The sequence below is a fragment of the Haliotis cracherodii genome, unplaced genomic scaffold (assembly GCF_022045235.1).
Source record: "Haliotis cracherodii isolate W230 unplaced genomic scaffold, xgHalCrac1.p SCAF_30, whole genome shotgun sequence".
NCBI classification, from domain to species: domain Eukaryota; kingdom Metazoa; phylum Mollusca; class Gastropoda; order Lepetellida; family Haliotidae; genus Haliotis; species Haliotis cracherodii.
The window spans coordinates 742,076-814,164 of record NW_027266287.1 but is presented as its reverse complement, the minus strand read 5'-3'; the positions used below and the strand labels follow the sequence as shown (position 1 = coordinate 814,164).

Below are 72,089 nucleotides of genomic sequence, written 5' to 3'. Positions count from 1 at the left end.
GTGACTGTACGAACCACGGTGACTGTAGGAACATCGGTGACTGTACGAACCTGGGTGACTGTACGAACCACGGTGACTGTACGAACCACGTCGACTGTACGAACCTCGGTGACTGTACGAACCTGGGTGACTGTACGAACAACGGTGACTGTACGAACCTGGGTGACTGTACGAACAACGGTGACTGTACCATGTATACAAGTATAATTCCTTTGAATACATTACCTCCATTACATTATAGCCATAAATTCCTGTTTGGCTGTCAATCACACAACCAAACAGGAGAGTCCTTCTTCCACAATTCATTTACTAACTACTTACCTACTAGACTGATCTTGCTTCTTATACCCGTAAGGTGGTCAATCTGCTACAGGTTGTCCTGCAGTTGTCTTGTATAAAAAGATCTAGCAGAGACAGTGTGATGATCGTTTCCAAATGCTTTTAGTTGTGATGAGCAAAATGTTTGGAAGGTTAACATCTGGACACACAGGGGGGCACGGGTGGCCCAGTCGTCTAAGGCGCCGCGATTCGCTGTGCAGAGTTGCGTCCCTTGGGCACCCCAGAAACCTATGATTGCGGGTTCGAATCCCGGTTTTGCCCCAATAATGTTTCTAGGTTTGTCAGCACCATACCCATGCTCGTGGGTTTCACCGAAGTGGTAAACATCTGAGACCTGCATCACTTTGGGCTTTCCTCCCACATCAAGCTGACACGCCGTGATATAACAGGAATACTGATAAAAGCGGCGTTAAACTCAACTAACTCACTCACTCACTCTGGACACACAGGAAAGACGTGATGTTTTCCCATCTTGCGCATGTGCAGTTGCGTTTCGTGCTAGGGATGGGATTACCCTTACAACTATTTGGCAGTGAAGAGGACGTCTGTTGAAAATTTAAATATAATTTTATAGTGAGCATGACAGCCAAACAGGAACTTATGGCTATGATGTTACGAGGTAGTATTCTTAGAATTCTCCACGAGGATTTCTGCCCCCAGACCCCTGTGATACCCCTGACGGTGTGTGACCAGGTGCGCCTCTGGGAGCTGGAGAGAGACCGCTTCAAGTTCACTGATGGTGTCATGTACAACCAATTCCTGTCTCAAAATGACTTTGAGCTGCTCAGGGACTATGCACAAGTGAGTTCTTTTTATTTATTTGCAGTAAAAATACTTTCTATTTGCAAGTATCATTAAATTCTGTACTCATTATTAATGCAAAAAAATCTTCAACGTGGGTCAGTAGAGGAAGGTCGTGGGTTTGATCCCCGATCGCATCATACAAAGATGGCACTGTGCAGTGTGGGGGCATGGGTGGCCCAGTCGTCTAAGGCGCCGCAATTCGCTGTGCAGAGTTGCGTCCCTTGGGCACACCAGAAACCTATGATTGTGGGTTCGAATTCCGGTTCGCCCGATTATGTTTCTAGGTTTGTCAGCACCATACCCATGCTCCTGGGTTTCACCGAAGTGGTAAACGTCTGAGACCTGCATCACTTCAGGCTTTCCCACCACATCACGCTGTGATATAACTGGAATACTGTTAAAAGCGGCGTTAAACCCAACTCACTCACTCACTACACTGCCTTGTCCATGTTAAACTCTGGCGTCATGAGAATCTCATTGGGCTAGCACCATAAAACGGGCATCAGTCCACACAAGTGCACTTACGCTCTTGTCGCTACGTAAGTACAATAACCTCCCCCACGCATTAAGTCAGTGCTGTAAGAGATGTATATTTATTTCAGGATCTGAACGTCCTCGTCTGGGACAATCCAAGTAAAAGAGTGATGATTGTCTCACGAGGGGGACATGACGATGTCAAACGATTCTGGAAGAGACAGAAGCAATCGTGACACTGGCCCAGTCAAAACATAGCCTTTATACAGCCTTTGAAAGAGAGAATGTTGGATGGAAACTCAGCAGTCCTGACACTGGCCCCATTAGGAGTAAACCCAGGTTACAATTTGTCCCAACGCAAGAGCTTACCAAATTTGATTGGGTGGTCAGTCTTGGTGATTTTGTCGATATCTTTGAAATACTGTTCAAAGTGGTGATAAAACCTACTCCCCTGCATGGCCAACTTCCTTTGGGATGTCAGGCTTCAGTCAGATCTTTGTCCTCCGGTGACTGTTGGAACTGTGACCAGTTTGTTATCAATAAAAATGTGAGCCACAGTGACTCCTCCTGCCCACTGGTCCAAGGCACCGACGTTCTCTGTGCAGAGTTGTGTCCCTTGGGCACGCCAGAAACCTATGATCGTGGGTTCGAATCCCAGTTCGCCCCGAATATATTTCTAGGTTTATCAGCACCATACCTGTGGGTTTCACCGAAGTGGTAAACGTCTGAGACCTGCATCACTTCGGGCTTTCCTCCCACATTAAGCTGACAGCCGCAATTTAACTGGAATATTGTTAAAAGCGGCGTTAAACCCAACTCACTCACTCACTCACTCCTGTCCTGCCAAGCAGGTTTCATGCACAGTCAGACCGTGTTGTTTTGGTGTTGAATGCAGTGAGTGCAGTCAGAGCAGTGTACTTAATATAACTGTTGTACATATTGTAATAAATGTAAACTATGGACTTGTTGCTTGTCATTCTAACCATTGCTGAGAAATGGGATTTGGTTCAACCAGTTTATAAAATATAACATCACTCATATTTTGACTCGTTATTTGCTTCCCTCACTCAATTTTATCAATATTCCAGCTATATGACGAGGTCTGTAAATAATTGAGTCTGAATGAATGTGGAAGGTTATACTTTCCTGCTACTGGGAACATTCTGACCAGCGGGATCGGGTGGTCAGGCTCGCTGACTTGGTTGATGCATGTCATCGATCCCAATTGCGTCGATGAGACTCGATTATTTACAGACCGCCGTCATATAGCTGGAACATTGTTGTGTGCGGTGTTAAACAACAAACCAACATTCTGACCAGCAAAATACACCTCTATATCTACTGACCACATTCTTCACAGGGAAAGTCCAGCATAGCATGGCTTTCTCAGAATTGAGCCCATGCGACCACTGACAGTTTGTAGTGTGTAACCTACGCCCAGGTACTATTGTCATCTGGGTACTTCATTAAATCGATGCCCCTGTGACTATCAAATATATTTAAGAAATACAGGGACACTACAGGGAGAATAAACCATGACAAGGGGGGCGTAGTGACAAGGTGTGCTTTTCAGAACTGTCTGTTTTCTTAGCGATTAACATCATCAATGAGTTTTAAATCCGGTTCCACCCGACTAATGATCGGCAGTCAGATGACTATTCCGTAAGAACAAGTCTATATCAATCATCAATTTCTCTATTAGACGTAAGGTCATTGCACGTGAGTTAAAAAAATGTTGTTTTTTAATTTGGGATAATCTTATCTCTTATTAGGACTTATAGCAGGTTATACGATACATGTATGAAATAAACTCAAACCCGTAATTCATCTTTATAGATGTCTGTTGAATTAACATTGGTACACCCATTCACAAAATATTTCATTCTGTGGGAAAAACCTATGACGATGATTATCATGTCATAGTCTGTACTGTATTGAAGATATATTATCAAGGGACCCCACTTGTATTCGCTTGACATCAGGGAATATGATGAGGATTGTGTCTGAGTGGGGGAGGATACATGATAGAGTTCATAGTAGGTGGATGGGATGAAATAGCCTTGATCTCTGTTGACTGATGGTTTGTAGGGGTGAATGTGGATTGCTTCTGCTAGTTTTCTTTTAGTGAAATCATAGAGGTTGTTGGAGAGGATTTGGACGTTGTCCCAGTTGATGTTGTGATTAGGACAGTTGCTGATGTGGTCCGAGATGGCCTCTGTACTCCACCCCACACCCAGACCTGCCACCCCACACCCAGACCTCCCACCCTCAAACCTGAATCCGCGCCCTTCCGCATAGCCCTCCTTCATAGGAAAAGCCTCCCTCCTCAAACAGCAAGCCAACATTGACACCCACTTCACCAGCTCCAACTCCCTCAACACCCTGCTAAGAGCCAACGGCAGGAACACAACCAAACCCCAACAGCCTAAAGGTGTAGTTTACAAAATTGACTGCAACTGGCTATTTCATACCATCCGCCTACTATGAACTCGTCAAGCAATAATCACTTATCCTGTTTAATTGGCTTCATGTCCCATTGCCTTCCATCAATGTGTTCTCTGTTCATCGTGTTGTGACAGTATTAACTCTTTGTTGTCAAAACATTACCTATGTTATCCCACTCATATATGCAATTGTTGTTACTGTTTATCCTCCACCTACTATATATATTCTGTATCATGTCCCTTATTCAGGCTTGCTTGACAACGGTATAAGGATCTATACTGAAACGTCGCTTTTTACAGTCTTAAAGAAGTTGTTATCCATAACATTGTGCCTACCTTGTCATCCGTCAACGTCTAAGTAATGCCTATCAAAAAATTTGTGGAGGATACATGTTAAACTGTTGCATAACATCTCAGTAGACAGTTGTGTTTTTGTGTGAGTGAGTGAGTGAGAGTTAAAATTTAACGTCGCATCAGTATCATTTATAGCCACGACTGGGATGCCGCAGTTTAACATGAATACCCCAGTCAGACACAGTATACTGACTCCGAGCCCCTTAATGCCGAGCGCCAGACAGGGTAACAACAAGTACCATCTTTAAACGTCTTTTGGTATGACGCGGCCGGGGATCGAACCCGGGCGGCTCTCTACCACTAGACCACGGAGGCGGCCTCAAATTAAACTAGGTACTGGAGCAGTGGGGTAGTACGCTGGTTAAAGTGTTGGCTCGTCAGCCCAAGGGTCGGGTTCGATTCCCCACAGGTGAACAAAGTGTGAATATAAACGTCAAGGCCAGAGAATAACCAGTATCCATTATCTTACGAAACAGATTCCATCGAGCGTAAAAGGCAAAATAGCGGTAAAATATATAAATGCAACACTGAAAATAAGTGATGTTTACTCACAAAGTAGACACAATTAATTGATAACAACTTTTTTGATACTGTAAAGGCGACTTTTCGGTGTAGATCCTTATACCGTTGTCAAGCAAGACAATAAGGGTCCATTCCGAAACATCGTCTTTACAGTATTAAAGAACACGGGTCTTCAGCGTGACGAGCGAACGCTTTAACCACTGGGCTACCCGACCGCCCCACAAAGACAAAGAGCGGTTAACTTTCGCAGTAGTTCAAATGCCACGAAAGCTGAGATTGTAATTAGTTTCAAAAGCGTTACTTTTCCCTGATATTGTCTAATACCATGGCAAGTGTGATGGTTTATTTGTTTGTTGTTTAATGTTCCAGCTATATGACGGCGGTCTGTAAACAATATGTTTTGACATAGCCCGTGATCGCTGACACGATCAGCAGTGCATATTAGGAGAGGTGAAATGGGGTTTAACGTCGCGTCCAAGATTATTGCACTTATATAGCGACGTGCATGCACGTGTTTGTGTTTGTGTGGCTGCTTGGACTAGTCCGGACTGATGCCGATTTATAGTGCTAGCTCACTGAGATACCATGCCGCAGTTTAACATGAATACCCCACTCAGACACAGTATACTGACTCCAAGCTGACCAGTCCTTGTTTTAGCCCCTTAATGCCGAGCGCCAGACAGGGTAACAACAAGTACCATCTTTTAACGTCTTTTGGTATGACGCGGCCGGGGATCGAACCCCGGACCTTCCGCTCTCCGGGCAGACGCTCTACCACTAGACCACGGAGGCGGTCCAGTGTATATTAAAGGAAGCCATCTCACGAAACTAAAGGGCTGGACGACCTAAAGTGGCACCTTTAAGAAGGTATTTTGTTCATGGAAACCACATCCTACCTACTGAGGACGCAATTGTATAGTTTGTTCCAATACGAACATCGATTGACGCAAACTGTACGAACACTTTTCTAGGGTGGTCGTAGCGCACAGCAACATCGCCATTGGTGACATAGCAGCCTCCCAATGTACCAGGCAACCTTGGTAAAGCATCATGCGATTTGTGTTGGATGTGGATCCTCCTCACTGACGTATTGGACACTGCGAACAGAACGTCCGCTTCATCAGTCAGACAAAACTGGACAGGCTTTTCAATCGGTTTGAATGGGGCAGATGCACTCACATGCGGTTTGGTCATATTGGCTTCGTTTTGGAAATAGGTAGACATCAGTTCGTAATGCATGTTAACTTGAACAACCCACGAAAGACGCCCATTAGCAAATATAGAAAGACTTCCTAGTAGTTTACACTTAGACATACTAATAAAGACCAAGGTCTTTCCAAGTTTTGTGCTTATTTTCATGCGATTGGTGCCCATACCTCTATAATCCCACACCGAATACAATCGGTCTCTCCACTGGTCGACCGCCATAGCGGTAACGAAAGACCCTCGGATAACTGCTTGTCTTTGCTCGTCATTGAAGCACTGTGATGTAATCATGCTTTTAGGTGCGAGAACATACAGTTTACATTCGTGGAAGTCGAAATGAAATTCTCCTTTAAAGTACATGATCCCAGTGGCAATCACTGTCAGTTTCTCTGTGCTTAGAAGAAAAATGTCCCTTGTGTTTCTTGATTTCTGGTGCTTTTTTGTAAAAAGCATAAATTGTCCTTTTGAAACATTGGCTCCTGATGGAAATGTACATGGGCACACCTTGGCTTTTTTATTTGTGGTGGCAGATTCTGGTTGCCTCTTCAGTTTTGATCTCTGCTCAACGGCTTGTGTTTTGTCGGTCTTCTGGTGCACAGCTGACAAAATACCTGTAGCAAGTTTGGCATCCTCAGTTGTAACAGATGGGGCGACAGAGCTCTTGTTGGGAGAAGCAATTTCCAAAGGGGCCAACTTTCTAAGACCTGCCCGTGTAGTCTTACCAGTCTCTATCTGTGTCTTCAGGGTCGTTCCTCTCTGACCACCAGTTTCAGGAATGTCCTGTGAATCAGAGGATGTTCTCTCGCCATAACGGTCATCTGATGACGTGGACTTTCCAAGACCTGCCCGTGTAGTCTCACCAGTCTTTCCCTGTGTCTTCAGGATCGTTCCTCCCTGACCACCGGTTTCTAGAACGTTCCTTACGCCAGAGAGTGACATTCTGCCCCTTTCAATGATGTGCGCCATATTACACTTAAGGGTAGTGTTCGACCAGTTTCCTGCCATCTTTAGCCGAACAGCAAATTTTAAATGATTCGGATCTTGTGTGCGTGTCCGTGGTGTCCATGGTAACACTGGTGAAGGGATGCTGGACATGATTCTCATCGTCAGTGCTGACAGCAACAACAGGCAGCATACGTACTCCATTGCACAGTCCTCGTCCAATGTGGGTCCTCGATCGTGAAGAGAGGCCACTGTCCTTGTGCCGTGTGGTATTAAAGTACAGCAGCAGTCTTCGATAATGACAGCACCAACTAGCGCCCACACGTTCCATTTGACAATAGTGTTTCCGACCTTACAGGGAACACAGCGTACCACGTGATTTATAGATTGCTCTGACGTCGAGAATATTCAAGTCCTGGATTATCAAGTTTCAATAGGTGGTATATACCGATAGCAATAAATCAAGCAACAACGGAATATATAAGCTGAAGTAATACGTTTCGCTAATTCTGGGGAAAATATATTGTATAAATTATATTTAAATTAACATTTTGCACATGAGTCTTGGAAACTGGTTCGGATAAAAATTAAAAAAACGTATTTGTGATTAAGAATAAGAATTGTTTTCTTGGCCCAACGTCAAACTATCAAGAAGTACCCTGTAAAGAGCGGACGTATTTCATTGACCTGTCACTAATGTCACGGGGAGTTCAAAGCTAATTCACCTAGCAGTGTGTTTTGGTTGCTAAGTAACATCATAATTGGATTAGTTTGGTGTCGGCATTTCAAGCAGCCTGGGAGGAAATAAAGGCAATTAAGGAATAAAACAGACGTTGTTTTTAACGTCCAACACTAATATCCGACGTTGCTCAGAAGTAACGTTGGACCAGCGTTGCGTCAAGGTCTGAGTGCTAGCTGGTTGCCTTTGCTGTCGAAGTTCGTTATTGGGGTGGGATTTCGGCGTGTCCTTCACAACAAGTCATTATCATCTCGGTTGGACGTCTTCCTTGGGCGGCCTTGAGTGAGTGCGTGCGTGAGTTGGGTTTAACGCCGCTTTGAACAATATTCCAGTTAGATCACGGCGTGTCAGCTTAATGTGGGAAGGAAGCCCGAAGTCATGCACTTCTCAGACGTTGAACCATTTGAGCAAAACCCATGAGCACGGGTATGATGCTAACAGAACTAAAAACGCAATCGGGGCGAATCGAAATTCGAACCAACGTTCATAGGTGTCGTGCCATCTTCTCGAGGCAAGAGAGTTAACTGACAATAAAAGTTCAGTTTCCACCCTTGCCGAACTAGGCTGGTATTATGGAGTTACATTTTGGCTGGACTAATGAGTCTATGCATAATCCAATCAAAATCGCGCACTGAAATCGAAATCCGGTTCGTAAACTTTCGTGCAGATTTCGGTCGATTGCAGGATTTGCAAAGCATGTGCACCGCAAACTCGTTGTCAACAGATATTTTCCAAATCTTTTCATGTTTTTAATCTAGGTGCTCGCGTGATTTGATGCATTTCGCGATGTAAAACCCGTTTTATCACATTATAGATCTTGATTATCGATCAGATCGTCTTGACCGGGCGCCACCATTTTGTTTGAAGCAAACGCATGTGATACGAGAGGTGAAATCTGATTGGTCCATAGGAGAGGCTTAGAAGAGACATAACTCGTCATAGCCACTGGTAGCGCTACTATCGAGCCCAGTAATTCCAGCCTTGTTCGGCAAGGGTGAAAACTGGACTTTTATAGTCTCTTGCCTCGGGAAGATGGTTTCGTGCGTGCTCAAGGGACGTCACCCGTCTGACGGTGTCCCTGAAACAATCTACCGGTGGCGCTGTGATCATTGTTGATCCGGTGTCCAATCTGTCCCAGGGCAACCATGGATCCCGCATGCCTACAATCTCCGTCGACTGTCATCTGAGATTCATGTTCAACGTTAGGTCGAGCTAGACCTCACATAACAAACGCGAATAATGACACCGTCCACTCCACGCGCATCTTCCCGCGGCAAGAGCGTTAACTGACTATAAAAGTCCAGTTTCCACCCTTGCCGAACTTGGCTGGAATTCCTGGGCTCGATCGTAGCGCCACCAGTGGCTGTTACGAGTTATGTCCTTTCTATGCCTCTCCTATTGACCAATCAGATTCAACCTCTCGTATCACTTGCATTTGCTCCAAACAAAACGGTGGCGCCCAGGCAAGACGATCTGATTGATAATCAAGATCTATATTGTGATGAAACGAGTCTTACATCGCGAAGTGCATCAAATCACGTGAGTACCTTGATTAAAGGCATGAAAAGATTTAGAAAATATCTGTTGACAACGAGTTAGCGGTGCACATGCTTTGCAAATCCTGCAATCGACCGAAATCTGCATGACACTTTACGAACTGGATTTCGATTTCAGTGCGCGATTTTGATTGGACTATGCATAGACTCGTTAGTCCAGCCAAAATGTAACTCCATAATACCAGCCTAGTTCGGCAAGGGTGGAAACTGGACTGTTATAGTCAGTTAACCCACTTGCCTCGAGTAGATGCTCCACGCGTTGCTTGTTTGTTTTGTTTGTTGTTTAACGCCGCACAAAATATTATCTTCCTTTTATTCCGTCTGATGGCACGGTAACGAGCAAAAGGCCAAATGTAGAGCTCTCCTGCGATAAGCTTGTTTGTTTGTTTGTTGTTTAACACCGCACTCAGCAATATAACAGCTATATGACGGCGGTCTGTAAATAATCGAGTCTGGACCAGACAATCCAGTGATTGACATCGATCCACGCAATTGGGATCGATGACATGCATCAACCAAATCAGCGAGCCTGACCACCCGATCCATTCAGTCGCCTTTCACGACCAGCATGGGTTGACGTCACTGGAAAAATTAATCACCTTCGATATCTACCTTTTCCTTGTGTATCCTTCACGCAGGTGTTGTTTATCTTTTTACCAGCAGTATATATCATGCTAAACATAGAATATATAAGATGGAAATGTAGTATTTCGAAAAGACGGTGCATGTGCCAGACAAAGATAGCTGTCTACAAATATCTTTTCTTTTGTAAAACAACTGAGACAAATACATTAAAATCATCAGTCCATGACTTTATCATTAATAAACAATTTCACATCAGCTTCAAGTGGGAGGGAAGCTCAAATGGTCCACGTATCGCAGGCGCTTCCACGCCTGCCTTAAGTGTATATCTTTTCGCATTTCAATTTTGTGAGTCGGCAGATTCGTAAATCCAATATAAAATACCCGAGCAAGGATCATTATCAAGTTTGGATTCGAACTCGATCAGCGCATCCCTGCAATACAGCTGAAGAACACAACGATGTCACGGAGCTATCCTTGGCAGTGCAATCTGCGCATGGCAGTAAGAGAGGAACCCCATGCAGCCAACCTACCACGCATTCGTGTCAACTCGTGTTATTCCGGGACAAGCCGAATAGCGACTCGTGCCCATCTCGTGGCCATTTTAGCGACCGGGTTCCCGCTTATCGCAAACAGGCATACCTAAAACAATTGTCAACTCGTTGCGTAATGGTTCACACATTTCCCCATATATTATATATATTTCAGATGCAACTAAAAGCACATCGGGACGTGCGGAATTATGCAGTATGATTGAACACATTTAACTATGTCTTTTGTATATTTTTATATACAAGACATATGTAAAATCAAAAATTATTTCCGAGGGATTCTTTGACGAAGAACTTGAAATCATACGCGCATTCTGATGGGTTTGTCGTATTTTCGCACATAACATTCATCGATAGGGGGGCGAGTCTTCTTGCAGGTAACGGAAAGGGGCGAGTGGTGACGAATGCCTACCACGAAGCGATCAACTACTTGAGTGAGTGAGTGAGTTGGGTTTAACGCCGCTTTTAACAGTATTCCAGTTATATCACGGCTAGTCAGCTTGATATGGTAAAGCCCGAAGTGATGCAGGTAGCAGGCGTTTAATACATGAACCCCAACGAGAACGTATGGTGTAAACAACAGATACGGGTGAATCCGTATTCGAACCTATGACCATCGGATCCGCATTCGGGTAAGGGACGCAACTCCTTATAAGACTGGGTCACTTGTACCCCATTATACCATTCACTTTGTAAAACATTCTGGGCAAGGATATAGCTGGTTATAAAAACTGATAATAAAATATTAATGACAAAACTGGATACTTACAAAGGTCGAAAATTGAAAAAAAGTTTTCAAACATTAATGTATTCAACTGATAGTTGTTGGAGACACGAAAACGGAAATGTCACTTCAAATGAACAAAAAGACATTCTTCAATTATATTCAGAAACAGATAATATGGACACACTACCTTGTGATGAACCATTAGAGGGAAATCGTAGACCCGCAATAAGTGCACAATGTATTGCAGAGGACAACTTGTCACATCACAGTGAGGGTGGCAACCATTTTGTGCCATGTCAAATCAGCCAGGAAATGGCCAAACGCAAATCGTGTTGTGAAAGATCCACGTTATGGGAACAAAATTCCCGTGCACCACACTTAATCACATTAAAATACAATTGCCATGGATGTACGAACAATTTGTCATGGTTACCCAAGATGGCGCTGAAACTGCACGTGCATTCCGGTCACTGCATGCATAAAATACCATGAGAAGAACATTCGTCACACATTCGAAGTACACGTGGGGCCGTGTCAATTCAAGTACAGAGTAAATCTTTGAGGAGTTAAACTGTGAAAAGCAACTTTGTTGAGAGTCAAACCTCGTAAACGTTATTCATGAACCGCCTCCATGGTTCAGTTGTAGGTATGAACCGCCTCAGAGGTTCAGTTGTAGGTATGAACTGCCTCCGTGGTTCAGTTGTAGGTATGAACTGCCTCCATGGTTCAGTTGTAGGTGTGAACCGCCTCCGAGGTTCAGTTGTAAGTATGAACCGCCTCCGAGGTTCAGTTGTAGGTATGAACTGCCTCCGAGGTTCAGTTGTAGGTATGAACCGCCTCCGAGGTTTAATTGTAGGTATGAACCGCCTCCGAGGTTCAGTTGTAGGTATAAACCGCCTCCGTGGTTCAGTTGTAGGTGTGCACTGCCTCCAAGGTTCAGTTGTAGGTGTTAACCGCCTCCTGGGTTCAGTTATAGGTATGAACCGCCTCCATGGTTCAGTTGTAGGTATGAACCGCCTCCGTGGTTCAGTTGTAGGTTTGAACCGCCTCAGAGGTTCAGTTGTAGGTATGAACCGCCTCCGTGGTTCAGTTGTAGGTATGAACCGCCTCCGAGGTTCAGTTGTAGGTTTGAACCGCCTCAGAGGTTCAGTTGTAGGTATGAACCGCCTCCATGGTTCAGTTGTAGGTTTGAACCGCCTCAGAGGTTCAGTTGTAGGTATGAACCGCCTCCGTGGTTCAGTTGTAGGTGTGAACCGCCTCCGTGGTTCAGTTGTAGGTATGAACCGCCTCCGTGGTTCAGTTGTAGGTATGAACCGCCTCCGTGGTTCAGTTGTGGGTATGAACCGCCTACGTGGTTCAGTTGTAGGTATGAACTGCCTCTGTGGTTCAGTTGTAGGTGTGAACCGCCTCCATGGTTCAGTTGTAGGTGTGAGTGAGTGAGTGAGTGAGTGAGTAAGGTTTTACGCCGCTTTTAGCAATATTCCAGCAAAATCACGGCGGGGGACACCAGACATGGGCTTCACACATTGTTCCCATGTCGGGAATTGAACCCGGATCTTCTGCGTGACGAGCGAACGCTTTACCGTAGTTCAGTTGTAGGTATGAACTGCCTCCGTGGTTCAGTTGTAGGTGTGAACCGCCTCCGAGGTGTGAACCGCCACCGTGGTTCAGTTGTAGGTGTGAACTGCCTCCGAGGTTCAGTTGTAGGTATGAACTGCCTCCGAGGTTCAGTTGTAGGTGTGAACCGCCTCCGTGGTTCAGTTGTAGGTGTGAACCGCCTCCGAGGTGTGAACCGCCACCGTGGTTCAGTTGTAGGTGTGAACTGCCTCCGAGGTTCAGTTGTAGGTGTGAACTGCCTCCGAGATTCAGATGTAGGTGTGAACCGCCTCCGTGGTTTAGTTGTAGGTGTGAACCGCCTCCGAGGTGTGAACCGCCACCGTGGTTCAGTTGTAGGTGTGAACTGCCTCCGAGGTTCAGTTGTAGGTGTGAACTGCCTCCGAGATTCAGATGTAGGTATGAACCGCTCACTCACTCACTCCTTTGAGTGGAAGACTCATGCCCCAGAGCACAAAGTTGTCATGAGAATCGGGGATGCTTAATCTGTCAACAATTCTTAAATAGCAAAACACACCAGTACATGGACAGACTGATATACCTGTGTAGGGATCAAGAAATACTAGTATTGGTCTTTGAGTTATACACTCGACACAAATCCTACCTTCGTTTGAGCCTAAGTCAAGGTTGTTGTCACGGAAACCTGGAAATGTACACATATAAAAAATTCCTGAATAGCAAAATGCTGGTATACGTGTAGGTTTGATCAGGACATACTGAAGTGACTTTGTGTGATTCTCCAAATCCAACTCTAGCAAACAAACTGTAGTGAACATATATTTCTTAAAAACATTGTGTTGTGAGCTAACAACGGGCCAGAGTGTTGAAAGGCACTTAATAAACATCCCAGTTGTGTAGCAGATCCAGTTGATGTACGTGACTATCCCATTGGGGCACAACATTCTGTGGGTCTGATATGAATCATATAAACTCGGATTATCAGCAAGACAATGAACAAAAAGTTTCCCATCAGAAAGCATATTTTCATAATGATCAGCTCTTGGGTTTCACCGAAGTGGTAAATGTCACACACTGCCATACCACACCACACTGTCATACCACACTGTCACACCACAATGTCATACCACACTGTCACACCACACCACACTGTCACACTACAACACACTGTCACACCACACCACACTGTCACACCACAACACACTGTCACACCACACCACACTGTCACACCACAACACACTGTCACACCACAACACACTGTCACACCACAACACACTGTCACACAACAACACACTGTCACACCACACCACACTGTCACACCACACCACACTGTCACACCACAACACACTGTCACACCACAACACACTGTCACACCACAACACACTGTCACACCACAATGTCATACCACACTGTCACACCACACCACACTGTCACACCACAATGTCACACCACACTGTCACACCACACTGTCATACCACACTGCCATACCACAATGTCACACCACAATGTCACACCACACTGTCATACCACAATGTCATACCACAATGTCATACCACACTGTCATACCACACTGTCATACCACACTGTCACACCACACTGCCATACCACAATGTCACACCACAATGTCATACCACAATGTCATACCACAATGTCACACCACACTGTCACACCACACTGTCATACCACACTGTCACACCACACTGCCATACCACAATGTCACACCACACTGTCATACCACAATGTCACACCACAATGTCATACCACAATGTCATACCACACTGTCATACCACACTGTCATACCACACTGTCACACCACACTGCCATACCACAATGTCATACCACAATGTCACACCACAATGTCAGACCACAATGTCATACCACAATGTCACACCACACTGTCACACCACACTGTCATACCACACTGTCATACCACACTGTCATACCACAATGTCACACCACAATGTCATACCACAATGTCATACCACAATGTCATACCACACTGTCATACCACACTGTCACACCACACTGCCATACCACAATGTCACACCACAATGTCATACCACAATGTCATACCACAATGTCACACCACAATGTCATACCACAATGTCACACCACACTGCCATACCACACTGCCATACCACAATGTCATAGCACAATGTCATACCAAACTGTCATACCACAATGTCATACCACAATGTCACACCACAATGTCATACCACAATGTCACACCACAATGTCATACCACAATGTCATACCACACTGTCACACCACACTGTCATACCACACTGTCATACCACAATGTCATACAAAACTGTCATACCACAATGTCATACCACACCACACTGTCACACCACATTGTCATACCACAATGTCATACCACACTGTCACACCACACTGCCATACCACACTGTCACACCACAATGTCATACCACACTGTCACACCACACTGCCATACCACACCACACTGTCACACCACACTGCCATACCACACTGTCACACCACACTGTCATACCACACTGTCATACCACAATGTCATACAAAACTGTCATACCACAATGTCATACCACACCACACTGTCACACCACATTGTCATACCACAATGTCATACCACACTGTCACACCACACTGCCATACCACACTGTCACACCACAATGTCATACCACACTGTCACACCACACTGCCATACCACACCACACTGTCACACCACACTGTCACACCACACTGCCATACCACAATGTCACACCACAATGTCATACCACACCAGACTGTCACACCACACTGCCATACCACACCACACTGTCACACCACACTGTCACACCACACTGTCATACCCCAATGTCATACAAAACTGTCATACCACAATGTCATACCACACTGTCACACCACAATGTCATACCACACTGTCATACCACAATGTCATACAAAACTGTCATACCACAATGTCATACCACACTGTCACACCACAATGTCATACCACACTGTCACACCACACTGCCACACCACACTGTCATACCACACTGTCATAGCACAATGTCATACCAAACTGTCATACCACAATGTCATACCACACTGTCATACTCGGAAACTGGCTTCCAAGGGAGATATCACTTGGGTGTGATACTTGTTACAGGAAGCAGATATATTGCTTTTATCATCTAAACTGGCTTCCACGGGAGATATTACTTGGGTGTGATACTTGTTACAGGAAGCAGATATATTGCTTTTATCATCTAAACTGGCTTCCATGGGAGATATCACTTGGGTGTGATACTTGTTACAGGAAGCAGATATATTGCTTTTATCATCTAAACTGGCTTCCACGAGAGATATCACTTGGGTGTGATACTTGTTACAGGAAGCAGACATTTGCTTTTATCATCTAAACTGGCTTCCACGGGAGATATTACTTGGGTGTGATACTTGTTACAGGAAGCAGATATATTGCTTTTATCATCTAAACTGGCTTCCATGGGAGATATAACTTGGGTGTAATACTTGTTACAGGAAGCAGATATATTGCTTTTATCATCTAAACTGGCTTCCATGGGAGATATAACTTGGGTGTAATACTTGTTACAGGAAGCAGATATATTGCTTTTATCATCTAAACTGGCTTCCATGGGAGATATAACTTGGGTGTAATACTTGTTACAGGAAGCAGATATATTGCTTTTATCATCTAAACTGGCTTCCACGGGAGATATTACTTGGGTGTGATACTTGTTACAGGAAGCAGATATATTGCTTTTATCATCTAAACTGGCTTCCATGGGAGATATCACTTGGGTGTGATACTTGTTACAGGAAGCAGATATATTGCTTTTATCATCTAAACTGGCTTCCACGAGAGATATCACTTGGGTGTGATACTTGTTACAGGAAGCAGACATTTGCTTTTATCATCTAAACTGGCTTCCACGGGAGATATTACTTGGGTGTGATACTTGTTACAGGAAGCAGATATATTGCTTTTATCATCTAAACTGGCTTCCATGGGAGATATAACTTGGGTGTAATACTTGTTACAGGAAGCAGATATATTGCTTTTATCATCTAAACTGGCTTCCATGGGAGATATCACTTGGGTGTAATACTTGTTACAGGAAGCAGATATATTGCTTTTATCATCTAAACTGGCTTCCATGGGAGATATCACTTGGGTGTAATACTTGTTACAGGAAGCAGATATATTGCTTTAATCATCTAAACTGGCTTCCATGGGAGATATCACTTGGGTGTAATACTTGTTACAGGAAGCAGATATATTGCTTTTATCATCTAAACTGGCTTCCATGGGAGATATCACTTGGGTGTAATACTTGTTACAGGAAGCAGATATATTGCTTTAATCATCTAAACTGGCTTCCACGGGAGATATCACTTGGGTGTAATACTTGTTACAGGAAGCAGATATATTGCTTTTATCATCTAAACTGGCTTCCATGGGAGATATCACTTGGGTGTAATAATTGTTACAGGAAGATATTATATTGCTTTTATCATATAAACTGGCTTCCTGGCTTCCACGGGAGATATCACTTGGGTGTAATACTTGTTACAGGAAGCAGATATATTGCTTTAATCATCTAAACTGGCTTCCATGGGAGATATCACTTGGGTGTAATACTTGTTACAGGAAGCAGATATATTGCTTTAATCATCTAAACTGGCTTCCATGGGAGATATCACTTGGGTGTAATACTTGTTACAGGAAGCAGATATATTGCTTTTATCATCTAAACTGGCTTCCACGGGAGATATCACTTGGGTGTGTTACTTGTTACAGGAAGCAGATATATTGCTTTTATCATCTAAACTGGCTTCCATGGGAGATATAACTTGGGTGTAATACTTGTTACAGGAAGCAGATATATTGCTTTTATCATCTAAACTGGCTTCCATGGGAGATATCACTTGGGTGAGATACTTGTTACAGGAAGCAGATATATTGCTTTTATCATCTAAACTGGCTTCCATGGGAGATATCACTTGGGTGTGATAATTGTTACAGGAAGCAGATATATTGCTTTTATCATCCAAACTGGCTTCCATGGGAGATATCACTTGGGTGTGATACTTGTTACAGGAAGCAGATATATTGCTTTTATCATATAATCTGGCTTCCACGAGAGATATCACTTGGGTGTGATACTTGTTACAGGAAGCAGATATATTGCTTTTATCATCTAAACTGGCTTCCATGGGAGATATCACTTGGGTGAGATATTTAAGTTGCATTACAATGCTTTGCAGGCCATTGTGATGACATCACAATCAAATGACATCATTAACCTCTCTGCCACTGGCGCGGTTAGCTGAATGTTTTACACAGGCTATTACTGATTACAAACTAAAAATGTTGGAAGAATGAATTTGGATGATAAATAGAATCTTACCCTCAAGTCTTGTGATATCAAATATATCAATGCTCATCACTAAATGTATAAAAAATTGAAGCTTCTATCAATAAACGTTGATATATTTCATATCGAAAGTGATAAGGGTGTGATGGATCCCCTCTTGGCTTGTAGTGATACATAGCACTTAATATCTTGCTCATCAACAGAGTTGAGTGAGTGAGTGAGTGAGTGAGTATGGTTTTACACTGCCTTTAGCAATATTCCTGCAATATCATGGCGGGGGACACCAGAAATGGGCTTCACACATTGTATCAACAGACTTGAATAAAAGAGCATGTAAAAAAGGAAATGTGTTATTCAGCAGTATCATACATTGAAATAAGACAATTGCTAAAATACATTATTACACGAAAAAACAGCTTATATGCATATTCACTATTTTTGTCAATTTTAAAAATTTATGTCCAAGGCATTTTCAATTTGTGCAGCAACACTGAATTTAATTATGGGAAGAAACGATAAGTGGGAGCTGCACCCTTCATTGTTTATTCTGGCTGCAGTGTTTTTTGTATATAACTCCCACTCATCGTTTATTTCTTGTACGAGATATCAACATTATGTACAGCCTCTTTAAGGATGATGATAAAATATACAAGCTTTTAAAACGTTTTTTCAATAACGTTGACTCTGTCTATAGAATCAGACTTCGGCAATGTCGGACAAGTACATTTCATGCACAGGTGGGAATTTCCCGCATGTTATCACAATCCTCACGTTAATTACCAGTACCTTTTCTACCAGTACTGATTGTCATATCTCTCCCGCTTTTGGATGAAATTGTTCATCCATCGCATTTATCTGCGTTGCCCAGCAACATCTATGGGGAACATCTCACTAGACACTCCCCTCTCGAAAATAACGTCAACAATATAAGACGTCATAAAGTAGTAAGCGCATGTTCGAATCTCCAGAAATGACGTCATGATAGAACAATATTTTATTTTGAAATAAACCTGCTTTGTTCTTTATTGTTCTTGGCGATTTATTGCATAGCTATCTTATATTTTGGCATAAGGTTACATAAGCTCATTGTGTTGGCATGATCATTGGATGAAGTTCCATTCAATTATTTGCAACAGTGGCCTGATGGGATGTCACATTCGCAAACCATGAAAGCAATGGAACAGTTGGAACGAACCAATCTCATTAAAATCAGATCCTAGTTTTCGTTACCGCTAAACAAAGATCTGAGGACACCCCATTACGGGTCACATCAGAACGACCTTACGTGAAGTTGGACCAACCAACTGAATGACTAACAAGAAGTCGACATTAGCCAATCAAAAGGCAGCTTTCTCGTGCTTTATGGCACTAATTTCAAATTGGCGACTACGCTTCAAAACATATTGATAATTTCTCAATTAAAAATTTGAAACCTGAACAAAAGAACATTCTGGAATGGCTAATAGATGGTCTAGATTGTATTGATTCAGTCGTTAAGCCCGTACCTATCGTTTGGAATACCCCGTGTTAAAGTTTTCGAGGTTGCATGATTAGGATGCTCTGATTGGTCGGATGAAAGGTCGTTCTGACGTGACCCCTAAAGGGATATCCTCAGATCTTTGTTTAGCGGTAGCGAGAACTAAGATCTGATTTAATGAGATTGGGAACGAACTTGCCAATAAGCATGAAGCAAAACTTTAATGCTCAGTGAAATTAATTGAAAAAAATATGGATGTTTTTCAAGCTTATTCTCAAGAGTATATTGCCACAATTGCTAAGATCATTTGCTTACCACAATGTGTTATTCTGAAATATTTATAGAGTAAAGTCATCATTTGAAAGCACCTCCTTTTCAATGTGCTTTCAAAATAAATAGTCTTTTTTTTGGTGATTTGGTCAAATCATCATATCTAATGTTGATAATTCTCTCAACCAATTAAAATGCAGGATTCTAGAATGCCATGGTAACAATGTATGCAAAATATTTAACAGACAGTAATAAATCAATTTGACGCAGAAATTCAACATTATCACAGAAGACAGTAAACATGAAATGCTTAATAACCTGAATATAACAAAATAGTGCCACAGCACTAGCTCACCTGGATATGTTGTCGATGTTTCCATTGCAAGGGAATGCACTTTGATCAAGGTAAAAAAGTGACGGCTCCCTCGTAGCCATATTGAAAGTTCAAGTTTGATATCTTGAACAAACATAACCCCCTCACAGTAACAATCATACAGAAATAATCATAGCTGATCCACCCAGCCATGTCAGAGAAGATGTTGACATGTAATGCCCCCATTTCACTACAACCACAAATATCCTGAATCACCCCGAATAGGATATTTTTCATGTTCGTAGATAAATCTCAAGCATTTCTTGAAGTTCTTAAATGAATCTTATTTGATTCCCAAACATTCGTACTGTTTGCGGGAGTTTGACGAATCGGTGAGAAATTTTTTGTTTGTCAAAAACTTTCATGGAAGGGTCCCCGAATTGCAATTTCATGGCTGTATCATCATCCATTCGTAATTAATTTTTATGTTCCGTAGCAGCTTCGCAATCGATTTTTTTGCATTCTTGGCTATTCTCAGCGATTCGTGGCTCCCAAAATGTCTTGTCCTCAACCCTAAAACAACCCGAAACAGCCACGAATGTCCCGTGTCAACTATGAATCATGTAAGAATTAAGTAAGAACGACACAATTCCCCAAGGACCAGAAGTACCGATTTTTGCAAACTACTCGTAAACATGTCATATTAGTCGTATCTTATTCGTTGCGACCGTCCTGTCTCCGTTCATGCATTCGGCATATTCGTAACTTAGTCGTAGGTGATTCTTACAATTCGTGCATGATCCGTACATGAATCTTGTCGTTCATACATGTTTCTTAACCCATTCCTGGCACTGTTCATATTTTTCAAACCGATTAGCCACGGGTTTTCATAACTCTGTCGTACGTTTGTCGTAACTGCTTTGTTCCTCCTACCGATTCTCCATGAAACTTTTGATTGTGGGTTCGAATCCCAGTTCACCCCGATTATGTTTCTAGGTTTGTCAGCACCATACCCGTGCTCGTGGGTTTCACCGAAGTGGTAAACGTCTGAAACCTGCATCAGTTTGGGCTTTCCTCCCACATTAAGATGACACGTCGCGATATAACTGGAATACTGTTAAAAGCGGCGTTAAACCCAGCTCACTCACTCACTCCATGAAAGTTTGCATTATTCGCCGAATCATCACAAATTTCGAAAGTTTCTGATTCGGGTCGATTTGGGATAATCGTGGTCGTAGTTAAAGGGGGAATAAAGAGTTTAAGAACAACGACAACTTGCAATGACATACGCTCACACGCCCTTTCATGTCAGGTTGACTAAAATGGTAAAAATATCAGAAAACATCACTGCATTAAAGTGTATCCAAGTTTTTGCCATTGCCATTTGAGTGAATGCCAACACAGGCAGTAGTCTTTCACAGGCATTTGGGAGTTGGAAGAACATGAATACATGCCACTTTTTATGGATAGCAACTTCATTTATTCTTTGACACAACGTTTCAGAGCCACTTCATCTTCATCTGATGAGTGAGTGAGTTGGGTTTAACGCCGCTTTTAACAATATTCCAGTTATATCGCGGCGTGTCAGCTTAATGTGAGAGGAAAGCCCGAAGTGATGCAGGTCTCAGACGTTTACCACTTCGGTGAAACCCACGAGCACATAATCGGGGCAAACCGGTATTCGAACCCACAATCATAGCTTTCTGGCGTGTCCAAGGGACGCAACTCTGCACAGCGAATTGCGCCGCCTTAGACAACTGGGCCACCCGTGCCCCCTCATCTGATGAAGGAGCAAGAACTCATTCACCTAATGAAGGAGCAAGAACTCATTCACCTGCTGAAGTAGCTCTGAAACAACGTGGCAGAGAATACAAGAAGTTGCTATCCATTTACAGGAGGTACTTCCTACTTCCTGAAAGTTTTACAACAAAAGTAGACACAAGCACCCTTCATACACATGTATGGTTTTGAAATATGGTCATGAATTTTAATATAGAATGGATTCTCACAACAAACTATGGGCTGTGTAAACACATTCAGAAACTATCAAAACCACACACTGAACAAACAATCCCATCCAACCATCCACCTACCATCAAACCCATCCCCCCACTCACCTGCCACCCCACCCATTCACTGTCCCACCCACCCACCATCCCTAACGTCCCACCCATTCACCCACCCACCCAGTAATAATTATGTAGACATCAATTATATATTTTATCACATCAAACAAGTCACATGTGCAGAATATGTTTTGGCAAATATTGAGATGCTGAAGCAGTTCTTTTATTTTGAAATTACAAAAATTCAATGTGATCTCTTCATAAAAAATGGCCCAAATGTTCATTCGTGGAGCTCTTTAAAAACATAAACAGTCAAATCTTAATGTAAAACAGATGCATGCTTGTACTTGGGACCAATAGCATCCTTCTCTCATAAACAACAACTAGAATCACGTAAGTAGAAATAGAGTGTTAAAATAACATAACAAGGATATTGCCATGACAACACTACATACGTCAGCCGACAAACCATTCTTGACACGGGCATCTCATGGTCATGGATTGGGACCTTCCATATTTATCACAGCTGACAGTCAAAACAACTCTAATTTTAAAATAGGTTATAGAAGAATCGTGTAAACATATTTGGAACATTGTCAGTAAGCGCGGATTTAACAAATATATACCTTGGCAAATTATGTCAACTTGGCACTATTAAAAACATGGCTGCTGCCATTGATCAACTGCATAATAATACTGTCGAATTGTGTAAAAGTTAAAAACACATTTGGAAACAAACTTCCCAGGCTGCAGAAGGGGATGCTGTTGTCTCAGTTCCATGAAGGCCAGTCCAGTGGCTCCATGTGTGGCTCCAGGTGTGCTGCTTGGAATTGCCTTGCTGTGCCAACACGATGTCATGATGTACATTTGCCATTCATAGAGTTGAATTATTTTTGTACTTTGCCATTCATAGAGTTGAATAATTTTTGTACTTTGCCATTCATAGAGTTGAATTATTTTTTCATAAGCCATCTTGGCAGGGATGTGTCTTGGTCCAGAAGTTGGAGTCTGTGGGTTCACTCAGTTGCTCTTGTTCTTGTGGAAGAGTGCCTTTTCCAGTCCCATCATGGGTGATTCGAACGTGAGGGAGAGGATGGCAGCGATGCCGTACGACACGCCCATGTTGCCCAGGAAAGCATAGGCCTGGAAGTGGACAAAGTGGAGCTGTTGAATTCAACACCAAGTGTCGCAACACTGACACCTACAGATTATTACACTCAGACATTGCCACTTGGGAGATTCACCTGAATATTCCATCTATGCCTTGCCTAGGCAGGTCGACCTAGTGGACCATGTATCTCCCTGTATATTCCAGCCCCGCCAAGGGAGGTCGACCTAGTGGACCATGTACCTCCCTGTATATTCCAGCCCCACCTAGGCAGGTCGACCTAGTGGACCATGAACCTCCCTGTATATTCCAGCCCCGCCTAGGCAGGTCGACCTAGTGGACTATATACCTCTCTGTATATTCTACCCCTGCCCAGCCAGGTCGACCTAGTGGACTATATACCTCTCTGTATATTCTACCCCTGCCCAGCCAGGTCGACCTAGTGGACCATATACCTCTCTGTATATTCTACCCCTGCCCAGCCAGGTCGACCTAGTGGACCATATACCTCTCTGTATATTCTACCCCTGCCCAGCCAGGTCGACCTAGTGGACCATGTACCTCCCTGTATATTCCAGCCCTGCCCAGGCAGGTCTATCTAGTGTACCAGGTACCTCCCTGTATATTCCAGCCCCGCCCAGGCAGGTCGACCTAGTGGACCATGTACCTCCCTGTATATTCCAGCCCTGCCAAGGCAGGTCGACCTAGTGGACCATGAACCTCCCTGTATATTCCAGCCCTGCCCAGGCAGGTCGACCTAGTGGACCAGGTACCTCCCTGTATACTTTAGCCTCACCCAGGCAGGTGGAAGAAAGCTGGTCACTCACCATGTTGAGGTCTGTGACGTAGAACAGCTGGCGTTGAGACGAGTAGTACAGCTCCATGATGACGGGGTGCACCAGGTAGGCGCAGTATGTCAGGCGACTCAGAGGGATGAAGGCCTCCCAAGACAACAGGGTGTTCACGAAGCCTGCAAGTGAGCATTTCATTCAGCAGTCACATCACATTTATCTGCAGATTGATGTCTCAATGGTCTAGTGGTAGTGCGTCCAGCCGGAGAGTGGAAGGTCCAGGATTTGATCCCCGGCCACGTTATACCAAATGACGCTAAAAGATGGTACTGGTTGTTACCCTGTCTGGCGCTCAGCATTAAGGGGTTATACAATAAAACACTGCAGGCTGACAATTGGCAGAAAAGGTACAGATAATCAACTTAAAAATTGTGAAAATATCCAGGAGATACTAAAATTTCCCTGTTCATATAATGAACTTGTCTGACATTCTGAGGTCAGATTGTATTCATTATTTAAATACGGGTAAATATTTTTAAAGCTTGAACAATTTAGTCGGATCCTAAAGAGGCTGTAAATAATGTTGGTTATCTGTACCTTTTCTCCCAGTACCGATTATCATATCTCGTCCAATCTTTAAGACCATTGCGTTTATCTGCTTTGCCCAGCTTCATCTAGTAGACACCTATGGGGAACAACTCACTAGACACTTCCCTCAAAAATAACTTCTTCCAATTTATGTTGTCATCAGGTTGCAAGCGTTTGTTCCAATCTTCAAAAATGACGTCATAAAAGTACAATGTTTTTTCGTGAAATATAAGATGGCTACGAGACAAATCACAAAGAAAAATAAAGAACGAAGCGTGGTTTATCTCAGGAGAAAATATTGTTCTATCATGACGTCATTTCTGGAGATTCGAACATGCGCTCACAACTTGATAACAAGTCATAAATTGTTTATGAGCTCATGTGTGAGAGAAATTCTGTGCTAAGTTGGCGATAAAACAACAGATGGAGCGACTGGTCAGCCAGGATAAGTTAAGTCGTGACCTGATGGTTAACCCTGTATGTATGAGGTCGACCCACTGGCGCGGACCATTGTGAAGAAAGCGGTAGCGGGCGGTCCGCCATTTTTGTCCATTCATGTATCCTATAGTGATGTGAGGTCGTAATGACATCACCCTAGAAATGATGTCATAGTTGAAGATTGTTGATGTCCTTTGACAATATTGTGGTTTTCTAAGACAGCAGTCGTGATAAGAGCATTTTTTCTGAAGGGCAGTTCAAAAGGATCAAGAAATAATGGGAAACAAGCGTATAGTCGACGAAGTCATCTATATCCCCCGCCATTTTAACACGTTATGGTCCCAAACCAGGTAACTGACCCAACATTTCTCTTAGGCAATTTCAAAATAGCTGCAATAGAAATTCTAAAATAAAAATTTATAAAATTCCTAAATAGCAAAAGGCACTAGTTCAGTATGCGCCTAGTAGACATGCAAAGTTTTGTAAGAAAGTATTTAACAGTTTTTGAGTTATGCTCCGGAAACGAACACCACCCTTATAGAACCTAAGTCCAACTTGTTGCCATGGAAACGTAAAAAGTAAAAATTAATAAAATTCCTAAATAGCAAAAGGCACCAGTTCAGCATGAGTCTGATAGACAAGCAAAGTTTTGAAGAGAAATATTTAATGGTTTCTGAGTTATGCTCCGGAAACGATTTCGGGACGCACACACGCACGCACACACGCACACACACACGCACACATGGACGGGACCCTTTTCTATATCCCCTTGTTGGGGCGGGGGATAATTAAGAAATGATAACACTCGTATGTGAAATACAGTTTAGTAATTGATGTTACTCCGCTCTGATGTCTCTCTGCATGAACATCGGTAAAGGCCATAATAATTTCATTGCTAGTTTATCATCAACGCCATCCATCCACTGGTCTATCGGCCTATCGGTGCGACCTAACTGTCGTCTGCTTGCAGTCAGCTGTCAAGATGGTGCTCGCTATTTTGAAAATATGAGAGGGTTGGAAACCATTAAAGACTGGTATGACTTCCTTTGCCAGAGTCTGTGACTCTTGTGTCAGATCTTTAATAAGTTTGCTTGTGTGGAACTTGACTAGTTAATCACTTAATTTCAATTGAGGATAAATTCATTAATAACATGAGTACGTGTTGGGGCAGGGAAAACGACACAGGTTTGACACAGATAGATCTACATCCGACTGCTACTGTTGAATTTATTATCTTTTTATTTCTATCATCCATTGTTTATACCAAGGTGTCCAGTGTTCAACTTGACGACTAATCAAAAATAAAGATAAAAAATTTAAAAAACTCTCTTCCTAGTTTTGAAAAATAGGTTGATGGTAATCTAGCGATTAATTTATTATGGCTGACCTGTCCCTCATTTGGACTCACGTGTGTGAGTTCAGTAGGGTACACATATCTACCGTATTGTGAGTTTTAGTGTTGATGTAATTTCTTTTTATTTGTATTGGTAAGATTTCTATTTTTGTATTCATATGTTTTGATTTTTGAATTTTTGATAATTTAATCAAAAGAATATTGTACTTATATCGCGATATGCACTCGGATTAAGGGAAGATCAACACCTAATCCTGTCTTCTCACCCCCATTCCCTGTGGCACAGGCGACGATCACCCAGGCCACGCCCACAGCCCAGGCCGTGCGTCCGACAGTGTTGTACAAAGCGTTGGCCCCATGGCTCAGCTTATGACCGTGATTGGCGCCGTCGAGGCCGTACAGTACTGCCAGACATATAGCAGCAGCTGATGCCCACCCTAGCAGACACAGGACCTGAAACATCACATCCAACATCTGGACTATTTCACTCATGGAGACAAGAATGTCAGCTACAATTATTTTCAGTAATTCTCATTGAGCAAAACTGTTATTGCGTCATGTGTGCGGGTAGTTCCCACTCCTGTTGATGGGGTCAGTGCGTATAAGGCTGTCCTACATTCACTTATAAAACCTCCAGTCACGTCATCCTATTGTTCTCTCCATTTGGGTAAAATCTCATAATATCCAGGAAATATTGTCATCCCCGCAAATTTTGCTATATTATAGTTATAATATTGCTGGGATTCTATATAAATTCCTAGGGATTTCATTAATACAACCTCTGTTAATATTGTAACATATGAATGTTTCTCCCCGGAAATTTATTTTACTTTTGAACAGAATGTAATGAAATGTAAAATCAAATGATAAATGTTTTCTTATTCCCATGGATCGAAATTCAACCTTCATATCTGTAGCCCAGTGAGTTTACCACTAGGCTACAGAGGTCTTCACCAACCCATGCTTGCTGTAAAAAGCGACTATGCTTGTCTTAAGAGGCGACTAACGTGGTCAGTCTCGTTGACTTGGTTGATGCATGACATCGTATCCCAATTGCATGGATCAATGCTCATGATGTCACTCACTGGATTGTCTGGTTCAGACTCAGTTATTTACAGACTGCTGTCATAGAGCTGGAATATTGCTGAGAGCGGCGTTAAACAACAAACAAACAAACAAACAAACAATGCTTGGTGCTGAGTCACAGATGAAAATTCTCACCCTGTTCATCCTAATCCTGCACTTAGTTGTGTAGAGGATGTAGCCAGCAACGAGGCCGATGATGTAGGGTCCCATCCGACACCAGGGCTTAAAGTAGTACTTTGTCGAAAAGTTCACAGCCCTGCAAGAATGGATAGTTAACTGTCTTTGTGATCATTACTCAAACCGAATGTACTTTTCAAACAAGCCACACAACATAACACTGATTTCAATGTACACATTTTTAAATGATTACACTATTTGTAGTACTCAGGGATGAGTGAGTGAGTGAGTTGTGTTTAACGTCCCTTTTAACAGTATTCCAGTCAAATCACGGCGTGTCAGCTTAATGTGGGAGGAAAGCCTGAAGTGATGCAGGTCTCAGACGTTTACCACTTCGGTGAAACCCACAGGCACGGGCATGGTGCTGACAAACCTAGAAACATAATCGGGGCGAACAGGGATTCGAACCCACAACCATAGGCTCCTGGCGTGCCCAAGGGACGCAACTCTGCACAGCTAATTGCGGTGCTTTATACGACTGGGCCACCCATGCCCCCTACTCAGGGATGAAACAGGTGAGTGAATGCTGTTTTGTGTCACAGTTTGCAATTATTCAAGAGACCTGAGACCAGTGGTTGATAGCATGAGGATTGATTCCTGACATTCGGCCCATAGTCTGCCGATACATAGTCTCTAGTGTCAGTAAACATGGAAGACAGGGGACTACACACTGGACACACATCCTGCTGGCATCACAACATGAAGACAGGGGACTACACACTGGACACACATCCTGCTGGCATCACAACATGGAGACAGGGGACTACACACTGGACACACATCCTGCTGGCATCACAACATGGAGACAGGGGACTACACACTGGACACACATCCTGCTGGCATCACAACATGAAGACAGGGGACTACACACTGGACACACATCCTGCTGGCATCACAACATGGAGACAGGGGACTACACACTGGACACACATCCTACTGGCATCACAACATGGAGACAGGGGACAACATGGAGACAGGGGACTACACACTGGACACACATCCTGCTGGCATCACAACATGGAGACAGGGGACTACACACTGGACACACATCCTGCTGGCATCACAACATGGAGACAGGGGACTACACACTGGACACACATCCTACTGGCATCACAACATGGAGACGGGACTACACACTGGACACACATCCTGCTGGCATCACAACATGGAGACAGGGGACTACACACTGGACACACATCCTGCTGGCATCACAACATGGAGACAGGCATGGAAGACAGGAGACTACACACTGGACACACATCCTGCTGGCATCACAACATGGAGACAGGCATGGAAGACAGGAGACTACACACTGGACACTCATCCTACTGGCATCACAACACGGAGACAGGCATGGAAGACAGGAGACTACACACTGGACACACATCCTGCTGGCATCACAACATGGAGACAGGCATGGAAGACAGGAGACTACACACTGGACACACATCCTACTGGCATCACAACATGGAGACAGGCATGGAAGACAGGAGACTACACACTGGACACACATCCTGCTGGCATCACAACATGGAGACAGGGGACTACACACTGGACACACATCCTGCTGGCATCACAACATGGAGACAGGCATGGAAGACAGGAGACTACACACTGGACACACATCCTGCTGGCATCACAACATGGAGACAGGCATGGAAGACAGGAGACTACACACTGGACACACATCCTGCTGGCATCACAACATGGAGACAGGGGACTACACACTGGACACACATCCTGCTGGCATCACAACATGGAGACAGGGGACTACACACTGGACACACATCCTGCTGGCATCACAACATGGAGACAGGCATGGAAGACAGGAGACTACACACTGGACACACATCCTGCTGGCATCACAACATGGAGACAGGCATGGAAGACAGGAGACTACACACTGGACACACATCCTGCTGGCATCACAACATGGAGACAGGGGACTACACACTGGACACACATCCTGCTGGCATCACAACATGGAGACAGGGGACTACACACTGGACACACATCCTGCTGGCATCACAACATGGAGACAGGCATGGAAGACAGGAGACTACACACTGGACACACATCCTGCTGGCATCACAACATGGAGACAGGCATGGAAGACAGGAGACTACACACTGGACACACATCCTGCTGGCATCACAACATGGAGACAGGGGACTACACACTGGACACACATCCTGCTGGCATCACAACATGGAGACAGGGGACTACACACTGGACACACATCCTGCTGGCATCACAACATGGAGACAGGCATGGAAGACAGGAGACTACACACTGGACACACATCCTGCTGGCATCACAACATGGAGACAGGCATGGAAGACAGGAGACTACACACTGGACACACATCCTGCTGGCATCACAACATGGAGACAGGGGACTACACACTGGACACACATCCTGCTGGCATCACAACATGGAGACAGGGGACTACACACTGGACACACATCCTGCTGGCATCACAACATGGAGACAGGCATGGAAGACAGGAGACTACACACTGGACACACATCCTGCTGGCATCACAACATGGAGACAGGCATGGAAGACAGGAGACTACACACTGGACACACATCCTGCTGGCATCACAACATGGAGACAGGCATGGAAGACAGGAGACTACACACTGGACACACATCCTACTGGCATCACAACATGGAGACAGGGGACTACACAATGGACACACATCCTGCTGGCATCACAACATGGAGACAGGGGACTACACAATGGACACACATCCTGCTGGCATCACAACATGGAGACAGGAGACTACACACTGGACACACATCCAACTGGCATCACAACATGGAGACAGGGGACTACACACTGGACACACATCCTACTGGCATCACAACATGGAGACAGGGGACTACACAATGGACACACATCCTGCTGGCATCACAACATGGAGACAGGGGACTACACAATGGACACACATCCTGCTGGCATCACAACATGGAGACAGGGGACTACACACTGGGCATGCAATCTGCTTGCAGTTGCACATCGAGAGACAAGCAGGCGTTATTTAAAAATTATTCTCCAAAAAAATCAAAACAGGAGACAAACATGGCACTGGGTATGTAATACTCTAAGTAGCGACCATTTTGGTGGCCACATGCGACTTAAATCATTAAAAGGAACATAACTGGTGACAATATCTGTTTAAGATATCTGTTGGCTCCCATAAACTTAGGTTTGGCTCCTATAACATTCATGTTAGGATCCCCTTGGCTCCCTAACCAAACAACAAATTTGTTTTGTCATCAGCCAAGGATCGCCATGGTTTCAATGACGGCTGTTTTCTACTTGCCCTGGGTTTCCCCCCAAGATGTCGCTGATACTGGCGGGGAGGGAGTAGTAGCTTGCCACCACCCCCGTCGTGATGAAGGTGGCGAGGAGGAACACGCCGGCTGCTGCAGCACCAAGCACTCTGGAGCTGCAACATCACATCACATCACATCACATCATCAATCATTGTCTGTTTGTTTGTTGTTTAACACCGCACTCAGCAATATTCCAGCTGTATGACGGCGGTCTGTAAATAATCGAGTCTGGGCCAGACAATCCAGTGATTGACATCATGCGCATCGATCCACGCAATTGGGATATGATAACATGGATCAACCAAGTCAGCGAGTCTGACCACCCATCCTGTTAGTTGCCTCTAGCATAATCGCCTTTTACGGTAAACATCACACTACACCACACAGGGGTAAAGACCATGGTCTTTACCCATAATCTTTACCCATGGTCTTTACCCATGATCTTGACCCCGGGTCTTTACCCACAATCTTGACCCATGATCTTTACCCACAATCTTTACCCACGGTCTTTACCCATGGTTTTTAACCACGATCTTTACCCATGGTCTTTACTCATGATCTTTATCCATGGTCTTTACCCACAGTCTTTACCCATGGTCTCTACCCACGATCTTTACCCTCGGTGTTTACCCACGATCTTTACCCATTATCTTTAACCATGGTCTTAACCCATGGTCTTAACCCATAGTCTTTACCCATGGTCTTTACCCATGGTCTTTACCCATGGTCTTTACCTGTGGTCTTTACCAATCGTCTTTACCCACGATCTTTACCCATTATCTTTACCCATGGTGTTTACCGGTTGTCTTTACCCACAATCTTTACCCACGATCTTTACCAATGGTCTTTACCCATGGTCTTTACCCATGGCCAGGAGACAGACATCTCTCAGAAATGCAGTGCTGCATCAATAAGAATTGGTAATTCCGTATAACTCTTGCATGTTACAGACTCAGCAAAAGACCGAAAAGACAGGTTCGGTCTGTTAGAAAACCTTTCGTCAGCCAGATGATTTTACTCACAAATATAAGGGCACAAATATCAGAGGACTGAGAATGTAGAACTGCATGTCGTTTGCTAGGTACCACGCCCATCCCATACACTGAAAATAGGAGACAATGTTTTTGATAACAATCTATTTTTTTCTGGGTGTATCCAACAAAATATTTATTTACAGAACACCATCAAACAATCAATTTATCTTCTCTTCTATGACACAAAAAGTGATGTCTGGTTATTTTGATTTTCATTTTATTTCCACCACCTTTGAAAGAAATTGGGCATATTTCTGAAGAAACTACTCATTGTAAACAGTCAGGTGGTCAGACAGATGGACAGACAATGAACAGATGGATTGACAGACAATGAACATACAGATGGACAATGAACAGTCAGATCGACAAACAGATGGACAGACGACAGACAATGGACAGATGGATTGACAGACAATGAACAGACAGATGGACAATGAACAGTCAGATCGACAAACAGATGGACAGACGACAGACAATGAACAGATGGACAATGAACAATCAGATGGACAAACAGATGGACAGACGACAGACAATGGATAGACAGGTGGACAATGAACAATCAGGTGGACAGACAGATAGGGAGACAATGAACAGACAGGTGGACAGACAATGAACAGACAGGTGGACAATGAAGAGTCAGGTGGACAGATAAACAGACAATGAATGGACAGGTGGACAATGAACAGTCAGGTGGAGAGACAATGTACAGACAGATGGACAGACAGATGGACAGACAATGAACAGACAGGTGGACAGACAATGAACAGACAGGTGGACAATAAAGAGTCAGGTGGACAGATAGACAGACAATGAATGGACAGGTGGACAATGAACAGTCAGGTGGAGAGACAATGTACAGACAGATGGACAGACAGATGGAGAGACAATGAACAGACAGGTGGACAGACAGATGGAGAGACAATGAACATGCAGGTAGACAATGAACAGTCAGGTGGACAGACAGATGAAGAGACAATGAAAACACATGTGGACAGACAATGAACAGACAGGTGAAGAGAAAATGAACAGTCAGGTGGACAGACAGATGGACCGACAAAGAATGGACAGGTGGACAATGAACAGTCTGACAGATGGACAGACAATGAATGAACAGGTGGACAGACCATGAAGGGACAGATGGACAGACAATGAACAGACAGATGAAGAGACAATGAACGGACAAGTGGACAGACAATGAACAGGCAGGTGGACAATGAACAGTCAGGTGGACAGACAGATGAAGAGACAATGAAAACACATGTGGACAGACAATGAACAGACAGATGAGCAGACAATGAACAGTCAGGTGGACAGACAGATGGACCGACAAAGAATGGACAGGTGGACAATGAACAGTCAGACAGATGGACAGACAATGAATGAACAGGTGGAGAGACCATGAAGGGACAGATGGACAGACAATGAACAGACAGATGAAGAGACAATGAACGGACAAGTGGACAGACAATGAACAGGCAGGTGGACAATGAACAGTCAGGTGGACAGACAGATGAAGAGACAATGAAAACACATGTGGACAGACAATGAACAGACAGATGAAGAGAAAATGAACAGTCAGGTGGACAGACAGATGGACCGACAAAGAATGGACAGGTGGACAATGAACAGTCTGACAGATGGACAGACAATGAATGAACAGGTGGACAGACCATGAAGGGACAGATGGACAGACAATGAACAGACAGATGAAGAGACAATGAACGGACAAGTGGACAGACAATGAACAGGCAGGTGGACAATGAACAGTCAGGTGGACAGACAGATGGAGAGACAATGAAAACACATGTGGACAGACAATGAACAGACAGATGAGCAGACAATGAACAGTCAGGTGGACAGACAGATGGACCGACAAAGAATGGACAGGTGGACAATGAACAGTCAGACAGATGGACAGACAATGAATGAACAGGTGGACAGACCATGAAGGGACAGATGGACAGACAATGAACAGGCAGGTGGACAATGAACAGTCAGGTGGACAGACAGGTGGAGAGACAATGAAAACACATGTGGACAGACAATGAACAGACAGATGAGCAGACAATGAACAGTCAGGTGGACAGACAGATGGACCGACAAAGAATGGACAGGTGGACAATGAACAGTCAGACAGATGGACAGACAATGAATGAACAGGTGGACAGACCATGAAGGGACAGATGGGCAGACAATGAACAGACAGATGAAGAGACAATGAACGGACAAGTGGACAGACAATGAACAGGCAGGTGGACAATGAACAGTCAGGTGGACAGACAGATGGAGAGACAATGAAAACACATGTGGACAGACAATGAACAGACAGATGAGCAGACAATGAACAGTCAGGTGGACAGACAGATGGACCGACAAAGAATGGACAGGTGGACAATGAACAGTCAGACAGATGGACAGACAATGAATGAACAGGTGGACAGACCATGAAGGGACAGATGGACAGACAATGAACAGACAGATGAAGAGACAATGAACGGACAAGTGGACAGACAATGAACCAGCAGGTGGACAATGAACAGTCAGGTGGACAGACAGATGGAGTGACAGATGGACAGACAATGAACAGACAGATTGACAGACAATGGATAGACAGGTGGACAATGGACAGTCATTTGGACATTGGCCAGATAGAACGACAATGGACAGACCGATTGTCCATGGACAGGCAGATTGACTGACAGATGACAATGGACAGATGACAACGGACAACCATTGTCACAGCAAACTTAGACCTCAGTGCAGCTGAACTGAATGAAGATCAAACACATTAATAAATATCTACATCATTTGTGGATCTTGTCAAAATACTTCAGAATTCATTTGAGCAAAAAGATAAAAGAAACGCTTTTAAATATATAAAATCAAATGCTACTTTCCTGTTTTTGATGCTTTACATGAGAAGCTCACCTGATTGTCGGCTCTGATAATGTTCTGCAGGTAAAGCATGTTCACCCAGAAGTTGCTCTTGCATACATGGTCGGGAGTCGTCTGGGGGAAGTACGGCCCACTCCCCCAGTACTTGAATAGCACAACATACACCATCATGAACAGCATGTAGGGCGGCGTCAGCCTGAAACAGTTGGACGCATACCGTGATTTATACACTTTCATGTTTCCACAGGTTTAAATATTTTTGCTTATCAATTTTAATTATCAGTTTTAAGTTTTTCAAGCATTTAATCAAATTTCGTGACACATTTTGATTTCAGTTCATGACAAAGTGGGGGCGGTCGGGTACCTTAGTGGTTGTAGCGTTAGCTCATCATGGTGAAGACCCGGGTTAGAGTCCCGATATGGGTTCAATGTGTGAAGCCCATTTCTGTTGCCCCTGCCATGACATTGCTGGGTTATTGCTAAAAGCAGCGTAAAATCAAACTCACTCACTCACTCATGACTGAGTGATATAAGCGTGTCTCACATGCCTATTAGTTTATGTTAGTTCATTGTCAAACAAACGAAGGCAAAGATTCCAATGCTGTTAGAAACTTAAATTGTGCCTGGTCTGTTTCAGATATAAATAAAATTATGAAGATCCGCAAAATGTCTCCAAGCCACCCCTAAAAAACCCCAGAAAGAACAGAAGATGACAGCCTCACCTCCAGTATCTGTGGAAGTAGAACATGAACCAGTTGATACGACCTTCACCTTTCTGCAGCTCCTTCAGTGCTAGGTACGCCACTAGCAGCCCACTGAAACACAGCAGGGTTCCCTGCATTGCGGTCATGTGGCAAACACATCTGCGTTCCGTTACAATTTCATGATCTACAGAGACTATTAGAGTCCTTTTGAAAGTAAAATGTCTGAGCAGTGGATTTTGATTATGGCTGCCATAGCCACCATATTGAATATTGCATTTGAACTTTCAGTCAGGTGAGCTAAACTTTCAGTTCATGAATGAAATACGCAATTTTAAGTTGGGAGGTCGCCTGGTCATTGGGGTCACTAGGGTCACTAGGGTCACTGGGGTCTGGGTCAGGGTCACTGGGTCTGGGTCATTAGGGTCTGGGTCAGGGTCAGGGTCACTGGGTCATTAGGGTCTGGGTCAGGGTCACAGGTCACTAGGGTCACTGGGTCTGGGTCAGGGTCACTAGTCCTGGGTCACTGGGTCTGGGTCAGGGTCACTAGGTCTGGGTCACTGGGGTCACTGAGTCTGGGTCACTAGGGTCTGGGTCAGGATCACTAGGGTCACTAGGGTCACTGGTGTCACTGGGTCATTGGGGGCACTGGGTCTGAGTCAGGGTCACTGGGTCTGGGTCACTAGGGTCTGGGTCAGGGTCACTACGGTCACTGGGGTCACCGGGATCACTGGGTATAGTGTCGGTAGCCACAACAATCCTACTTAGAATGGAAGTCAGGAACAGGAACTATATCAGATCCCTACAGCAATTAATGATATTGCTTACCAGATCTTGGGACATCACCAAATTGTGAACCTGAGTCAGCCTTAAAACAATGGTCAAATGTCTTTTTATCTTTTTCTAATTTCCTTTCCTTCATGTCAGTGAGTTTGTTAACCATCAAAGGCCTTCGACAGCAAAACATAAGTGAATGGGTTGAACTCTGTCGTATATATTATTTATTCTACTTTTGGTTTTTATATGGTACTGATCAGAATCCAAAAAGCTGTTAGACCTTTTTTTGCGTTGGTTTATGGATTAAACAAAAAATTCAGATTGGTGGGAGGAAAAAATAAAAATACATTCTGACATGACAAAGAAAAGCAGTTACTCCCCCTCACTGTCAACACTGCATTGTCATGTAGATAAAGTGTTAAAGTGTTTCCTTCTTGGGTCTGGATGACAATGTCATCTCTGTATTGCAAGATTCCAGAAATATAGATTTTTAGTTTAATATAAAGTTTTTCTAGACTGTAGGGATAAGAATATTTTTTCAGTTGCTTGCCATTTCTTTACTTTTATGACAAGCAAATTTCTACATTTTAAACAAATAAAAGTTTCACTGACATTTTAAGTTCACAACAAAATTTCGACGAAAGTGATATGGAGTCATTATTCTCATGGATGCAATGAAGCCAGTGTGTGGGTCAAGTTGGACTGAAGATACAAACCTCAGAAGGAAAAACGTATCCACGGAGAAGGTGGCGTTATCGATGGCATCGAATGTCCAGCGACTCACCAGGTTAGGTAACTCTGTTACAACATTTCCTGGAATAAACAAAATGAAAGCATGAACTTTATCAATCTCATCCTCATCTTCATCATCAAGTCACAATGGGATTCTGTTGTCCTCATCAATTGAAATAGAATCACGAATATCGCGATGATACAAAGCTTAAAAAGAAAGTTTCGATACATAGATAGCTGTGTGTGGTAATACTTATTAAGTGATAACAAGCCACTCCAGCTATAAGGAATAGCCTGTGGAGTAATGACAAACACTGCAAGTGAGCTTATCAAGAAATATCACTTTACTGGCGATAAACATCATGACTAAATTTCGACCACATGGTTACAAGACCCGTGAAGATTCCGGGGTAGAATAGGTCTTCAGCAACCCTTGCTTGACGTAAAAGGCGACTATGCTTGTTGCAAAAGGCAACTAACGGGATCCGGTGGTCAGGCTCGCTGACTTGGTTGATGCATGTCATCGATCCCAATTGCGTGGATCAATGTTCATGGTGTCAATCACTGGATTGTCTGGTCCAGACTTGATTATTTAATCTAAGCATGTTTTGTTTATTTAAAGTATTAATTGTTTTTTGTTAAGCATGTTTATCTCTGCAGACGTTGTAATATGCAGCTACTACTTGCCGACTCATCTCGCATCAAAACACGGGCTGTGTCCTCCCGGGCAGATGACCACGGAGTACTCTGATCACTGTGTCGGATTAACGAGACTGATCATTGAGTCATTTCGGTAATTCGTTGCAAATTAAGTGTGTAGAGTCGGAGTGCGAGACTGTCGGATGAGCGGGTCTAAATAGCACTGACTTAATCAGTTCCCATCATTAGTGTCAGATAAAGCCGAGTGTCAGATAAAGCCGAGTGTCGGATTAACGAGACTTGACTGTATGTGACCAATGTTTGGCTGACAAATGCAAACTGTTTCCTGAAATATGTTAATTTCATTTTATTTATCTGCACCACCCCTTTTCATTCAATCTCATTAAAATCAGATCTTAGTTTTTGCTACCGCTAAACAAAGATCTGAGGACATCCCATTACGGGTCACGTCAGAACGACCTTCCATGAATTTTGACCAACTAATGAAATGACTGACAAGAAATCGACATTGGCCAATCAGAAGGCAGCTTTCTCGAGCTTTACAACACTAGTTTCAAACTGGCGACTATGCTTCGAAATATATTTTGACGTATTCTCGATTAAAAAGTTTAAAACTGATAAGAGGAACATATGCTGGAATGGCTTATAGATAGCCTAGATTGTATGGATATAATCATTAAACCCGTAACTGTCATTCAGAATACCCCATGTTAAATATATTGTGGTTACATGATTAGAAAACACATTTCGACTGTCACTTTCATGATCTGGTAAGCGACACTCTGATTGGTTGGTTGGATAAAAGGTCATTCTGACGTGACCCGTAATTGGATGTCCTCAGATCTTTGTTTAGCGATAGCGAGAACTAAGATCTGATTATAATGAGATTGCTTTTCATTCTAATCGTGGTCTGGAGGTAAATAATTTGTCATAATAGTGTACGTTGGCCTCATACCAAATGAAAACATATTTAATAAATGTCAACTTTGATCATGATAGTTCAAGTTTTGTGACTGTGACATTCTGTTGAAGTGTAAAGAGTACGTACTGAATGTTGTAAGCCCGAAGAAGTAGGTGTGTCCGAGGATGACCCACGACATGCTGATGAAGCGTATCCCGTGCACTGCGCGCAGGCTGTCGGAGGATTGCTTTGTGCTGAGCAGCTTGCTCCCATTGGTGTAGACAGAGAAGGCCAGAAGCATCTTGCCACCAACACCTGCCACACAATATCTCATTGTTGTAGACAGAGAATGCCAGAAGCATCTTGCCACCAACACCTACCACACAATATCTCACTGGTGTAGACAGAGAAGGCCAGAAGCATCTTGCCACCAACACCTGCCACACAATATCTCACTGGTGTAGACAGAGAATGCTTAAGAAAAACATCTTGCCACCAACACACAATCCACCTGTCACCAACCAATCACAAAACACCATCCACCAGTGACAGCCAATCAGAAATCACTATCTGCCATCACCAACCAATCACAAAACACCATCCACCATCGACAGCCAATCAGAAATCACTATCCGCCATCACCAACCAATCACAAAACACCATCTGACATGACCAACCAATCACAAAACACCATCCACCATGACTAACTAATCACAAAACACCATCACCAACCAATCACAAGACACCATCCACCATCGACAGCAAAACCAGAAATCACTATCTGCCATCACCAACCAATCACAAAACACCATCCACCAACCAATCACAAAACACCATCCACCAACCAATCACAAAACACCTTCCACCATAAAAAAACAATCACATTACACCATCCACCATCACCAACCAATCACAAAAAACCATCTACCCATCACCAACCAATCACAAAACACCATCCACCATCACCAACCAATCACAAAAAACCATCTACCCATCACCAACTAATCATGAAAACACCATCCACCATCACCAACCAATCACAAAACACCATCCACCATCACCAACCAATCACAAAACACCATCCACCATCACCAACCAATCACAAATCACCATCTACCCATTACCAACTAATCACAAAACACGCACCTGGACTGTAGGCCTCCTCTACCTGCCTGTTGAGGAGTTCACTGAGCAGCGGAGCCTGCTCCCCTGGTGACAAGCTGTCGTCCGACCGTCCCATGAGATCAGAGCCGTATTTACTGTTGCTCGACACAGGGACCTCCAGTTTCTCAGCTTTCCACTTGGGCATCTGGATGTAGACGATGTCGAACACCGTTCCAGCCAACAGGAGGAGAGCGAAAACACTCAGCACAACTCTGTAAAACACAGATTAAAAAAACATCATTCTAAGAGATCCTTTTGTATCTTTTATCTGTTACCATGGTTACAGGGACATACTTACATGACAACTGAGGCTGTAGAGTCGATGGGCACCTCTCTCTCCTGGCAGATGACGGAGCTTACTGTCAAGTTACCATGGTTACAGGGACATACTTACATGACAACTGAGGCTGCAGAGTCGATGGGTACCTCTCTCTCCTGGCAGATGACGGAGCTTACTGTCAAGTTACCATGGTTACAGGGACATACTTACATGACATCTGAGGCTGCAGAGTCGATGGGTACCTCTCTCTCCTGGCAGATGACGGAGCTTACTGTCAAGTTACCATGGTTACAGGGACATACTTACATGACAACTGAGGCTGCAGAGTCGATGGGTAACTCTCTCTCCTGGCAGATGACTGAGCTTACTGTCAAGTTACTATGGTTACAGGGACATACTTACATGACAACTGAGGCTGCAGAGTCGATGGGTAACTCTCTCTTCTGGCAGATGACGGAGCTTACTGTCAAGTTTGGGCTTATTTCTGTTAGGACTGAAACATTTACAAACATTTACAAACATTTACAAACATTTATCAAACATTTATGACATCTTTTAAACGTAAGTGATAATTACTTTTCAAAGCAAGAAAAACATATTATGAACCTTTTTGCTGGACAACATACTGCTGTTTTGATTATGTGTTTATCAACAAATGTTTTTTTTACATGAAAGTAACATATGGATTTCTCCCATTACCTTACAGAGTGGGGTAGCCTAGTGGTTAAAGTGTTTGCTCTTCACCCCGAAGACCTGGGTTTGATTCCCTACATGGGTACAATGTGTGAAGCCCATTTCTGGTGTCCCTCCCACACACACCCTGATATGACTGGAGTATTGTTAAAAGCTGGGTAAAACTATACACACTCACTCAACACCTCTTACTTCACACAACAAAAGAATAAAATTGAAATATTACAATTTGTTGTTTGACTCAGCAATATTCCAGCTATATGGCAGCGATCTGTAACTCACTCAATTCTGGACCAAACAATCCAGTGATTGACATCATGAGCACTGATCCCTCCACACAACAGAAACATATGGTGTCATGCTTCAGCCAAGTCACTAACTGACCACCCAATCCATTATGTCGCCTCTTGCGACAAGCATTGGTTGCTGGGGACCTATCCCGAATCTCCAAGAGTTCTTTCGAATACGTTTGGAAACAAAGCAGTGGTATTTATCATGTCAACGTAGATATAATCCACCAGCTAATCGAGAATGACTGGTGTGATTCCAGTCTAAAGTTCTGACATCTATAAAGCAACAGAATCATAAACAAAGAGCAAAGTTCATAAAGATATCAAGAAAATATTTGTATTCAGAAAGTTGTCAATAATGTAGCTCACAAGCTTCTCACAGTGGATGCCAGATAGACATATGTTTGTTTGTTTGTTTGTTTGTTAGCAATATTCCAGCTATATGACGGCAGTCTGTAAATAATCGAGTCTGGACCAGACAATCCAGTGACTGACATTATGAGCATCAATCCACACAATTGGGATACGATGACATGCATCAACCAAGTCAGCGAGCCTGACCACCCGATCCCGTTAGTCGCCTCTTACAACAAGCATAGTTGCCTCTTACGGCAAGCATGGGTTGCTGAAGACCTATTCTACCCCGGATCTTCACGGGTCAGATAGACATATGTAATTTCCTTCAGTGAGAGGTTGATGTGTACAGCAGTCAACATAAACAATCATAGAAAATTTCTTATTGATGACATGTATGACTGCACTTATGCACTTAGCTTCAATTTGTTTCTAACACTTCTTCATCTATTCTACGGCTGTGTCTTTGCGTAGTAATGCCAACTGGTCGTTGTTTACAAAGCCTAATGTCGGTAAGTGTAATAAAAATTATTGACACATTGAGCAGTATTACAGAGGCGGGTAAACATGTAATTCTGAGATGAAGATTGTGTTAATAGTGCGATTTAAATTTACATTATGTTTGGTCTATCATCGTGAAATGCTCGGTAGTTTATTTGAGTTACGTTGTAAGAATGCAAAAAAATTTGGGTACAATCTGTTTTTAACAACTAGAAAATGTTTGTAAATATGTACATGGTTAACGAGAAAAATGTTTGCAAATACATACATAGTTTACAACTAGAAAAATGTTTATTAATACGTACATGACTAACCAGAAATATATTTGAAAGCAATTACATAGTTAACAATGACAAAAAATATCAACAATATACATGTTCTATATTATATGCCCTGTATAAACAAGATCAAGATATATAGTCAGCATAAACAAGATATATACTAAGTATCAACTAGATGTATAGTCAGTATCAAAAAGATATAGAGTCAGTATAAACAAGATGTATAGTCAGTATCAACAAGATGTATAGTCAGTATCAACAAGATGTATAGTCAGTATCAACAAGATGTATACCCAGTATCAACAAGATGTATAGTCAGTATAAACAAGATGTATAGTCAGTATCAACAAGATATATACTCAGTATAAACAAGATGTATAGTCAGTATCAACAAGATGTATACTCAGTATAAACAAGATGTATAGTCAGTATCAACAAGATGTATAGTCAGTATCAACAAGATGTATAGTCAGTATCAACAAGATATATAGTCAGTATCAACAAGATAAATAGTCAGTATAAACAAGATGCATAGTCAGTATAAACAAGATGTATAGTCAGTATCAACAAGATGTATAGTCAGTATCAACAAGATATATACTCAGTATAAACAAGATGTATAGTCAGTATCAACAAGATGTATAGTCAGTATCAACAAGATGTATAGTCTGTATCAACAAGATGTATAGTCAGTATCAACAAGATATATAGTCAGTATAAACAAGATGTATAGTCAGTATGAACAAGATGTATAGTCAGTATCAACAAGATATATAGTCAGTATGAACAAGATGTATAGTCAGTATAAACAAGATGTATAGTCAGTATCAACAAGATGTATAGTCAGTATAAACAAGATATATACTCAGTATAAACAAGATGTATAGTCAGTATCAACAAGATGTATAGTCAGTATAAACAAGATGTATGGTCAGTATCAACAAGATGTATAGTCAGTATCAACAAGATATATACTCAGTATAAATAAGATGTATAGTCAGTATCAACAAGATGTATAGTCAGTATCAACAAGATGTATAGTCAGTATAAACAAGATGTATAGTCAGTATCAACAAGATGTATAGTCAGTATAAACAAGATGTATAGTCAGTATCAACAAGATGTATAGTCAGTATAAACAAGATATATACTCAGTATAAACAAGATGTATAGTCAGTATAAACAAGATGTATAGTCAGTATCAACAAGATATATACTCAGTATAAACAAGATGTATAGTCTGTATCAACAAGATGTATAGTCAGTATCAACAAGATGTATAGTCAGTATAAACAAGATGTATGGTCAGTATCAACAAGATGTATAGTCTGTATCAACAAGATGTATAGTCAGTATCAACAAGATATATAGTCAGTATAAACAAGATGTATAGTCAGTATCAGCAAGATGTATAGTCAGTATCAACAAGATATATAGTCAGTATGAACAAGATGTATAGTCAGTATCAACAAGATATATACTCAGTATAAATAAGATGTATAGTCAGTATCAACAAGATGTATAGTCAGTATCAACAAGATGTATAGTCAGTATAAACAAGATGTATAGTCAGTATCAACAAGATATATACTCAGTATAAACAAGATGTATAGTCAGTATCAACAAGATGTATAGTCAGTATAAACAAGATGTATAGTCAGTATCAACAAGATATATACTCTGTATCAACAAGATGTATACTCTGTATCAACAAGATGTATAGTCAGTATCAACAAGATGTATAGTCAGTATAAACAAGATATATACTCAGTATAAACAGGATGTATAGTCAGTATAGACAAGACGTATAGTCAGTATCAACAAGATGTATAGTCAGTATCAACAAGATGTATAGTCAGTATAAACAAGATGTATAGTCAGTATAAAAAAGATATATACTCTGTATCAACAAGATATATACTCTGTATCAACAAGATGTATAGTCAGTATAAAGAAGATGTATAGTCAGTATAAACAAGATATATAGTCAGTATAAACAAGATATATACTTTGTATCAACAAGATGTATAGACAGTATAAACAAGATGTATAGTCAGTATAAACAAGATATATACTCTGTATCAACAAGATGTATAGTCAGTATATACAAGATATATACTCTGTATCAACAAGATGTATAGTCAGTATAAACAAGATATATACACTGTATCCACTAGATGTATAGTCAACAAGCTATATGCTTTGTATCAAGACATGAGGGTACAACCAACCTCCATTGAGTATCATCATGACGTCTCGGTTACTGCAGGTGTCGGGGAAACACGTTCCAAGCTGCACAAACAACTGAAAACACAAGCAGTAATCATGTCACACTTTCGAATGTCATCGCTAACAGACTTGTTGCTGTCCTTTATGTTGACTTGATCAAAATTAAAACAAACTGCAGCCCAATATGTGTCAGGGGTGATAGCTCCTGTAGAGCTAGAGGATGGTATGCACTGACTCACCTGTAGAGCTAGAGGACGGTATGCACTGACTCACCTGTAGAGCTAGAGGATGGTATGCACTGACCAACTCACCTGTAGAGCTAGAGGATGGTATGCACTGACCAACTCACCTGTAGAGCTAGAGGATGGTATGCACTGACCAACTCACCTGTAGAGCTAGAGGATGGTATGCACTGACCAACACACCTGTAGAGCTAGAGGATGGTATGCACTGACCAACTCACCTGTAGAGCTAGAGGATGGTATGCACTGACCAACTCACCTGTAGAGCTAGAGGATGGTATGCACTGACCAACTCACCTGTAGAGCTAGAGGAAGGTATGCACCGACTCACCTGTAGAGCTAGAGGATGGTATGCACCGACTCACCTGTGGAGCTAGAGTGAGTGAGTGAGTTGGGTTTAACGCCGCTTTTAACATTATTTCAGTCATATCACTGCTTGTCAGCTTAATGTGGGAGGAAAGCCTGAAGTAATGCAGGTCTCAGACGTTTACCACTTCGGTGAAACCCACGAGCACAGGTATGGTGCTGACAAACCTAGAAACATAATCGGGGCGAACCGGGCTTCGAACCCACAATCACAGCTTTCTGGCGTGCCCAAGGGACGCAACTCTGCAGAGCGAATCGCGCTGCTTTATACAACCGGGCCACCCATGCCCCCTAGTGGAGCTAGAGGATGGTATGCACCAACTCACCCGTGGAGCTAGAGGATGGTATGCACCGACTCACCTGTAGAGCTAGTGGATGGTATGCACCGACTCACCCGTGGAGCTAGAGGATGGTATGCACCGACTCACCTGTAGAGCTAGTGGATGGTATGCACCAACTCACCCGTGGAGCCGGGAATGGTATGCACCAACTCACCCGTGGAGCTAGAGGATGGTATGCACCAACTCACCTGTGGAGCTAGGGAATGGTATGCACCAACTCACCCGTGGAGCTAGAGGACGGTATGCACCAACTCATCCGTGGAGCTAGGGAATGGTATGCACCAACCTACCTGTGGAGCTAGAGGACGGTATGCACCAACTCACCTGTGGAGCTAGGGAATGGTATGCACCAACTCACCTGTTGAGCTAGAGGACAGTATGCACAAACTCACTTGTGGAGCTAGAGGACGGTATGCACCAACTCACCCGTGGAGCTAGAGGATGGTATGCACAAACTCACCTGTGGAGCTAGAGGACGGTATGCACCAACTCACCTGTGGAGCTAGAGGACGGTATGCACAAAGTCACCTGTTGAGCTAGAGGACGGTATGCACCAACTCACCCTTGGAGCTAGAGGACAGTATGCACCAACTCATCTGTTGAGCTAGAGGACGGTATGCACCAACTCACCTGTGGAGCTAGTGGATGGTATGCACCAACTCACCCGTGGAGCTAGAGGAGGGTATGCACCGACTCACCTGTGGAGCTACAGGATGGGATGCCAGGCAGTACTGACTCCGGAATGGCTGTGTGACCATCGTCGTGTTGTCTGCCAGCACCTCCTCCACCGCGACGTCGGTGCCGATGCACTCATCATACGACCCGAGCCAGTGCAGTTGGTACTGCATCAAACCACTGCCGGGCTTCCCAAATGAGTCCAGGACTTGAAACAAACAAACAAACAAACCAGATATGAAGCCTCACAAACCAGAGACTTGTGTTTCCCTGAATTACCTACTCATGTCGCAAGTTTTATCAAACATGCGAGGCTCTAGAAAAATGAAGAAAACTGAAAAAATAACACAAGCGTCCTATGAGTAACTACCAGTAACTCAAGGATTCAAAATGTTTGTTTTTCTGATTTGTGGGTTAATTGAGTATTAGAACCAATCACAATAACTGTTAGGTTTCAAAGGTAAAGGTTTGCGGCAGTGGACACTCAACAACCACTGCAAATCTTAAAACACATTATGTTAGTCACTTTTGTACATTGTACAATACATAGTAATCTCTTTCTAAAAACTCGATGTCTAAGTGACATGACATCACTCGGGAATGTTATGACACGACATCACTCTGGAATGTTATGACATGACATCTATGACATCACTCGGGAATGTTATGACATCTATGACATCACACTGAAATGCTATGACACGATATCACTCGGAAATGTTATGACATGACATCTATGACATCACTCGGGAATGTTATGACATGACATCTATGACATCACTCAGGAATGTTATGACATGACATCTATGACATCACTGGGGAATGTTATGACATGACATCTATGACATCACTCGGAAATGTTATGACATGACATCTATCACATCACTCGGGAATGTTATGACATGACATCTATGACATCACTCGGAAATGTTATGACATGACATCTATGACATCACTCGGGAATGTTATGACATGACATCTATGACATCACTCAGGAATGTTATGACATGACATCTATGACATCACTGGGGAATGTTATGACATGACATCTATGACATCACTCGGAAATGTTATGACATGACATCTATGACATCACTCGGGAATGTTATGACATGACATCTATGACATCACTCGGAAATGTTATGACATGACATCTATGACATCACTCGGAAATGTTATGACATGACATCTATGACATCACTCGGGAATGTTATGACATGACATCTATGACATCACTCGGAAATGTTATGACATGACATCTATGACATCACTCGGGAATGTTATGACATGACATCTATGACATCACTTGGGAATGTTATGACATGACATCTATGACATCACTCGGGAATGTTATGACATGACATCTATGACATCACTCTGGAATGTTATGACATCTATGACATCACTTGGGAATGTTATGACACAACATCACTCGGAAATGTTATGACACAGCATCACTCGGGAATTTTATGACATCATGATGCAATGGACGACACCTCATGCTTTTATACATTAGTAACTGTTCAAAATAAATATAATTTTTGTTTTGAAAAATATGAAAAGAGAATAAGTGATCATGTGGTCATTGCACATGTATAGTTGCATGTCAAAATATTCATTAGTTTGAGACCTATGCCCCAGAAATCAAAACATGGTTACAAAATTAAATTTCAAAATTGCAGAACGCACCAGTTTAAGCTCATGAATAATGCATATGCCAAGTTTCATTGAAAAATGTTGAAAGGTTTTCAAGTTATGGCCAGGAAACAAAGCCTACCCTCATTTGAGACTAAGTCGAAATGGTTTCCATGGATACAAAAGAAAAGAAAAATTAGAAATATTTCAAAATAGCAAAAGGCACAAGTTAAGCCAAAACAGCAATGTATATCCAAAGTTTCGTTGAAACGAACCCTACCCTCGTTTGAGACAAAGTTGAAAATATTTCCATCGAAACATAAGAAAAGAAAACTTAGAGAAAATTGCAAAATAGCAAAAAGCACCAGTTTAGACAAAGTCAAAATTGTTTCTATAGAATTACCTTTATGAGCACCCTTGAAAAAGTGCACTAGAAAAAACTAGATATCTATCCCTGAACTCACACTGAAGGGCCCACTTGTCCTTGTCTATCAATCCCTCCACCAGAAGCGCCGTGTCGTTTGAACATTGTGGAGTGACCCCCACTGCGATCTCCGCGGACTTCTCCAGATAGCTAGCACCTGCCGCAACCACATCTTTCCATTTTATCCCTGGAACATCAACAATTTATATTCCCAACCATACAGCTGATATCAGTTATAGAGCCACATTTTAAATACAAAAACATCTGAAACTCCAAAGCAAGTCTACAATACTTTTGCAAGTCTAGTTTTCAGATTTTGAAAATGAAGACATTCTCTTACCTGGGACATTGTATTGAGACCAGATTATTGTTACAGCTACAGCTTCAAAACCAGATATTTTATTTTACTATGAACCAAAATAGTTCTTTCTAAATCATTTCACATGGAAAAACAATGTCTGAAGCAGGGCTGTGGCAGGTAGAAAAATATAGACTTAAGTATCCATTTGTCACGACCAGACTCGGAATCGGTTCCTGGTTCTTGCCGACTTCATGTAATACAATTCCCTTACAAACAGACCACATCTTGCTTGTATCCAATGCTTCCCAAGAAATGTATAAAAAAATTCCGTTGGCGATTTACGCAATTCTGAAATTGAATTGGTGTAAACTCCAACAGTACACGAAACATTTCGATATAAGACATGTCGACTAGCGCACAGAGCTCCAGATAAGCTTTTGGTGTTGTGGGTATTTGACCCATGCATTTTAAAATCACTGCGTATCAGCTATTCTATCTGGGTATTCAAATTTCTGTTACCCACTAGTTTTTACACATGTGGGTATTAAGTTAAATATTTAAAAACACTATTCATCTAGTCCCTGCAAACTGGTGTTGTGTGGGTTCGAGAGCTTTATAGGACTCATAAATACCACGATACTTCCACAAGAAAGTGTGATGGCAAATGATCATGATGTAACTGTCATCGTGGAGTTTGGCAAGGTTGACGGAATGCCCGTTAATAATTTCAAAATAAGTTGCTTTTTTGCCAATGGAATACGCAGGGTTACTTCACAATATTTTGAATATACGCACAAGTTTTATTTTTGTAGCGTATCTGTTATGTTCGTTGCGTATTTGATACGCTTGGAAATTATTTTACTGCATATTTCTGCATTTCTGATGCGTATTTTACTCAGATACGCAGCTTATCTGGATCTCTGGCGCATGCCGCTGAAATGTCAAAGTCCTAGCAAAACTAAGGGAGGCTACTCAGGACAAATAGTTCCAACAGAAGACGTACTCACACTGATAAAACATGAATTGTTCTCCAATGTCTGCGAGTTAGTGAATATGAAATGTGATGAACCATGATATAAATAACACTTTGACTTTTCATTATTTTATAAAACTGCAGTATCTTCAGAACACCAAAGTACAATTCGCAAGCTTCAATTAATATTTATTAAAAGATACATGACATCAAACATTTTGACTCATTTCCCGTCTTAAAACTGTTTATGTAATAATTGCAGTTTTTAGACACAATGTCTGATGAATTGAAAATAGATTGTATGAGGAAAGGTTGTGAAATATTGTTTTTATTACATTACAAAATGAAAAAATGTTGAAATATTTTTGTACAATCTGCACACATGGTGATCTTCACCGAAGTAGTGAGTGAGTGAGTGAGTATGGTTTTACGCCGCTTTTTGCAATATTCCAGCAATATCACAGCCGGGGACACCAGAAATGGGCTTCACACATTGTACCCATGTCAGGAATCGAACCCGGGTCTTCAGCATGACGAGCGAACGCTTTAACCTCTAGGCTACCCGACCGCCCCCTTCACTGAAGTAAGTTGTTGTCAAACAACTGGGAGAACTTGAGACTGATTTGAACTTCCCGTGTATCTTAGCAGCAAGCCCCATTAACGGCATTTTGTGTTAATTTTAGACGCATCAAGGTCAAAGTGTTAGAATATTTCTCTTCAATTTCATTGGCCTACCACGGACACATGCACTGCTAAGGAGAGTTCTATGTCCTTGTCAACAAAGTTCATTTAGATTTATCGCCCTTCCTTGAGTGCTTAAAATTCTCAAGACTTGGTTCCTACCCAATATTGGCTCCTTGAGTCCCCATCACAGCCCTTGTCTGAAGGTACGGAAAAGAGCAAAAGGCAAAATGAAAAGCTCTCCTTCAATATGTTGTTTGTTTGTTTGTTGTTTAACACCATACTCAGCAATATTTCCAGCTATATGACGGCGGTCTGTAAATAATCGTGTCTGGACCAGACAATCCAGTGATTGACATCATGAGCATCGATCCACGCAATTGGGAGCTTATAAGGACTGGCATAGAAGTTGGTCCAGGGGTACTTAACATGGTAAATATGGTATATTAAATATATTTTATTTTGAACTCAAAAACAGTTCCCAGTGATGACAAAGAATGTGATTTATTTTGAAATTTTACATCTCAGGGCCCAGTGGTAAACGAGTAGGAACTACATCACTTCGGGCTTTCCTCACACATCAAGCCGACACTCTGTGATGTAACTGGAATACTGTTGAAGGGTTTTACCTTGACAAACAAAATCGGGGGGGGACCACCAGTAATTAATTCAACACCAGGATAATAGAATGGAGATATAACACTGGGATAATAGAATGGAGATATAACACCAGGATAATAGAATGGAGATATCACACCAGGATAATAGAATGGAGATATCACACGAGGGTAAAAGAATGGAGATATCACAATGGGATAATAGAATGGAGATATCACACTGGGATAATAGAATGGAGATATCACACCAGGATAATAGAATGGAGATATCACACCAGGATAATAGAATGGAGATATCACACGAGGGTAATAGAATGGAGATATCACACCAGGATAATAGAATGGAGATATAACACTGGGATAATAGAATGGAGATATCACACCAGGATAATAGAATGGAGATATAACACCAGGATAATAGAATAGAAACATCACACCAGGATAATAGAATGGAGATATAACACCGGTATAATAGAATGGAGATATAACACAAGGATAATAGAATGGAGATATCACACCAGGATAATAGAATGGAGATATCACAATGGGATAATAGAATGGAGATATCACACTGGGATAATAGAATGGAGATATCACACCAGGATAATAGAATGGAGATATCACACCAGGATAATAGAATGGAGATATCACACGAGGGTAATAGAATGGAGATATCACACCAGGATAATAGAATGGAGATATAACACTGGGATAATAGAATGGAGATATCACACCAGGATAATAGAATGGAGATATAACACCAGGATAATAGAATAGAAACATCACACCAGGATAATAGAATGGAGATATAACACAAGGATAATAGAATAGAGATATAACACAAGGATAATAGAATGGAGATATCACACCAGGATAATAGAATGGAGATATCACACCAGGATAATAGAATGGAGACATCACGCCAGGATAATAGAATGGAGATATCACACCCGGATAATAGAATGGAGATATAACACCAGGATAATAGAATGGAGATATAACACAGTGATAATAGAATGGAGATATAACACAAGGATAATAGAATGGAGATATCACACTGGGATAATAGAATGGAGATATCACACCAGGATAATAGAATGGAGATATCACACCAGGATAATAGAATGGAGATATCACACGAGGGTAATAGAATGGAGATATCACACCAGGATAATAGAATGGAGATATAACACTGGGATAATAGAATGGAGATATCACACCAGGATAATAGAATGGAGATATAACACCAGGATAATAGAATAGAAACATCACACCAGGATAATAGAATGGAGATATAACACAAGGATAATAGAATAGAGATATAACACCAGGATAATAGAATGGAGATATCACACCAGGATAATAGAATAGAGATATCACACCAGGATAATAGAATAGAGATATCACACCAGGATAATAGAATGGAGATATAAAACCAGGATAATAGAATGGAGATATAACACAAGGATAATAGAATGGAGATATATAACACCAGGATAATAGAATGGAGATATAACACTTGGATAATAGAATGGAGATATAACACCGGGATAATAGAATGTAGATATAACACAAGGATAATAGAATAGAGATATAACACTGGGATAATAGAATGGAGATATCACACTGGGATAATAGAATGGAGATATAACACTGGGATAATAGAAGGGAGATATAACACTGTGATAATAGAATGGAGATATAACATTGGGATAATAGAATGGAGATATATCACACCAGGATAATAGAACGGAGATATATAACACCGGGATCATAGAATGGAGATATATCACACCAGGATAATAGAATGGAGATATAACACTGGGATAATAGAATGGAGATATAACACTGGGATAATAGAATGGAGATATATCACACCAGGATAATAGAATGGAGATATAACACTGAGATAATAGAATGGAGATATATCACACCGGGATAATAGAATGGAGATATAACACTGGGATAATAGAATGGAGAGATATAACACCAGGATAATAGATGGAGATATAACACCGGGATAATAGAATGGAGATATATCACACCAGGATAATAGAATGGAGATATATAACACCGGGGTAATAGAATGGAGATATATCACACCAGGATAATAGAATGGAGATATAACATTGGGATAATAGAATGGAGATATATCACACCAGGATAATAGAATGGAGATATATAACACCGGGATCATAGAATGGAGATATATCACACCAGGATAATAGAATGGAGATATAACACTGGGATAATAGAATGGAGATATAACACTGGGATAATAGATTGACATACACACATACTGAACACATCATGAACACAGGCAGAATCATGAATACAGCATGAAAAGCAACGGTATAAATTGTATTATTATGTGTTATGGTGTTAACATAAGCTATTCGCTTGTTTACCAGTCCATTTTCATATTTTTGTGAAAATAAATATATTTAAATCGCATCACCCACTCTGACATCAATGTGACCTCATTTTGGACTGACATCCCAAACAGCGCCCTAAAAGTATCCCCACCCAAAAGAAAACAAAAAACACACACTTCTCTTCCAAATATTCCGTGACTTAGCCAATTACTATACGTGTGTTGTTGAGTACTTCTACTAGTAACTACAATCGCCATTATTACTCATCTCACCGACATGGTGACTATAAGCAATATTTGCATCAACACGGGGTACTCCACCAGTCAGCAGTTTATGGTTTATGAAACGCCACTCTGAATTTGTCCACAGTTTAGATAAACCACAGGTACAACCATCCTCGGTTGTCTAGGGTATTATATCTGTTGCCTGTTTAGACTAACACCTTGGACCACGTGCCACCTAGCTTTGTATGGCGGCTGATTTGACTGACATCTACAGTAAAGCTGCTCCAATATATTACTGTTATGTAGGATAAAACATGTCCGAGGGGTTTATGATACATGTATTTAAAACCCGCATCCCAAGGATAAAACATGTCCGAGGGTTTTATGATACATGAAAAAACCCGCATCCCAAGGATAAAACATAGCCGAGGGGTTTATGATACATGTATTTAAAACCTGCATCCCAATGATGAGGGTTTAAAGTCTATAAGAACCTGTGGGAAAATGTTTTATTTAACTTATAAACCAAAAACATAACTTAAAACAACATTTATGAACATATTTATGTTTCAAACATACTTTCCATGAACCTTAGGAAACGTGCGTGAAATATCTATTGATGACCGACATCCTCAACAGATTTTGATATGGCAAGAAGTTTTGAGAAATAAAAAGTACCCACGACCCCAAAAAACAAACCCGCACACTTCTCCTCCAAATATTTCATGACCTAGTTACTTACTACTGTATATCAGTGTGTTTAACGGGAGTTTTTCATATGTAGAATTAGGGTAAGGGGGTCGTCTTATACACAGGGTTGAAGAGTTTTGATGGTTTTTTTCCCCAACACAGACATAACTGTGAGTATGTAACACCGGAAATACCAGGGCCCACTTGCACAAAACGATCTTAGAGCTAAGACTATCGTAAGCCTATGTTAAAGTATGGGAGTTAAGATCATCTTAGTGGTAAGATCACTTTGTGCAAGTTGGCCCATGTCAACAAATATGTACTGAAGTACGCAAACTAATAATGTAATGTAATTACACTGTCTGGTTATAAAGAGTGTTCATTGTATATCTGGATTTAAATTTGTAATCTATTTTATTAATTTTATTAATTTTATTCAAAATTTCATACAATATTGATTATATTCATTTCTGTGAAATTATGTGTGAAGTGATAGATAGATCACACAACTCACCATTATTTACAGCAACCACGGTCAGATTACCGCAATTGACACCTTGAAACTAACTTAACTGGACAGAGATTGGAGATATATTTCATAAATGTCATATCATAGGTGAGTCAGTGAGTGCTTCTGGTGACAGGAAATTGCTACCATCATCATTATTACTCATCTCACCGATGTGGTGACTATAAGCTATATTTGTACGCATGTTATCATCAAAGTGTACGCAACCAGTCAGCAGTTTTTGAAACTCCACTCTAAATTTGTCCACAGTTTAGATAAACCATCCTCGATTATCTAGGGTATTATATCTGTGGTCTGTTAAGACTTAAATACCCAGGACCACAAATTTGTCCACAGTTTAGATAAACCATGTGTTAAACCATCCTCAATTATCTAGAGTATTATATCTGTGGCCTGTTATTCAAACACAGTATCTTTAGAAATGTGTTTCAAAAAACTATTCAGCTGTACAAAAACCCAGTGAGTGTTAACTTTTCAAATAACTGATTAACATGTTAAATATATTGGTATATAAGGTATTTGCAGTGGCCAGAGACAACATATTTAACATGTTAATCTATTATTTTAAAAGTTAACACTCACTGTGTTTTTTGTGCTGCTGTAAAAAAATGTTTTTTTAAACACACTTCTAAAGATACTGAGTTTGAATAACATGTTTTTGAGTTTTCAGTGTCATTAAAACCTTTATTGATTTTAGGATATTAACTACAAATACAGAACTGACACTTAAAATTGATGTTACATAGTTTAACTCTTGCTATCTTAACGTGTTAAAAATTAAATAAAATGACTCTTGACAGATTAATCACTTACAAAATCAGATTTAAAGAAGAAAATATAATGGTCAGTCCCAAATTAAGTCAAACAGAGACCATATATCTATTATATAGTCTCTGGTCAAAGCAAAGACTCTTATTTCATTACAAGAAACATAATTCTACAAAAGAGTTTATTGCACAAAACGGGAAAATAACCAACAAATTAAAAGTAACAAAATTAAAGTGAATTATATTGATGAAATTCGATCTCGAAACCCGGAAGTGAACTGACCCTTTTAAAAACGTTAGGTGTTTCAGCACCGTTAAAGTGTTTAACCGTCAACATACCTTCAATTTGTTCAAGCGTGTCCTCAAGTTTTTTGTCCAGATCCACATGACTTGTATGACCACCGCCAAGCACTTGATTCACGGTTTCGCTGTATGACTTTGGCTGACAGGTGCCCGTTGCCAATATCGTCATACACAAACCCGCAGTGAAAACTACGGAAATGTGTTGAAATTGTCCTCCCGTGAAGCGAGCCATTAGATAGGTGCAGGTGTGCAGGTGCAATCAGTGTGAGTTCGATGACCGGCAAGTTAGACTGTTGATACTCTGTCACGGACATGTGATGTCAAAGTCACTATCTGGGTGCGATATTCGCTAGTGTTCACGTACGTGATAGCAACACACTGCACGACCAAACTCGGATCTGTTTGTTTACTTAACGTTTTCACCAAACCGGTTTCATAATTCAAATTTCTGATTGGCTCTTTGGTTGTTGCATCCAATGAAACGAGCAGAAACGTAAACCGCTGTTTGGAACCCGTTTGTCTTGCACAGGTACAAATGATTTGGTGGAACCACGGACTTGTATAACCTTATATAGGTCCGTGGTGGAACTGACCCGGTTCAATGCTGGATTTGGTTGGTTGGTTTGTTGTTTAACGCCGCACTCAGCAATATTCCAGCTATATGACGGCGGTCTGTAAATAATCGAGTCTGGACCAGCCAATCCAGTGATTGACATCATGAGCATCGATCCACACAATTGGAATCGATGACACGTATCAACCAAGTCAGCGAGCCTGACCACCCGATCCCGTCAGTCGCCTTTTTAGGACAAGGATAGTCACCTTTTACGGCAAGCATGGGTTGCTGAAGACCTATTCTACCCAGGAATCAACAATGCTGGATAGAAAATGTTGTAAGTGAATAATAACAAGAAAACATTGATGCAGAGCATCAAAGTTCCCCGCCATAAGTGATGGTTCACAAACGCATAATTATGATGTTACTGAAAGGCATGATGGAGCATAATTATATTAACCACAAATAACACAACGCTGTTGTGGAAATAAATATTATTTATTTTGAGTATTGGGCAATACAGTTGATACATTTGCATAGGGTAGGTCTATTTAAAAATAGTTTCTTGTTTAACGCCGCACTCAACAGTATTCCAGACATATGACGGCGGTCTGTAAATAATCCAGTCTGTACCAGATCATCCAGTGATTGACACCAAGAGCATCGAACTACGCAATTGGAATACGATGTTATGCAGCGACCAAATCGGCGAGCCTGACTACCCAATCCTGTTGGTCGCCTCTTATCTTTATTTAAAAAGTAGATCGAAGGAAATGGAAGCAATTTCTGGCACAAATGTAAACATGTGGAAATAGTATCAAAACTGCCAACAACATTGGCGGATGCACATACTCAAATAATAGATCACATTCTTTTCACACTTGGCATTTGGTTATGATAATGTAAATGAAAATACTAAGGGCTCCACATGGCAAAAACGTCATACTAGATAAGGTCTTTTTGTCACAACCATAGATGCACATACTCAAAATATTATCACGTAGTTGGAGAACATTTCAATACCGGGGCTAATCAATAACGGAGATTCCTCGTCTCTTGTTTTACGTTTTTTGGTCAGTTTCTTTTTTGTATTTCTTTCTTTCAAAGAATAGTAATTGTGATCATGATGAGTTGAGTTACTTTTTTTCTTTCTATGTACTGTTTTTTTATCCAGTGTCAGTAACTGTTGTGGAATGTGGTTTACTTGTAACAATGACTGGTTTGAGTTCATATGATGATGGGGGGCGGTCGGGTAGCCTAGCGGTTAAAGCGTTCGCTCATCAAGCCGAAGACCCGGGTTCGATTAACGACATGGGTAGAATGTGTGAAGCCCATTTCTGGTGTCCCCCGCCGTGATATTGCTGGAATATGATGGAATATTGCTAAAAGCGGCGTAAAACCATACTCACTCACTCATATCATGATGATTGATTGGTTTGTCGTTTAACGCCGCACTAAGCAATATCCCAGCTATATGACGGCGTTCTGTGAATAATCGAGTCTGGACCAGACAATCCAGTGCCTAATATCATGAGCATCGATCCACGCAATTGGGATCGATGCCAGGCATCAACCTAAGCCTGACCATCCGATCCCGTTTGTCGCATCTTACGACAAGCATAGTCGCCTGATATACTGTTAAGATGTAACATAAAAATTCATACATAGTACTAAACAGAAGTAAAACCGCTTGTCCATTCGGATCAATCTGACCCAAACCATTCCGCTGGTGAGAGTCAAAAAATGCATACGAATCAAAATCCGTAAAAATTGCAATATCAATATTGCTTGTTGAAATGATTCTATGAAATTTATTTTCCCTGCTTCAATGATTGGAGCACCTGTGACGGAGTCATAAAACTGATCTGTTATGTAGACAATTAATATCGCTTGAGGCAGTGGCTGCTGGGAGCTGATTATGACCTAAATACCCCTCATAGCCTTCGGTGTTAACTATGTGACTGTGTAGAGAGCTGTGCCTTCATCCAACAGATTATCGAGGTCAGTGGAACACGGTACAGACGCAAATAGATTTGAGCCATGGGACACAAAATATATGAGTGACCAGAGCTACGGCTGTACATTGAATTCCATTAAACGGTTGAAAAATACTACAGCCTTGATGCAAATTCGCCTACACACTACTCCGATTTTGCTTTGACTTGGCTACCAAACGTTTCACATGTGGCTATGTGCGGTGCACTGATTAAAAAAAACACGGGGGACTGGTTTAATTCAAAATACGGAAAATAACTATTCCAAATATTTCCAGGGAACATGAGCATCCAAACAATCAAAAGTGTGGTATGTAGAATGTGGAATTCAGCCATATTACATTTAAATTGAGATGTCGTCGTTGTTCATGAATAAGCATATTCAGAACATAATTTTTATTATGCTGTTATTTACGATCTCCGGAGCACAGTTCTTCTTTTGTATACACCATGAAAATCAGAAAATTAGTCCTTGAGGAAAAAAAAACATCGGATAACACATGAATGGTTTAATAATGTCAGGTAATGACCAGAAACGGTCAGATGCATCAATTAACTACATAAAGACGATTTTGAAGTAGCTCTTATTGCTGGAAAAGAATAGCATCAACATTCCACGCACATGATTTGTATGTTTTGTTTCCGTAAATGCGTGGCTTGAAATATTAAATAAACCAACATGTCGACATACATGCTTCAAAAGTAACGTTTCCCGTATACTTCCCCGCCTTAAGGGCGGGAAAGAATAAAGATTTTAATTTGTCGAACTTGAAAGTTACATGACTGAGGCGAAGGATGTAGATTCTATGATAATGTTATTTATTTTCCAAGCAGGCCTAATATTATCATGTACAAGCACAACTGAAAAATAATTAGTCTGTGCCCCAATATTCCTAACTCACTCCTTTCCACTGATCGCGTCAAGCAAGGATTAATTTTACACGTATACTTCACTGTACTGTACTGTCCTGTTAATCTGACTATGACCTGATGCGGTTGCATTACTTGTACCCCAGTTCCATTTATGAAATAAATTAACGCTTAGTGTCTGAAAATTAAAAAAAATAATAGAGGCAAATAACTCCATTTAAATTGAAAAGGAGCCTCAGTGAGATTAGAGATGAACCTAAGTACAATCTAGACTTTCTTCATATAGAACTTTTGATCACAGAAAGGGCTTGTCGTGGGGGAGTAATATTTATTTTTAACAAAATTGATAAGCAAAACTGTTGCAATTGGTTCGAACCCAAAATTATTATTCAGATTATAATCCTTGATTTTTCAGAACCATACCAAGGTAATAAACGTGCGGTATGTATGTTACAATTAATGTGTAAAATGTAATTCACTTAGGCGTTTTATAAAATGCTAAAATATTTCAGTCATTTAAAAACTGACTCAAAATTCTGTCAGTGAAATACTGGGTAATAAAATATATTTCTTGTTTCATATTACTTGGAACTCTTCCGACCACATCCTTGTTAAGGTGACCGTCAGATGTAGACAATGACAGGTATATTGAAGCTTGGTCGCTATATATTCTATTTTTAGCTCTTTATACACTCCTTTGTGAACATTTTATCACGGCGGGGGGCACCAGGAAAGGACTTCAGACATTGTACCCACGTGGGCATGAAAAAATGACACAGTTCTATGTTTTTCAAATATAAAAGATAAAAAAAACTTGAACGTGTGGGGGTGGGGGGTTTACATAAAAATATAATAGATGACCAGTCCCAAGAGTGTTTCTGATTATAGCTTTTAAACTATTCACTGAAAAACGAAAGGGTATAACAATTATTAGTTGATCATAAAAATAAATGTCCGAGGGCACGAGGCAGTCGGTTTTCTGGCAGACAATGGAATACGTGCATCAGGGGCAAAGTTTAAGGTCGACAGCAACCAGATTGATTGTTTCAGTTGACTAATGGTCGAAAGGTCACGTGGTTATTCACGTAGGGAAAAAAACCAGTTGGGTAACGATGACATGCATCAACCAAGTCAGCGAGCCTGACCACCCGATCCCGTTTGTAACCACTTCCGACCGACATGGGTTGCTGAATACCAGTTCTAACCGGATCTGAACGGGGTCGTGCGATATAAAGAGTGAGTGAGTGAGTTGGGTTTAACGCCGCTTTAACAGTATTACAGTTATATCGCGGCGTGTCAGCTTAATGTGGGAGGAAAGCCCGAAGTGACGCAGGTCTCAGACGTTTACCACTTCGGCGAAACCCACGAGCACGGGTATGGTGTTGACAAACCTAGAAACAAAATCGGGGCGAATCGGGATTCGAACCCTTAATCATACGTTTCTGGCGCGCCAAAGGGATGCAAATTGGGGGGCCTTAGACGACCTTAAAGGTTGCCACAGGGGCGTGGTTACAAGAACAATCGGCGGATTTCTATAAAAGGGGTATTAAAAGCTTGAATGAGAAATGAACTATTGAGGTGAATGATGATTATATTGAAAATAAAAGTGCAAAAGATATTCTGCGACTTGAGCAAAACTTAACACACACACACACCTTCAAGAAACCTTCAAGAAACCATTTGGCATGTCCCGGAAGACGGGTGTTGGTCAGGAATGATAGCCCATAGGCATATCTAAGTCTGAACTAGACTTTCACATTGGCTAGTGAACATTCTGAAGGGTATGGCTTGTCTATTTCTGAAACATAACTCTCAGTCGCTCCAGATGTACAGCTGTATGTTATACCATAAAATCAAATATATTCACAAGAATTTTATTCATATTTGTGATACAATGAAGTAATGTTTTACAGATGTCAGGTATATCCTCTTTTCTACCAGTGAATGTATGCTTGTGATTCCTTGTGGCGGGCTGAATGATGAATTACAGAACCAATTTGATTGATTCTGTTTATGTTGCAAAAAGGGTCATTGTAGACATACAAGAATGAACACCATACAGGGCAGAGCCTGAACCTGAGGCCAGACTTTTTGAGGGGTTACGTATGTTTGCCCCCAAATTTCAGGTATTAGGACGAAAAAACAAAAACTAAAAAATTCCAGTTTCAAACATTTGTTTTGATTTCCTCAACATGTGAAATAGGTTGGAAAAAGTTCTACAGAATAAAGTGGGGCCATATTTTGGAATGAGCCGAATTGAAAACAAGTTTTATAAAAGAATCTGGCTTGGGCTGGACAAACTGTTGGGATATTAATTACAGCATGAGTGAGTGAGTGAGTGAGTGAGTGAGTTGGGTTTAACATGATGATAGTGCAACATATGTCTCCCAATTTACATCATGGTAAGAATAAAAAGCCTAATGGACATAGAAAAGTGTCTATCTTAAAACACGGTCTACTCCTCCGACTTAGCACTGTGATTTATGTACAGATGAAACTTAATCACTGATTATTTCATGGCATGATTTAACCTGTGAATTATCATTATGTGAATTAAATGTAATTAAAAACCCAAAATAAAAGACTGGGTAGACAATCCTTATCTAACTTTCGACCTCCAATAAACAAGATAAATACCAGTTTGTAGATGAAGAAATACAGAAAATTGTCTGAAATTTTAAAACATTTTAGATGGAAACGAATATTACTCCAGTTTTAAATACAACTGAACAGAAATTGTCCCGAGAACTGAACCAAAGGAAAATACTTCATCAAACACATTTATCACTGGGCATTATGAACAAGTTTTATGAGGTTCGAGCCACTGTTTGTCTGTGGGAAATGCTTGATAAATTCTTAAATACTGAACAGTTTCAAAATGATAAGGACTTTCTCACGACAATAATACAAAACAAACAGTGAGTTACAAAGTTTGAACACTTGAACATCAACTAAACATCTCCCACTAAAAAGGTTTGATTCATGTATTGGTACGCAAATAAACTGAAAATACAAGCCAGTCATCTACCATTGTAGCTCATTGTCCTGGTACAAAACCTCACACTACCTTGCTAATCAGCAGAACATAGACAATGTTTTCTAAGGCATACAGTGAGGATGCTTGATGATTTAAGGTCAACTGTAACCCTTGAAATTGAAAGTACAACACAATCTAAAAAGGATTCCGTTTCATAAATGAGAAACTGTTTTCAAAGTCACAAAATTCTCTCAAAGGTACTGCTTATCAAACCAGTTCCGCCATTCCATACAGGAATATTAGCCAGCAGACTTACTCCAGCTCTAGACAAGTCTTCACTGGCAGCATCTGTTTAGCTATTTTGTCCACACAATCTCCAGTTTGTCTTTCTTCCAACTCAAGCTGTGTAATCCATCTGATCACCACCAGTAGTGTTCTCTTCACACTGCGACACATCTTCATCTTTCACTGCATCCCCTCCAGTCCCCTGGAGGTTCCCGGACACCACCTTGTTCCCCTTCCCTCGGCCTCGCCCACGCTTCCCCTTGTTTCCACCTCTGGGGGTACTTGTCTGGAAGGAGGCGTTGCCACGACCTACATTTGCGAATGGAGATTTCACTTTGGTCTTAGCTCCAGTAGTTGATGTTTCAAAGAAGGTAGAATGTGCAGTTTCATATTCTCCTGATGTGTCAAACGACTGACTGACTGACCCTTTTCCTTTCTGGCCTTCTGGTTTGGGAGCTGGCATCAGCTGGTCCTTGATGTCAGCATGCTTGGGTAGAAGTTCCTTCGGGATGATGGAGTACTTGCCGCTGTGGCCGCCATTCTTTCTCAACAGCTCCGCCATCTTGTCTGGCATAAACTTCCTGAAGATGACTGAGTAAGCATGATCCTTATTCTGCTTAGTGGAGAAGCGCAAGTCAAAGCTGCGTGCGATCAAGTTGAGCAATTTCTTCTCCCCAGGAGGGAACCCTGGCCCAAACAGGAGTTCCTCTAGGTTTTCCTCCTTGGCAAACTTCTCTACCATCTGTTCGATGACCAGCTTGACCCACTTGTTGGCCATCAGAGGCTCAGACGTTGTCCCCTCCCCATTGGCTGTCCCCTCCTTCCCCTCCGCCCTCGGCTTCTCCTCCACGGAGGAGTCGGTGGTGACAGGGACCATGTCATTGGTTCCAGTGTCACCAGCCTCAGCCTTCAGCTTGTCCGCTTTTTCCTTGATTGTCTCGTATGTGAACCAGAAGTTCGACTCGTCTCGGGACACAACCTGGAACGTGAAAACACTTTTTACAATCCTTATCCATGATGCGGTACCATTCCTCAAAAACCGAAGTCCTCCATGGGGATTTAGAGCAAGAATCAGCACCCTGGGTATGTTTTAAGGGGTCACAAATGGACTGGTCATTTATGATAGGGGTGGGTGGGCCAGGGGATTGGACAAACGACTATCTTATTTTTAAAAAGTATTTCTATTTGAAATTGGTTCATGCCCTGCCCCAAGGATATAATGCTGCATAACCTCTCAACTATAATATACATGTCTAACAATAACTGTGACTTAGTGCCTTTTTCATTCATTACTCTAGAGTTCCTGTATGTGTGACGTGTGCATTCGATCAGTAAACAGTCAAGAAATACAACGCAAGTTGAAAGGGATACACAGGGTGTTGTTATATTATATGGTTCCAAGTGATCTTAGCACTAATGTGATCGTATCTCCAATACCTTAACATAGACTTACGACAACTGAAGCGCAAAGATTGCTTTGTGAAAAGGGGCCCTGGTCTGCCTCTCTAAGATATGACTACTGGCAGTGTGTCGGTGTCAGTGTTATGTGTCGACTGAGCCGTTATTAACAAGACCAGACATCTATCCTACTGCGTGGTACATGCTAGCTGGACTTCCCCCTCACCTTGATGGCTGTCTGTGTCTGGTACAGCTTGAACAGGGCGTCGCCTGCAGACAGGTTGCGGGCTGCGTTCTTGGCTGGAGCACACGCCTCTCCCACCAGCTCTTGTTGGATGTACATCTCACACCTGGAAGTGGAAGGACCATGTGTGGACAAACAGGAAGATGGAACACATGCATATGTGCTCAGGGAATTATTAAGGCATTGGAATAGGATGATATTCAGTTCCATATCTTACACAAAAAGTCAAAAGTGACACAAATTATTGTGGTTCAGAGCCCCTACCACAAAGACTAATGACTGTCGTAATTCTGAGATCGCTCTATGGAAAAGGACTGAGCTTTGCAAGGCTGATAAATAAGAGAAAAGGGCATTAGTCTTCACGTTCCATTACATCACTGAACAAGCTGATTGCAATGCAATGTCAAAATGCTTCAGATTTACAGAAAATAAAGAGCTTTGAAAAGAACAAATTACCTAATTTGCCTGGCTTGTAGTTTGAATAACTAGCCAAATTCTACCTTCTAACAACCTTTTATTCACTGATCATAATATCTTATCCTTGACTTATTCATGACAGTACTGTCTTGGTAAGATCACTTAATGGAATGGGGACCTGGACAACATAAATATCACAATCAACAAATTAGCTGCTTCACAACAAACACCATGTCTGAGTGCAAATATTTTATGTTCATTTATCCATCGACCTAAACCAAGATCTGAGGACATCACATTACGGGTCATGTTAGAATGACCTTCATCCAACCAATCGGGGCGTTGCTTACCAGATCAGGAAAGTGGGTATTCTGAATGACTGTTACAGGCTGTTAGACTGAATCTGTCAAAATCATGGTCCATCTCTTGCTTCAAGGGAATAAACATTTGAACAGACACTCTTGGCCATCTATCAGACATTCCAGAATTTTACTTTCTTCAGTTTTCAAATTTTGAATTGAGAACTTTGTGAAGATATTTTTTAAAAGTGAAGTCTGGAATGAAAGTTGCCATTTTGAAACTAGTGCCATAAATCTCGAAAAAGCAGCTTTCTGACTAGCTAATGCCGACTTCTTGTCAGTCATGTCATGAAAGGTAGTTCTGACATGGCCAGTAACGGGATGTCCTCGGGTCTTTGTTTTGGTCAGTGGATAAATGAACATAAAATATTTGCACTCGAACAAGGTGTTGGCTTGGAAGGGGGTAATTTGTTGAAGTGGTAGCGAGCACTAAGATCAGATTTTAATGAGATTGAAGTTCTTGGCAAAGACAATGACATCACATATCCTCAATCTCTAACTCAACCTACTTGAAAAATGTCCCAACTGGGCTAATCTTCCATTCCAACAACATAGCATTCTGGGTAGCACTCATGTTGAGGATGCAGAAAGCTTGTCTCTTCCGGTCGAACGCCCACTCGTGATGCTCAATGAGGACGATGTCGTTCTTGTCTTTGCCATGCTCCATTGGGTCCAGCTTCATTCTCTTCAGCCGCTGCAGGTTGGACTCCCCAGTCCGGCTCTGTCCCTTCACCCACACTTCTAGGACACCGGGACCCTTTGTGTCTTCAGGGGTCAGTTTCTGAAAGTCATTGTAGATTATTTCAGCCGTGCTTGTGGACAGAACATCCAAGGCTTTGGTATATGCATCGCACTGTGCATCTTTGCGTTTCTCTCCCTCCCCAATAGCCAGCAGGATGTTGTCCAAGTAGAGGTCACACTGGATCGTGCCTTTGACGTCCTTGCTCCCCCCCTTCCTGTAGACACATGTGGGCACAAGGAGCAGTTGATGGGCAGTGACGTCCAGAAGGTTGACCACTGAGTCTATACCCGGAAACTCAGGGACTGATATCAAGAGGGTCTTCAGTTTCTCAAGGGTCCGCTCACTGGGAAGACTGGCGTTGTCCTCTTTGAAGTCTTGACCAGCTGCTGCTGTAGCTAAAGGATCGAACGTGGGCATGTCATCGGCTTCATCTGGAGAAATACCCTGCATGATTACAGAGATGGGTTTTGTCTTCAGGAACACAATGGCCTTTTCGAACGTCTTCAGTTTAGCCTCCTTCTTCTTGTGACTTGTGGCTGAAGCTATTAATGTGTCATTAATTGTCATCTTCCCCTTGAACCACAGCTTCCCATTGGGCAGTCGGGTATTTTCTTCCGCATACTTGTGAGACAGGTTACAGAAGGAGGCAGAGAAGGACTGAGTCAGCTCACTGATGACGTTGTTGCAGTTGGCCTTCCCACTGTTCAAGTACTGTATCAACTGATCAAAGTTCACCTCAAGTCCAACCAGACCCGAAGCAGGTTCTCCCTTAATGCCCTCCTCCAGGGATGCCACCTTCTTCTGGGCATCCATCACAGGGTTCGAGCTCCCTTCATCCTTCAGCGAAGCCAGCAGCTCGGCTCTCATCTTCTCCGTCCCAACATCCTCCATCTTCATGATGGCAGCAACACTCTTGGATTTCAGGACATCGACAGCCTTTCTGAAACACTCATGCTTTACTTCTTTCTTGTTTGCACCCACACTTCTCGCCAGGAAAACAGATCCGATGAAGAGTCTCCCTGTGAACATCATCTTGTTGCAGACTTTGAGGAGCTCCTCTACTTGGTAATCAGATTTGAGACTGAGCTTGCTGCCTGTCAGACCATTCTCAACCGTCTGGATGTCATTGACTCTCTGGGTATCATTCTGGATAAACAAAGCAAACCGTCGCATCTTCTCAGCCATAGACATGTTGGAGCTGTCGATTGTGGACACTTTGGCAAGGCTGTGAACAGGGGCTACCTGACCAAAGCCTCCTCTGTTTCCTCGCCCTCTGGGGCCACCTCTAGCCACTTGACTACCCTTTGGGCTCCCGCGCATCCCCCTGTTGAATTTGTTTTGACCTGCAACAGTTGTTAAACAATGCTTTATAAATGAGTGTTGTGTAGTGATCGATATCAACATGATAGTGACAGGTGACAGATCATAAATCATACTTACCATACCAGACTCAAATAAAGATATCCCTTGAATATTTACAGGATGTGAGAGTCTATGATAGAATTTAGAATTGGTAGGCAGTGTCCCTATCCATAATAAAGAAGTTGACATACATCAAACTTTGGGATCGTGAACCCAAACACATTTACTCACCACCAAAACCAGCAGCTTTGTCATAGGGTGTCGCCTTGGCAAGACCTCTACCACGCCCTCCTCGACCTCCAACTCCAAAGCCACCAAAGCTTGGCCCGTCATTCCAGTTCCCCCCTCTTCCTCCACGCCCCCCTCTCTTGCCCCTCCCCCCATCAGATTGCTGGCTCACCAGCTGGAGGGCCTTCCTGATTTTATCAAAATCCACAGTTCCCTGCTTCTTATACTGTATCTCCGCCGCCTTCAAAACGGCAAAGTCATCGGTAAAGTCTGTATCTTCTGATTGGTTACCAAATGAAAATGATTTTCCCCTTCCTCTCCCCCCTCTACTTTGTCCACCCCAATTAGACGACCTTCCGAAATTTGAGCCCCCCTTGTAACCTGAACCTCCTCCAAAACCCGAACCTCCCCCAAAACTTGAACCTCCCCCGAATCCTGAACCTCCCCCAAATCCTGAACCTCCCCCAAAACCTGAACCTCCCCCAAAACCTGAACCTCCCCCGTAACCAGTGTCTCCCCCATACCCAGTGTCTCCCCCATAGTTGGAGGAGCCGGTCCCTCCCCATCCCCCCCCACCACTGTTCCAATCAGCTCCAGAGGACGAGGATGCTGCTGTGGAGGAGCCCATATTGTCGTACTGTCTCATCTTCCAGGGGCTGTCAAAGTTGTCCATGCCGCTGTCAAACATGCTGTTCATGCCGCTTGTGGTGTTGGACTGGTTGGCGTATGGAAAGGGAGGTGGGGGTGGGAGTGCCATTGAGTCGGAATACCCTCCCTCGTTCCACATGTCGGTCTTTCTCTTCTTGTTGAATGGGTCGTCTGATCCTCCCATGTCCTCATACGGACGTCGTCCACCAGTATACATTGCTGGGCTGGATGTCGAGTTATACCTGAAATTTGCCAGAAGAAGATACTTCAGGCATGTTCATTGTTCCCACACACAGATACAAACATGTTAACAGTTGTAGACAGGTTTGAGAAGACATTATAGTCAATACTGATTGTTTTTCTGAAAGTATTCTAGATGATACAAAAGATGCATTCATAAAAGCATCCGGTTACATTTCTGCAACTAGTTGTTTCATCAAAAAGTCATTCTTGTTATCATAAAGAAGTCACATCACAACATTTTTCTCTACATCAAAATCATCATATGTCAGAAATAATTAAACAATTTCCCAGCAAATTACGTTCAATGTAATTGTTAAATGCTGCTTTGAACATTTCAGTAATACTACAGCATTAGCAAACTACAAAGGATAAGTCATAAGACCACAAGTTTATTTTCAGATTTTGGGTGTACATTTCTTACATTTGTTTTGTCTGAATCCAATCTCATTAAAATCAGATCTTTGACTCCGATACAGAACCACTCTGAGTCCACATTTCTGGTGTGCCCAAAGGATGCAACTCTGCACAGCGAATCACGGCTCCATTAACGACTGGGCCACCCGTGCCCCCAGTCCACATGTGAGGACAACTCAATCCAATGTCACATAAAGCGAACCCTGAGCCAACTTTTAACAAAACAAAACCCACAGAACACAGACATTCTTTCAGTGATACTCCCCTCCATCATGGGTGTAGTGAGTGATTTTATTAGTTTATTAGCTGTTAACAGTACTCCATTTATGTTACTCCATTTCACCACTTTGGGGAAACCCACGAGCTTGTGTACGATGCCGACCCCTCTTTATGGGTTTAGTTGCCATGGAAATGATGGTAAGTAAAACATCAACAATATACTGTTGCTGTTTTCCTCATTTACATTCAGAACTGGCTGATCAATTTCATTTCCGATATACAGAAATCAAACACGCTTATCTGAAAGTTTGGCTCATTCATAGCGACAACATAGACGACTCAGTTCTGACTGGCTGGTTAGAAACTATGACCTTCCCTGGTGTCTTCAGGTCTTTAAGTCATAGGTATCGCGTCGGAGTTAAAGATCTGATCTTAATGAGATTGGTCTTATACAATTATACCTTTACATTCATAACATTTGGAGAACAACTTAACATGCATGCGACTAGGACAATAAATTGTGTTACTTCAAATTATTTCAATATCAATCATTGTGATCATGATAATCATAACAAGTGATCACGATAACATCAGTTTCACCAATAGTGTAATGATGGAATTATAGAGCAGTATAATAGCTCATTATTAGGGTCATGCTAATGGAGTAATAAAATACATCTTTGTGAAATCTTTCACATATGAATGACTGATGGTTCTCTTTTTCACACAAACACAAAGCATGGCCATCATTGTAGGACTTAGTTTTTGACAAATGGTTGTATGTGTCACGCCACACTCAGCAATATTCCAGCAGTCTGTAGATAATCCAGCATGGTCCAGACAATCATGTCATCAATACGGTGAGCAACAATCCATGCTGTCCGGGTACCATGACACTAATCAAGCCCCTGAACCTGACCACCTGATCTATTTGGTCACCTCTTGCAAAGGTTCCTGGGGACCTACATTCTAACCCGGAGTCCCCACAGGGAGACAAGCATAGGTTGCTGGGGACTTATATTCTAACCCGAGTCCCCATGGGGAGACAAGCATAGGTTGCTGGGACTTATATTCTAACCCGAGTCCACATGGGGAGACAAGCATAGGTTGCTGGGGACTTATATTCTAACCCGAGTCCCCAAGGGGAGACAAGCATAGGTTGCTGGGGACCTATTTCTAACCCGGAGTCCCCAAGGGGAGACAAGCATAGGTTGCGGGGGACCTATTTCTAACCCGGAGTCCCCAAGGGGAGACAAACATGTGTTGCTGGGGACCTATTTCTAACCCGGAGTCCCCACAGGGAGACAAACATGGGTTGCTGGGGACCTATATTCTTACCCGGAATCCCCACGGGGAGACAAAAAAACAACAAAGCCTTCTCAGACTAGAAAGTACAACATTCCAGCTGCATGATGGCCTTTAAATAATCAGGTCTTGACCAGACACCAGTGACCGACACCATTGATCATATCATTCCAGTCTGCAGCTCATTTCCACTTGTGTTTTTTTATTGTAAAATAACTAGTCCCCAAATAATTTCCCTGGACAAACGGACTATTGGAAATCCCTGCATCATGAGCACTGTCTCATGCCATCGTGGTACAACGACACTATACCAAATCACTGAACCTTAAGTCACCATAGGTAGTATGGGACCTATTTCATCCCGGAATCTCCATGGGGACTGCCTCCGTTCACATACAAGTTGGATAGTACGCCAACAACACAACTATTAAGCTTCAGCCTCTTTATGTGTTGATGGTATTTCTGACATTGGTAGTGCTTTGTGTGAAAAAGAGACCCTCTCATTTCAAGTGCTGATTTCTATTGTAAGAATGCAACAAGCGGTTAAGCCTGAGGTTTTACAATGGTTGAAATAGAATCTGATGCATTGGCTTCCCATATAAAAGAAAGGTAATTTCATGTTAGAGTCTGCACTGCTCAAAATGAATATCCCTACGTAAAATACAAGATTTCTGAAACTCATGCTCATAACAACATAATCTTCATATGCATGGTGGATCATTCCTATAAACAGATAATGATTTTGCTTTTGAACGGAGAGACTACTAACTCAAGTCTGATCTCTGCAAAAAAAAAATTCACATTATTAATCCTCTAGTTTCCAATACCAACACGTGAACCTAGACTTAAATGTCATTGTTGCACTGGTACCATCTTTGACTGCATTTCAAAATATTTCCAAGGGCTATCAAAATATTCCACTTTGTGTAAACTTGGTTACTATTCTGAAAAAGACAGGCCATATTACAGAAACATTATTTCTAAACAGAGAAGTATGTGCGACCTATGTGAAACGGTGTCCCTCCTAACAGGCTTCCCGCATCTTCAGCATCTTACAATAGCCATCAGCATCTTAACAAGCAACATAAATACTGAGCCCCAAGTCTGAACTCACTGAAGAAAGGACCCCAGATCTCCTGCCATCACGGACAGCACTGAGAGTTGGGGCTAATATATCTTTCAGTAAGTGCAGTTACCTCTCTTGAAATTGTCAACTGATTTCGTTGCTAAGAGACGACTGCTGAGTTAAAGATCAGACTGTACGTGGCACTCTGATCTTGAACACAAATGGCAGTTTTACTCAGTGTCGTCTTGCTTCAATCGGATCCTGTTGATCAAAGAAGAAAATGGCAGATTAAAAGCACATACTGATTTTGCTCTATGAAGCATAGTTATTGTCTCAAATCCAGAGTGGATAAGAGCTAGAAAATTGAAACTGCTATGAGATAGTATGACAGTCAGTCTGTGCTAACAGCTCTTCAGTCAAGTAGCACAAACTCGTCGTTCATCATTTATCATGTTTACATCATGCACATGGGCTATTACTATCGAAACATAATAATAAGCCCGATAGAAAAATATTGATACTTTCTGTAACTGCTAAAAGGTGCAAGATGATGTATGCCAAGGTGTTGAAGCAAAATTCAAGACTTCACCTATGCTTCATCAAAACTTCACCTTGATAATTCTTAAACTGTACACTGGTTTGAAACCAAGGTGAGCACTGTGAGTATGTCTATCCACTCACTACTCAATAGTGTCTATCCACTCACTACTCAATAGTGACAGAATAGTGCAACATCCTCCAGGCCATGTTCTTCTACCCATTGTGATTAATTCTACCATTGGTTTATCACCAAAAAAGATCTATCCCTCTGCATCGAATTAGAGATTAGTTTTTCAAATCTATTGCCATGATTATTATTGTCATATTTTTAGTTTCGAAAATCTTTCATTTTTTCCTGTTTCCTTCTTTTGTATATTAAGATGTCCTTCTGGGCCTACAC

At 42.0% G+C, this 72,089-nt stretch overlaps 4 protein-coding genes across 4 annotated transcripts in view; 2 read left to right on the top strand and 2 right to left on the bottom strand.

Annotated features, from left to right (window-relative positions):
* The window catches only part of LOC139477005 (general transcription factor IIH subunit 4-like), a 19,085-nt gene extending 16,518 nt beyond the window's left edge, over positions 1 to 2,567 (top strand). Inside the window, exons 13-14 of the mRNA XM_071259565.1 lie at positions 1,000 to 1,140; positions 1,746 to 2,567. Of these exons, the coding sequence (XP_071115666.1) occupies positions 1,000 to 1,140; positions 1,746 to 1,853 (249 nt within the window). The 3' untranslated portion in view covers positions 1,854 to 2,567. The remainder of the gene's footprint in view (positions 1 to 999; positions 1,141 to 1,745) is intronic.
* A 9,321-nt stretch (positions 2,568 to 11,888) lies between these two features.
* On the top strand, positions 11,889 to 13,339 carry LOC139476936 (putative per-hexamer repeat protein 5). The gene is made up of 2 exons (XM_071259495.1): positions 11,889 to 12,606; positions 12,864 to 13,339. Exons 1-2 carry the CDS (start codon positions 11,889 to 11,891, stop codon positions 13,337 to 13,339), a joined length of 1,194 nt encoding a protein of 397 aa, XP_071115596.1.
* A 9,091-nt stretch (positions 13,340 to 22,430) lies between these two features.
* On the bottom strand, positions 22,431 to 56,187 carry LOC139476997 (nose resistant to fluoxetine protein 6-like). The gene is made up of 16 exons (XM_071259556.1): positions 55,859 to 56,187; positions 48,403 to 48,549; positions 46,327 to 46,511; positions 44,682 to 44,754; positions 40,734 to 40,824; positions 40,034 to 40,263; positions 39,035 to 39,202; positions 37,311 to 37,407; positions 35,839 to 35,931; positions 35,150 to 35,312; positions 32,210 to 32,289; positions 31,175 to 31,300; positions 27,802 to 27,922; positions 26,847 to 27,033; positions 24,237 to 24,379; positions 22,431 to 23,444 (listed from the first exon to the last, which is right to left on the bottom strand). The coding sequence occupies exons 1-16, from the start codon at positions 56,052 to 56,054 to the stop codon at positions 23,322 to 23,324; spliced, it is 2,223 nt and encodes a 740-aa protein (XP_071115657.1). The 5' UTR covers positions 56,055 to 56,187; the 3' UTR covers positions 22,431 to 23,321.
* A 4,930-nt stretch (positions 56,188 to 61,117) lies between these two features.
* LOC139476978 (uncharacterized) lies at positions 61,118 to 71,285 on the bottom strand. Its single transcript, XM_071259525.1, has 5 exons — positions 71,198 to 71,285; positions 67,258 to 68,144; positions 65,432 to 67,007; positions 64,129 to 64,252; positions 61,118 to 63,483 (listed from the first exon to the last, which is right to left on the bottom strand). Exons 1-5 carry the CDS (start codon positions 71,224 to 71,226, stop codon positions 62,617 to 62,619), a joined length of 3,483 nt encoding a protein of 1,160 aa, XP_071115626.1. The 5' UTR covers positions 71,227 to 71,285; the 3' UTR covers positions 61,118 to 62,616.
* Between the last annotated feature and the right edge of the window lie 804 nt (positions 71,286 to 72,089).

What these genes read in the sequence shown, in the direction of transcription:
- LOC139476936 (XM_071259495.1), top strand. Translation starts at nt 11,889, where the DNA reads ATGAACCGCCTCAGAGGTTCAGTTGTAGGTATGAACTGCCTCCGTGGT. An exon ending in CCTACGTGGTTCAGTTGTAG is followed by an intron (nt 12,607 to 12,863) that starts GTATGAACTGCC and finishes TCCGTGGTTCAG; the next exon opens with TTGTAGGTGTGAACCGCCTC.
- LOC139476978 (XM_071259525.1), bottom strand. Translation starts at nt 71,226, where the DNA reads ATGGCAGGAGATCTGGGGTCCTTTCTTCA. An exon ending in GATCTGGGGTCCTTTCTTCA is followed by an intron (nt 68,145 to 71,197) that starts GTGAGTTCAGAC and finishes GGCAAATTTCAG; the next exon opens with GTATAACTCGACATCCAGCC. An exon ending in CCAGTTGGGACATTTTTCAA is followed by an intron (nt 64,253 to 65,431) that starts GTAGGTTGAGTT and finishes TTCCACTTCCAG; the next exon opens with GTGTGAGATGTACATCCAAC.
- LOC139476997 (XM_071259556.1), bottom strand. Translation starts at nt 56,054, where the DNA reads ATGGCTCGCTTCACGGGAGGACAATTTCAACACATTTCCGTAGTTTTC. An exon ending in CATGATGATACTCAATGGAG is followed by an intron (nt 40,825 to 44,681) that starts GTTGGTTGTACC and finishes TAAATGTTTCAG; the next exon opens with TCCTAACAGAAATAAGCCCA. An exon ending in TTATCAGAGCCGACAATCAG is followed by an intron (nt 32,290 to 35,149) that starts GTGAGCTTCTCA and finishes TCCTATTTTCAG; the next exon opens with TGTATGGGATGGGCGTGGTA.